This window comes from Phodopus roborovskii, unplaced genomic scaffold (assembly GCF_943737965.1).
Source record: "Phodopus roborovskii unplaced genomic scaffold, PHOROB, whole genome shotgun sequence".
NCBI lineage: Eukaryota > Metazoa > Chordata > Mammalia > Rodentia > Cricetidae > Phodopus > Phodopus roborovskii.
This window is the reverse complement of record NW_026126619.1, coordinates 933305-1005393: the sequence shown is the minus strand read 5'-3', so window position 1 is coordinate 1005393 and position 72089 is coordinate 933305. Positions and strand designations below refer to the sequence as shown.

Below are 72089 nucleotides of genomic sequence, written 5' to 3'. Positions count from 1 at the left end.
AGTAAACATACTCAGAAGACATTGTAAAGAATGTTGTCAAATGCTTTAAAATATATGTTAACATCATTTATTATTTTTTTTCTGGCAAGAATACCCAAGTAGGTTGATTATAAATTAATTGATAATTAAAAAATAATAAAAGACAAAACAAATATTTATAAATACACAAGGACATTCTAAGGAATCTACTAGTGGTGCATAGGTAAGTTAATTAGTTATCCTAATAATTTATATTTTTGTGTAACTCTTTCTCAATATATGCGAAGCCTTCTTCAATTTGCCTATTCACAACACATAAGACAACTGGCATGTTAGTATCAACAATGGATTTCTAAAGAGTATACATTGTATAAGAGAAATATAACATAGACTTAAATCTATGTGCTCACATTTATTGAGCACATATATTCTGTACTATTATCTAATAATAATAATTTTAATAACCCAATTTCAGAAGACAAATACAAATGCAAGCTTCTGTCACAGTAATAGAGAGATGATGTACTGGAGAAATAGGTATAATGGTGGATCTAGGGCTCATATATAGTTTCTAGAACTCATTGCTATTTCCTGTGGGTTTTGGTCATATTCTCTTTTGTTAAAAAACATTTTTCTCTAGTTGTAGAAGAAAATGGACAGTGGTAGAATTTGGTTAACATTTTTTTTTTGTAGACACCTAGAAACAAGAGAGAATAACCTTAAAAAAATTCTAGAACTTATCATCAATTGGGGTGGTACACACCTTCCTTTAATTCCAGCACTTAAGAGGCAGAAACAGGTGGGTTTCAGTGATTTTCAGGCCAGCCTGGTGTACAAAGCAAGTTTAAGGACAGCTAAAACTGGTACACAGAGAAACTGTCTCAAAAAGTCAAGTAAAGAAGAAAAACCTAGAACTTGTAATTTATTTATCTTATGTGTGCATGTTTCTCTGTATATACTAAGTGGGTTCCAGGAATATACCCACATCATCAGTCCTATAACCTCTACTCAGGCACTTGTACCAACTGAACCACCTAGCCAGCCCCGAGAATCATCATCACAGGACACAGTGATCCTACATCATTTACATTGTCTTCTTATGTTCAAACCCACTTGCTAGATGAGATAATTAAACACCATGACTAGCTGGTTCTGAATTCTGTTCCTTTCTCTGGTCTTGGAGTGGTTAGGGTAATATACTTTCCCCTCTCTTCATATATATGTGTGTGTTTATATAGTATGTATGTGAAAAGTATGATTTTTCTTCACTTCCTTAAGAAATACCTGTATGAGCAATTTCCGAAGACAGAATAGAAAGAACAAAATGCTCTTAATATTACTTAGAAAAATATTTGTATTATTTTGTTTCTTAGCTTCTTCAGAAAAAAACGAAGTACAGTGTTAAGTTCTTTGTATTATTTGTGCAGTTTTGTGCTACTCTCCAACTCACAGACATGGTCCTGCTTGCTCATGTACTATAAGGAGACTTTGTACCTTATTGAAAGATCCAACTGATGAAGATTTTAGTTCACTATAATTGTGATTATTCCAAATGAGACAAACAAAACAAGTCTGGACTTCAAATCATGTCACGGGCTTCTAATTTACTTCTTTATAATTATTTTAAATCCCTTACCTTCTGATGGAGAGTAGCCACGCTCAAATGTATTTGAATTTGCAAGCATTATAGGTCATCTTAATTCTCTGAACATCATTCAATGAACAGGTTACTCACATTTCCCTCCATTTGGTGGGAAAAAATAAAACCTCAGAGTTCCATTAGTCCAACTCTTTATTAGGAAATGATAGGACCAAAATATCCACTAGGAACATTTTGTCTCACAAATAAAGGAAGGCTTTCACAGAGCTTTGATATGAGAGAAATTTAATCTAATTTTGGCATAAACTTTAAAAAAAAAAAGTTTGGGAAAGAGGGAGAAAGTATTGGTCAAAAAATGTTGTTAAGGAGAATTTAGGTATTCACTCCTATAAATCAAGTGGGCTAGCATGCATAGAAAAGTAAGACATGCTAATACCACATTGCAAAATTCTGCATTGTAGTATTGTATAAAATAGTGTTATTGTGTGTGGAGTATCGACTCCTCCTCCTTTATTTATTTATTTATTTATTTATTGTAAAATTGTCATATGAATGGTGCTTAATTAACGTTAGTATTATTGTAAGTTTGATCACAAACTTCCTACTTCAGAAAACGACCTGTCACTGATTGAAATTGAAAATTATACACTAAACAGAAAATGATACAGAAGTAGGAAGTTTGTGAACAAGCAGGGAGTCGCTTATAAGAATAAATGTAGATATGTCATCTCTCATAACTACGAAGCCTCCTATAATTCAGTGGAAGCCTCTGACTGTGTTAGTCTGCAATGCTGAGATCTTGAAGAAACTCAAGAAGGAGACTCTGAAGGGGCTACACATACATGGATGTATAATGTATATTCTAGAGAAAACTACTTGGAGTCAAACCTCAACTCTGTAGTACACATTATCTGTATGACTTTGAACAAATTATTGAAAATACCATTGACAGAATACAGTTACCTTCCATGTGACAGAAATAAAAATAAAGTCCTACAATACAAAACTTCTGGGAAGGATCCATAGTTGGTTCTGTGGAAACAGTGCCTGGCTCACAAAGTAAGCTGTTGTAGGTATCCAAGGTATGTTCTTGAAGAGAAAAACCTTCAAAATTTAAAGGCATGGCATGTAAGTTCATGGTGGAAACAATAATTGGGTGATAGATGAATAATCTGAGGATGTCAGAGCAGAGTATTCAGTGTTCTAGCACACACCAAAACTCTGCCGTTCAGACCTTAGAAGCAAACAACAAGTAAAGCCCAGACATTTGTTTTCCCCCAACCCCATTGTCCTAAGCTATTGCGGTAAATAAGGATCAGGATAAACAAACAGGCCGAATAGATGTTTATTCGGGGAGAAATAACTTACAACCTAGACAGATGAACACCAGGAAATTCAACCCGATCCTCTCTTGTCCGAGTCACGCCAGCAAGAAAGAGCGCCTTCCTGGCCCCCTCCGACCTCCTTCCTCAGGTCACCTCCGCCCATCTCTCTACTGTTTTTTGTTTGTCTGTTTGTTTGTTTGTTTTATTCTGGAGGACTGCTTAGTCATTATTCCCAGTGAATCTTCAAGCAAATTCTTAGAAAATCTCTGAATTGCAAAGGGTAACTTCAGTTATTTTATAGGTAAATAGTTCAATTGAAAATCACTTATCTTGTTCAGGTCAGGTCTCAGTTAGAAGGCCTGGGCAGTCTAAGGGACCTCTGACAGTGGAACCAGGATGTGTCCCTGATACATGAAAGGACTTTGGGAGCACATTCCCTGGAGGGATACTCCCTTAACCTAGAGGCAGGAGGGAGGGCCTAGTCCCTACTCCAAATGACTTGACAGATTTAGATGACCCCTCCTGGAAGTCATCACCCTACATATGGAGTGGGGGGTGATGGGAGGGGAGTAGGGGACATGGGAGGGAGAGAGGAAGAGAGGGAGAAGGAACTGAGATGGATATGTAAAATAAGAAAAATAAATAAATAAATCACTTATCTTCCTCAGGCCATCCAAGTATTCATTAACAGTTAATTTTTTAGTAGTTTCAACTAGTATTTTTGCCTGCCATTATACACATGAGTTGAGATACTTCAGTTTTGCATCCCAGAGCATCAAACCAATCAAAGATAATTGCAAGATAACATGAAGAAATTCTTAGGATTCAGAAGAGTGAAAGATACTGCTATCATTCCTTATTTACCATGCTGTCCAGGGAGAAGTCCCAGAGTACAGCTTAGAAATTAATTACATAAGAATATCTTCAGTGGTTCTCAACCTCTATAATGCTGTGACTCTTGGATATGGTTTCTCACGTTGTGATGACCCCCAACCACAAAAGTATTCCATTGCTAATGTAATTCTGCTACTGTTATGAATTGTAATTGAAATACATGATATGCAGAATGTCTGACATGAGACCCCAGGGGTCACGACCCACAGGGTGAGAATTGCTGGTGTAGGTGAAGCCATTTAAAGGTTGTTCCTCAGAGCCTAGGATAGCAGAACTTGGAGGAGATCTGGCTGGGTGCTGCTTAGCTTCAATCTGCAATGCTGCAAGTGTGTAGACCTATACTTCACTGTGATTATTATGTGGTTTTGTTTGCATTCCCTCCTCATGAGTTCTTTCTCTCTGCTGACAGTACATTCCTCTCAAACGTCATGGCCTTCTGATAACACATATTAGATATTACTTTCTCTCCTATCGTGGGCATTTTTGCAAAAGACCAAATTATTATTCAAAATCACTCATCATCTTTGCTCTAGCTCCTCCTCTCCATAGGTTCCCCTTTCAGTTTAAGCTGTCACCAGCTGTGTCTTAAGTGGCTCCAGGCCTACTTTGTCATTGATGTTCTACTAAAGACAAGGAATTTCAAAACGGTAGCAAAAAGTATAAAGGTTCTATATAATGTGGCTTGACATGCTTGCATACTTTTTTTTTAAATTATACCTCACATGTTTCCTACAACCTTCACTGCAGCCTACGCAATTCTTTCCCTGCTGTATAAGACTGCTAATATGTCTCATGTCTTGTCTTTGTATATGTTCTTGCCTTGGACTAAAATGCCCCTTTCAAACTCATCTTCATTTATTGAGATTAGACTCAAATAGTTCCCTTTTAAATCCCCACATCCTGGAATAGCTACTGGATCATATTATCTTATTACTATCGTTCTCAGCTTTTTCATTTTTCCCAAGAAATGTGAGAACACACAATCCGTGCCGAACCTGCCCCAGTATCCCTGCATCTCTGGCACTCACCATTAGTCTGTCAATCAGTGTCCCTGTGGGAGACTTTTCTCACTGCAAGAATTCTTTTCTTTTCATGACACACAGAACAGGACATATGAAAATTTGAGTGAATTAATAAATATATTTTCTATCATGTGAAGAAGCCAGTTTGTGAACAAAAATGCCGCTGAACCTGTAGAAGATTGAAAAATTAAATGTATTTTTTGAACGCTGAGGGCTTTGGGGGATACTAGTATTGTAGAGTTCCTTCCATTTTGAGCGTTATTCTGCTGTCTTTGCAATGCAGTTCTTTTTTTAAAATATATTTATGTATTTTTGTATAAACAAGTTAGTTGTGGTTTATGCACTTGCATGGAGATCTGGCTAATGAAAATACTTCTATCTTGGAAAAACCTTATTTCTGAAGATACCACACACCTGGGTAACATGACATGTAGAAATCAATTTGACATCAACCAGAAAGCTTCTTTCCTACTGAGTAGCTTTCTTCGTCTTGGAAGATACAGGGCAGACTGCTGAGGGATGTCATTAACTGTAATAATGATCACCATTGCAAGGTATTACCTGGTGTGCAATAATGATCTGATTATTTGACATGAATTTTCTGTTTGTCTAACAGATAGTACATCAATCTTAAGATTTAAAAGTTACCCATCAGAATTCTTTTTGTCTATGCAAGATATTCTCCCTTTTCAGAAAAAATCAACATAAACCTGCTCAGATGAAAATACTCCCAATAAAAATTAAGGATTGATTTCGAGTATTTAATTTCACAGCTCTGGGCCTGTTTTATTTAAGTCACAGTGAACATCTAAACTTTTCGGAAGAAAACTATTTCTCACAATATTGAAGTGTATCCAAAATCTGTCAATTTTCATGTTCTCTATGACTGTCCTCTTCATTCAAATCTTAATCATCATGCAACTGAATGACTCTGGGAGACAACTTGAGAGCTTCCTGACCAGTAAAACCCCTTGGATTCCCTCTTCTGAAGACCGCTGTTCTTTCTGTGTTTAACACATCTTAAGCAGATGGGTCTCACTGAAACTTCTGTTGGTCTTTTCTGATCATTAAATACCTCACCATTTTCCCATGCCATACTAACTCTACCTCTCCTACAGCTCCAAACATACATTTTCTCTTCTTGAAATCCTCTACATTCTATTGTTCTGACTTTTTGTTATTTATTTCCTTCAGATATCTCCACACAATTGCTGCCCATGTGAAGAGAGTAAAGGACTTCCTTGCATAACTTTAGTGACTCTCCTATAATGATGTTTTGATTTTTTTGTAGAAATTTTCCTTTGCTAGCATATAACATGTGTATTGGTTTGCTTCCTGTCTCCATTTACTATGATATAAGCTGCATGAGGACAGGGTTATTGTTTTTTGTTTTTTTGTTTTTTTTTTTTTTCACTTCTGTCACAGTTTCATTTCTATTGCTGTGACAAAATACACCAAGATAAAGCTACTTGGAAGAGACAGGCTTTATTTCTCTTATGATTTCAGGTTATGCTCCTTTGGGTGATAGGAACTTGAAATAGCACATCACACCACATCTGTAGTCATGAGGACAGGGGAAAAATGCAGGCTTGTTCACGCTCAGCTCTTTGCACTTACACAGGATCACAAACTAAGTGGCATGTACAGTGAACGTCCCTCATCGGTAGCTTTATATAAAATTATCCATGTGTACAACTTGAATCACAAATTCAATTCTTTGCAATGTCAGTCAATTATTACAACTTTCCTGAGTACTCCGCATTGTACCTTTCAGTGGAAGGTTTTCAGGAGAGAGCAAGCATTCTGGTTGGTACCAAATTGATTTCTATGTGTCCTGTTATCCAAGTGTGTGGTGTCTTCAAAAATAAGATTAAGATAGTCCCTTGCAGCTCAACCTGATCTACCATCCATCATTTAGATTCTGTTCCCAAGGTTCTACTTTGTGTCAAGATGACACAACTTACCATAAGAGACTTCATATTCCAGTAACATATCAGAGCTCAGAAATAATTACCAAAATGGACTGAGTCAGTGGTTCTCAACCCTCCTAATGCTGTGACATTTTAATACAGTTGTTCATGCTGTGGTGACCATCAACTGTAAAATTCTTTCATTTCCATTTCATAACTGTAATTTTGAGACTGTTATGAGTTGCAAGATAAATATCTGATATGTAGGCTATCTAGAATTCAACCCCCAAAGGAGTTGTAACCCACAGGTTGAGAACCACTACACAAAATAGATAAGCAAAAATAAATGGAATAACAGCATTTATAATTTTAGTGAAGTAATCAAATATTTATAAATGTTTCAAACTATTACTACATTGAACAATTTTACTGTCATTTCAAAAACCTTATATCTCAGTCTAAATAGGTTTTGTAAATTCTACTATTGGAGTTCTATTGTGATTTAAAGGCGAATAAGTTGTCTTGTTCTTGTAAATTAGTGATCTTGAGATAGAATCTCTCCAAATTGAAAATCGAAAAAGGACCACATCCTGAGATAAGAGCATGGTTACTGTCTTGAGATAGCTTCTGATGAAAACCCACACTGTTTCTAGGTCCCTGACCACCAGAAGCTATGGGATAACAAGGTTACATTTGAGCTTCCATACTTCAGGGTAATTTCCTATGTATCAACAGACAACTTATTTGGATTAGGTAACTCTATATAAATTTATCCGTGTCTATAACTTGAATGGTAAATGTTATGGTCCCTAAAATCATTTGTTAATTTATATTCTTAGCCACATAGAGCTATGTACTAAGCAAAATCATCTAAATAACCACTCAGATAAAAATAGATAAGTTAGTTTCATTTTTCTAAATTACGGAGATATTATTTGAGAAATTCCATGACATTATAATATATGTAAAGATTAAATATGCTTTGATTTATTTCTTGTGCTCATTGCTTTCCAAATATTTTTCCTCATTGTTTCTAAAAGCAGCTGTTTATCTGTGGGAAATTTCCATTTCCTCTCAGAGAGACTTTTGATAATTTTTTTTTCCTGTCTATTTTCAACTTGGCACATCTGTGAGACCATGATTTGCCTACACAGTCTTTTACCTAATTTTCTGCCCTTTCTGTGACTCACTATCATTTTCTTTGATGTCTTGAAAACTTTTTCCCCACCGTGACAAGTTAACTTTTACGTCTTTGTTTTGTTTCACTAAGGCTGTATTCTAAGAAACAACACCAAACATTACCAAGTGTTTAGGGGTTGCTTTTGTACTCAACAAAATTAGCTTAACATGTTTGTGTTCAAAACAGGGAAGTATATCATTTGTGAAACAAATTGGCTTCTGCTGGGCACAATCCAGTTTAGAACTCAATCTACAAATTCTAACTGAAAATCTCCATGACATCAAGTTCTCTTTCTACCAGTCAATAGGAAGAGAACTATGAATTACATAAATCATGCCCAGTATTTATACTGATGATTGAATTCTCTGTGCCACCGTTTTGAAAGAGTTTCATAGAAGAAGGAAAGTGGTCACTGTGTTCTTTTTTTTTTTTGCTATTTGGGAATGTGCATAAAATCTCTATGTAATTCATTGTTTATGTAACTGCATCCAAACCCTTCACTTTGTTAGATTCTGGGAGTGAAACTGCTGTATGTCTCACCTCACAACACTTAGGAATGTAAGTCTGTGAGGCAGCTCACAGTTTAATTACATGCCTTCAAGTCACTGAAGTTCAGGTTATAGGTTATTAACCTATGGAACTCCTCACCTACATAAGATGTAAGGCACTAGAAAAGGGGGAATGACAGAAAAACTTTTATGATCCTAAACAATACACATTTATTTTCTTGTTTCATGCTATTTTCAACTCAGGAATTAGCTTTCAATTAAACAGATTCACCTGTCGTAAAAGATGAGTGTACTGATTTTGGGCAAGTTCAGATGTCATCTTGACTGAAATGAACTCGCTACCTTTTTAAACTGAAAAAAAAATTAATTGCTGTAATTTTAATGGTTAACTTAGAAGGATACATAACTCGATCCTACATTCAAAATAGCTGGACAAAACAACCCTACAGACTACAGCCAGGATATCTGAATCTTCTTCGAATCCCCCCAAGACAGCGCCCCTTACCAGCAGGAAGTAGTTTGGAAAGAACGACGCCCAAATTCCCAAATATTGTGTATAAATGTTTGTTTTCATTTAATTGGACTTTGTTATATAAAATTAAATAAAATAAAAAACATACATATATACATAACACACATATATATACATATATACACACATATTTGAATTGCCTATTTGTGTTTTCTTTTGCGGTTCTACTCTTTATCAGGTTGTTTCTATATACATTAAAGATAAGTCCTATAGCCAATGATTATCTCGGTTTTAATTAATTATTTTTTTGAAATCTTAGTCAATATTCATTGAATGGCAGGAAATGATTCAACTCATATAAAGTCATTCATGTGGGTATAGCAACTTTATCTACTGAGTAAAGAGTAAAATAGAAATTAGTTGGTGACCTAATAAGGTGAAGTTACCAAAATTTGCTACATTAATATCAGCACTACTTAATCAATCTGATAATGATATAATTTGATTTGAACTAAAACAATTCACAGAACACTATTTCGGTAGAATTTTCTTTTTAAAGGTACAACAGAAGAAAAATGATTTGGTACCTACAGAAGTTTTGGATAGCATTATCTTTAGTGAAGTAAGTATTACTGTTTTGATATGTGTGTGTGTGTGTGTGTGTGTGTGTGTGTGTGTTTGCTTTCTGTCACTGTAAAAATAAATATCTAAATAATACATTTAAAATCTTCATCTTGGCCCTTGAGTTCAACAGCAGCTTTGGTCAATTCCTTTTACTTTTGGGAAAGGGGATATGCTCTGGCAAGAACAGGCATTAGAGAGGTTGGCCAACCAGGGGAAAAGACTGCAGCCGCAATATTTGTTGTCAACTTCTTTTACTAGATTTTACCAGTTAAGGATTAGTCTGTCCCCCAGGAGAGCCACAGCCTAGCATGTATGCCTTCTGCCTAAATCTGGGAGGTTTAAAGGATATCATATTCCTGATTCTGCAGTTATGAAGTCAGATTTTATCAGGTCTTTCTGTTTGATACTAAGAATTGGAAAATCCAGATACTAAAAAGCAGACAACAGCAGTGAGACTCTCTGACCAGGCAAATTCTCCACTTGCTTTACTTGTGGAATCCACAAAGATGACCATAGCTAAGACTCCTAGCGCTGATGGAGAGGCTATCTGAACAGGCCTTCCCCTTTAATCAGATTAATGACTACCCAAATTGTCATTATAGAACCTACATCCAGTAACTGATGGAAGCAGATGCAGTGACCACAGCCAAGGACTGGTTTGCAATCCCACAGTTCAGTTGAAGAGAGGGAGGAGGGACGATATGAACAGGGGGAGGGGGTTGTCAAGATCATGATGGGGAAAAGCACAGAGACAGCTGACCCAAGCGAGTGGGAGCTCATGGACTATGTTCTGACCACTGGGGAAGCTGCTTGGGGTTGGACTAGACCCTCTGAATGTGAGTGACAGTTATGTGACTTGATCTATTGAGGGGAGTCCCTGGCAGTGGCACCAGGACCTATCTTTCTTAGGGGTATGAACTGGCTTTTGGAGCCCGTTCCCTATGGTAGGATACCTTGCAGCGTTGAAACAGGGGTCAGGGGCTTGGTCCTGCCCCAATTTGGTATGCTACACTTTGTTGACTCCCCAAGGAAGGCCTTACTCCCTCTGAGGAGTGGATCCCCATAAGGGGGGAAGTAGGGAGGAGGGAGAGGATGATGGAAGGGGAGGGAAGGGGAAATGTGGTTGGTATGTAAACTGAAAAGTAAAAATTTTTAAATAAAAGCAGAAAGAGTGGTCATTTATTGAAAATTTCGTGGGAAATGCTTGCAAAAACAGATCTGAAAATATTTTCCTTGAATGGTTAGTATATTATTTCCTTTATTTCCTTACCTATGCAAAAAAGACTATAAATACTTTATAAATTTTATAATTTTTAGCTTAACATATGTTTAAACATTTGGCATTCGCTGTCCTTCCTCCAGTCCCTGGAGCATTGTGGCACTGATATTTTATTCATAATATCTGAAATATTTCTCTTTTATCATTTCCTGTTTTCTTTCAGTTTTACATTTATCCAACAAGTCGTCCATTAGAGGCAGTGCACCCAGAATTCTCATGTGCTTTTTTCTACATATCACACCTTAGGCTTTCTATAAATTAACTTCCAGGCATGACTGTCATTACAACTTGACGTGATTTACTACTCCTGTAAAGTACTTTGGAATATATGGACCTCCTGCTCTTGCTCCTGGCCAAATCTAGCATGAGATATATGTATTTTTTCCAATATCCATACTATAGCCCTTTCAGGACACCCAGAACTTACTGAAAGATGTCTCTCAAAACCTGCGCTAAGATTTGAAATGAATTCCAGCTGCATCTCAGTGCTATCAGATGCTTCGAATCTCTGCCTGTGTCTGTCTGTCTCTGTCTCTCTGTCTGTCTCTGTCTGTGTGTGTGTGTGTGTGTGTGTGTGTGTGTGTGTGTGTGTGTGCGCGTGCCTAATAACATTTCCAAAGTTTTCACAAACCATCCCTGGCATTTTTGTACTACCAAAGGTATCACCCCACTTTGAATATTATATTGCCTCCTAATTTTCAGTGAATTCTAATTCAGTAATAATTCCTACTTAATTTTGTTCTCTAAGGATAAAGCTCCTTCCTTCAAATCAAGTCCTGTTCCCACAATTTGGTTCTGGTTGTTTTGACTTGCCTGCTCCTCCCCCCACCCTATCCCCACCCCTGTGTGCATCTTGACCAAGTAATCTGCTCTTTTCTTCTGCTTAAAATGTTCCCAGGTCTGCCTGCCATAGTGTAAAAGATCAAATTCCTTCCGTCTGACTCCAGAGCACTTCTTTTCTGAAGACTCTTTCTTTCACATTGGGATAATTCTCTTTGCAGCATCCATTCTCTTAATCAGTTGTAACACGATCTTGACCACATTCTTGAAGGTAATTCTTCCTCAGGTAGCTTACCTACCAGTATACCTGAAACCTTCTTTCAGTCTACATTCTAATTATGTCTGAACAGATGGCCCATTGAAGGGTCTTTCTATGTGAATTCTGTTCTTCTTGGCTTTTAAGGTCTTACAGTATCTAGTTTTCCCTCCCATATAGGGCCTATTTGCTCCACATTGCTGACTCGATGTTATGCTGCAAAGAATTCTCTTGCTCTGCCAAGTGATGATCTCATCCATACCCATATCTCAAATCCTCACCCTCTATGGCCATTTCTACTCGCTAGTCAGATGTTACAATGATAGACTAGTTCTACCCCTGAGTATACTTGTTTAAGTAAGGCCGGAATTTTCTTCTTGTTGTTGCTGTTATGAGGCTGTTGCTGTTTAAGTCAAGAGTGGTTGATTTGCTCCTGCTTCCAGAGTGCTGAGATTACAGGAATGTGGAACCAAGCATTCTTCTAATGATCCTAAAGCCCAAGGTTAAAAGCCACCACCCTTGGATTTTCTTAATTATACCAGTTGCTTTCCATTGTAGACAGTGTCTAAAATTCAGCAATTCAAGAACTTTTATTTTCCTTCTCTTCTTACTTTCAGGGCAAATCAGTGTATAGTTTTATTGTTTTGTCTTCTTCTCTGGGGTTCTAATATCTTCCTTCATGTAGTAGTGTTGATCACCCTGCATGTGTTTTCTTCTTTAATCTCATTGCATCCCCACTTAAACATCTCATTCTTTCTGTCTATGTTTGTTCTGTTTGATGCCCACTCAAGTTCAAAAGGAGAAACTTCTCTCACATTCTCTACTCCAAAACTAAGCTTCTTAGACTTTTGGCTCACACGTTCGTTTTCCTGTTACTTTTTTCTCACCCATCTTTATAACTTCCCAATTCCCTCCAGATCCAAGATAAATCTTTGATGTGAAGTGTTGAATTTAATCATTAGAATTATCAAGGGTAATATGCATCTCATTTGGCCTTTTTTTTTTGGTTTGTTTTCATCTGCCAAGTGGAGATGATGCTGTCTTTTTTATCTCAGACTTGTAAACTTAATTTGAAATGAGATAATGATGGCTAAGTCCTGAACCAAATAATATTAGAATACTTCCCTAATTTATCTTACTTTCCATAAATACCTACCCTCATTTCTGTCATGACAAATTTTATAACTATCGGCACATGTTTTGCATCTTCAATAAGCTCTGAGAGAATGCACTCTTGTCTTTAATCATGTCTCTTTTTATCCGTCATGGTACTTACTATTTATTGTAGGAACTATAATGCATTTATTGAACATACCTTTTTGAGTAAATATTTTTAAATACCTTTATTGAAATACAAAGCAGAATCTTAAAAGTAAAATTGTGAACAATTTCATTGAGAATCCTACTTTGTGGCTGAAGAAAACCAAACCATTAAACTCTCTGGCAACTAAAGAGAATAACAGAAGTTCATATGAATCAAGTAGCCTGTTGTCTGCAAGGCCTGATGCCCTTTCCAGCATTAGATGAATTTGGTATGGAGTTATATGCCTTCAGTACCAACCCCCGGAAATTGCAAGCAGGAGTAAAATAAGTTCAGGGTCATCCTTTGCTACATAGTAAATTTTAGGACAGCGTGGGCTATGTGAGACCCTGTCAAAAAAGAAAGAAGTAGGGAAGAGTAAACATTTTACCCGATGATGGCATCTAGGGATGATGTTCCTACTTAGGACACTTGATGACTGGGTTCAAGCATGGGCACTGCCAAAGAGGGGAGGAAAAAAAAAAGCATAGACCTGACTTCTAAAATCTAAATGCATATATTGTATAAGGACAGACTTGTGTGTTCTCTGTCTGGGATGTTAACCTTCTACACATTTTGAGGTATGTGTATCAAGAAGGCAAGAGACAACTCTGATATACTTCTATTTTTAACTGGGCTTCCTGTGGATCTCAGTGTGCTAAGGGCATATACAACTCATTTTGATGTGTTATAGAGCTGCACATGATTAGACATTTGAAGTCAGGTTACATGATTAGAGCCTGAGATGTGCCTCAGAGCCTTTGCCTAGCAGAAGGCACTGGTTTGAGTTCCAACACAACAAGAAACAAAATACCAGTAACAAAGTGGGATCCTCATGGTATATGTTTTAAATATACACATATAAACACACGTGTTTCCTCCTAGACTTCCTAGACTTCCTAGAACATTAAACTATTCTTGTGACTTTTTTTTAGTGTTTTATTTCATTATACTCCCATCACAGAGTTCACAGATTTCATAGATCATATGTTTAAAACATATAAATATATTACATTACTACAGGAGAGAGGACTTTTCCCGAACATCTTTGAAATATATAATCATAGCAAAGGGTATAGAATACTTTCTGGTCCAACATACCCAGTTCTACTGAGAAAAGCATCTCTTAGTGTGCACCTTCATAGTTCACCAACCCCCACATCTTGCTATGGAGACTCAGTATTTGTATAGGTAGAGCAAATCTACTGCAAATAAACTAAGTGCCATGGTTTGCTTTATTTTTTATGTTTAGAAACTTTTCTGTGTGAATCTGTCAGTGTATGTGTATGTGTTTATGGGTAAGCCAGTATAGATAGCTGCTCATGAGTACATGGAGTCCAGAGGAGCACACTGGGTGTCCTCCTCTATCACTCTTTGCCTCATTCCCCTGGGATACAGTTTGTGAGTGATGCTGGATCTAAGCTGGCAGCCAGCAAGTCCCTAAAGACTTTGTGTCTCAGTCCACCACAGTGATGAGTTTAAAGCAGGGTCAAGATCATGATCGCTCAGCTCTTTCCATTGGTTTGGGGATTTAAAGGCAGGTCTCCATGCTTGTACAAGAAGTGCTGTTATCCCCCAAGCCACCTCTCCCATGGCTTGAGAGAGAAGTGAACCTCTATAGTCTTCAGTCCCATCAAAGTTGAATATTTTGAGGACATGTATCCATTAAGTGTGGTCCCTGGTTATGCATCATGCCACTGGTAGCCTAACACCGAACAGCACAAAATATTTCCTATTGTTGGTGAAATCAGAGAATTCATAATTCGTCTCTAGATTCTTAAAACGAAGTTCGAGTGTCATATTGATTATAAATTTCTTTGAGATTTGAATGCTTCCTGATCTATACAAGATGACAGGGGACTTACTGCTCAGATGGAGAGGCAGGTTCACCATAGATTTTAGAGAAATTGGTCCTGTACTCTATAATCTGTTAGGAGCCTAAACTACACAAATTACTGGTGACTACTTTATCCTGTGAAGTGGGATTGGTTGCATTCATACTCGACAGGATGTGTTAACATTAGAGAAAGAGCAGTGGGTGCCATGCCATGGAGGTCCATAGCAAATATGACACACACATCCAAAATTCCTGAGTCCTAACCTTTCCTTCTTGCATCACTTAATATGCATACTATTAAGCACTCACAGTGCCTTGCCTTGCTCAGCTGGCAATGAGATACTTGACGTTCAGGCTTATCCAAGTTCATCTTCCTCACCCATCCCTAGAGTTGTGCATATTAACATTCAGACCAAAACCAAAGATGCCCTTATTGCAATTACAGTTCAGCAGCTCTTAATTATTTGTAACAATGAGTTACTGGAAAAGCTTGATCAAAAAAATAAATAAATAAAAAAGTCGTTCTGAGCTTTGTTACCTTGCTTGAACTTTCATACCATCCCTTTGGGGATGGTGTTAGGGATAGAATGAGGAAAACTGACAGGGTGACTCCACTCAATGACTCACAATCCAGGGGCAGCTTCTTTGCTGAGGGCCTCTGCAATGCCTTGTATCACTATGCTCTAGAACATGATGGAACAGGCAAATCTGAGAGCCTCTGGCTACAAATATTTGTCAATCCAGTGAATGAGAGGTAATTTACCTGATATGTCTGTAGACATGAAATATTTTATTTCATTCTCTTCATGATGCCTAGAATCACTGAAGCAATAAAGAGTCTTCATGAACAAACCACACACTCGAAAGAAACGCTTTTGTCATTGCTGAAATAGTTGGAAAAGACAACACTGGTGCACGAAAGGACTTTGGGAGCACATTCCCCATGGAGGGATACTCCCCTAGCCTAGATGCAGGAGGGAGGGCCTGGTCCCTACTACACATGACTTGACAGATTTTGTTGATCCCTCCTGGAAGGCATCACCCTCCCTGTGGAGTGGGGGAGGGGGAGGGGATGGGAGGGTGGGAGGGGCATGGAAAGGAGGGAGAGAGGGAGGGAGGGGAACTGGGATCAATATGTAAAATAAGAAAAAAATAAAAAAAAATGAGAAAAGGCAACATTGAAGCATTTGAACTCCATGTTATTCAGAAAATAATGCTCTGTGAGCTTGTTCATGTGTGTCATATTCCTAAACCATCCCTTGTACAATCATTTAGACATAACTAATGGTTTTATTGTGGTAGATACTCAGAGTTGAGTCATCTAGATAGTGAGAAAACACACACACCTTTGGTGCAGTTGGTTGTCAAGTGAGTAAACTAATTTTACTCTACTCAAAATTTGTTAAATACTTTGTAATTATTTACATCTTTCTAGCTGGACAGGAAAAGGCAAGGTTAAGCAAGCTACTGTACCATTGCATTTATTATTGCTGTGGACAGGGGTATAAATTAGGGATGATTTGATCAAATTCAAGTTCATTCCAGTCTATATGACTTCATATATTTCCTAGTCTGTCAGTACTTCAAGGAAGGCTGAGGCCACCATAAGTCTTTGGTAAATAAATCTATGATAATAAGCATAAGTATTTATTAGGCAGTTCCATACAATGTCCACTTAACAAAACAGCAGTAGAAGGTTTCTCCTAGAGCCTATAATCACCTTAACTCTTGACCAGATTTGTGATACAATACTTGATTTCTCCTCAGTGGAGCAGGCCTCAAATCCAGTCAGACAGTGGTTAGTTAAAGCCCTAATCATTATGCCATTGTTGCGAGGGTGTCTCGCCAAGTAATCACAGGATCCACAGCTAGGTAAAACCATTGATGACATTTCTCCCCAACAACTTACATAGCACTTTATGACTGGGTGAAGCCTAGATATAGTGACATAAAATACTGTAAAGCATCTGCTTTCCTAGAAATGGAATGTAGAATAGGAAAAACAAGCTCTTAATTTGGATACCGAAGTCTAAATTTTAATGTCTATTCTATTATCTATTACTGAAACTCAAACCATGTGGGAATCCTTGTTCTTTCTGTTTGTCTGTTTTTGAGACAGGGTTTCTTTGTAAAACATGCTCTCATGGAACTCACTCTGCAGACCAGGCTGGCCTTAAACTCAAAGAGATTCACCTGGATCTGCCTCTCAAGTGCTGGGATTAAAGGCGTGCACCATCACTGCTTAGCTGGGAATTATTTTCTTATAGCACTTGAGAAGGCTGGAGTGGAAGGATTCTTAAATTTCTCTGAGACCCAACTGGGAAGAGAACATAATAAAAGATGGCGCTATTTTGAGAAATTCATAGATACCAACGATTAATGGCCCCTATCAACAATAAATATAGGGTTTTATAGATTAAGAATGACTAGAAGTAGACTTCCTAGAAGAGGCCTTTTCCTCTCCAAGGAGCAGATGGGAGGGAGGAGTAGATGGAGGGGGAGGAGAGGAGGGAGAGGGAACTGGGATTGGAATATAAAACTAAATTAATAAGAAATATTTTTAAAAAGAATGGCTAGAAGAATCTGAGGGGCCAAATTTAGGTGACTCAAATCTGGTTAAAAATGATAAAAACTTCACTGTTAATTCAACCAAAATGATGGCAAAAGGAAAGCAAATGTAATGTACACATCGAAAAACTAAGTACTGATTAAGTACTTATTGTGTGGGGTAACTAACTTTTTTTTTCCTTAACTTGTATATTCTTGTGTGAACCATCAAGAAAAAAAACCCTGGTATTATGTTTAAAAACTCATTACTCAGCATAGAGAAAGCATATGCTCTTCAAGCCTCATTTAATTTGTGTCTACAAGGAACGATGACTACTAAGCTGGGCCTCTAATTAAGAACTTAGGATAGCAGGATGAAGCCTAACCCAGTGACCACCCATGAGCTTCGCTAATGGTTAGGTTAAGTGCACTCAGGTGGAGACAGGCTTTCGGGGGCCAGTTTGGGCTGTGCTTCCAAGGTGAAGGAGGCCCTGCAAAAACTGAAGTGCGTGTCTAATTCAAATGGCACATCACTGCATCTGGTCTTTGGTTACCTAACTCAAACCAAACATTCTAGTCCTAATATAATGTGTTATAAATTGGCTTTGTATTTATTTGTGTATGTAGAAGAAGGTAAAGTAGTGTTTTCAATCATCATAACTTGCATTGTGCAATAAAAACCTTTCAGCATCCTTGACTTTCTTAAGTTACATTTGGCCTAAATACTCATTCATACATAGCAAACTGGTATCTGAGTTTATTTGTAAATAAATTTTAACTAAATGGAAAATAGAATTTTGCAACAAATAACTGAGATCTGGGTAGGCAGCCATCAGGCTTTTTAAGCAAATTACAACCTGAAATTGCTCAGAAGAATCCAGTTACGTAAATGCAGTTCTCTGGGTAATATGGGCGTTTTTGTATGTTACCTCCTTGGTCTTCATACAAGTTACTACTCTGGTTGCTGAGGACAAGTGAGATTCTCAACATTGCTATTTAGCCTCTGAATCACTGAATACACCCTTCTGAGTGGACCTAGATATTTTCGTTTTAACACTGAGTTTGGTGTTTTCTCAAATGAGGGGTATAGCTATTTACTTTCCTTCCCATGTGTTGATTTCGAAAATAATCTTTGGGACAGTAAGATAAAGGTCACACCTCTTTTCTTTAAATCTCTACCTTACCCAAAATATAATAGTTATGTGTTGCAGTATAATCACACAAAGTATTTCCTCTCCGGCTAAGTTGAAATACTGTTAGAGTATGGTGATAAAATGTGTATGATAACTACTTGTAGATTTTCTGGAAAATTTCAACAAATGATTCCAACTTAATCCATATTTCAGGTCAAAATTAATTTCTAACCACAGCTTTAACATTCACTTGCTTCTTTGCTTGTTGCTTTCTGTTTTCATTTGAATCAAGGTCTTACTGTGCACTTCAGGCTGGCCTTGAACTCACTATAGGTGATCTGTGCCTCCGAGTTCTCCTGCTTCAGTCTCTCAAATGCTGACATTTCTATACAGCTGTTCTTGGACCTCACTTAATTTTTGTCATCGTTCTCGTCTCTGTCTACTTCTCCTTTCTTCTTTCTCTTCCTAATTCTATTTTTATTTCTCCTCCTTCTTTCATTATCTTACTGACTTAGACAGAGTCTCACTATGCATTCTTGGCTGGTGTGGAACTCACTGTGCACATCATGCTGATGCCAAACTCAGAGAAGTTCCTGTCTCTGGGCTCAGGTGCCAGTACTGGGTATCAAGGTCTTACCGACATGTGTGGCTGCCTGTTTCTTATTAAAACTTTTTCTTTGCAATAATCCTTTTTGACTGACTATTTTCATCCTTTGCATTAGGCTTGAATATGTCTCCTTTTGTTATCCAAATAAAATTACTTGAAACATTCAAATATTGTAAGGCAAGGTAACATAACATTTCCCATGGTTAGTAGATGATCAGAAAATTCTGTTTCCTTCAAATTTAGTTTCTATTAGAGTTGTTCTTTTGTCTTTTTTGTTTTTGTCATACTAATAGATATTTTTCTACTTTTTCAGTTTTGTTTTTCAAGTCTTTAGCGCCAATTCTGTTATTAATATTAAATAGTCAGGAAAATTAGAATTTTCTGAATCTTATAGTGATTGACACAATGTTCACAGAAACTATTCAGATAAGAAAATGGAATTTTTGAAACCTTTTTAGTGGCAATGGTTTGCTTATATTTCATGTCTCATATAACTTTTAGAAAGCAATATATGGACAGGTTTTTAACCCAGGAGTCTAAATACTAGATATACCCAACACTTTATGTTCTTATTAATTTTTCATGCTGCCAAAGAAACCAGACTACTTTCGTTACACATTTTTCTTGTTTGTTTGTTTGCAGCACAGATAGCATTCCTGAGAGGTAGAACTAAATTCAGACTAAATATTTATAGTCTCTGTGTTTCTAGAAGACAATTAAAAACCTGCATCTAATGAAAGAATATCTCCAGTCCTTTACACGACCATAGAAGGTTCTATAGACTAGGCCACTTCTGTTTTCTGCTATGGAGTGGTTGGTTTGCCATACACCATTTTATTCTCCTTAGCTCCCCTCTTACCTTTTATTTGCCTAGTTGTAGACAGAGTCTTCTTCATCAGAGAATATGAGTACTTCAGCACATTTGCCTCCTAGGGATGAAGCTGAGATTCCAGGGGATAATAACATAATATACAAAATGCAGAAAAGGAAACCTTCAAGTCAAACAAAAGGCCTGACACTACTTTGATAATTCCACTGAACGAACCACCTGGAACTTTTCCTCATGAAGCTAACACTACATATTGCAAGATTAGTTTTTCATTTTGATGGCTTTTTCTTCCCACTTCCTCTGTCTGTTAAAATTCTGATTCTCTACTCCCCTGTGGATTCCTGAGCACTGCTCTATATAAAGAAAAAGTTGCTAACGTGTTATATGTCATAAAACATCAGGAAACAAAGTGCACAATACTGGACCTGTGCCTTAGGGTTACTAGTGCTGTGATGCAATACCACAACAAAGGAAAGTTGGAGAGGAAAGGGTCGATTTGGCTGACACTTCCACAACATTGTTTGCCATTGAAGGAAGCCAGGACAGGATCTTAAGTAGGGCAGGGACCTGGGGGAAAGGAGCTGATGTAGAGGCTGTGGAGAGGAGGTGTTTAGTAAGGCTTGCTCACCATGCTTTCTTATAGAATCAAGTACCACAAGCCCAGGGATAAAATCACCCACCGTGTGCTAGGTCTTCCCCTATCAATCACTAAGAAAATTCCTTACAACTCTATCTTACAGAGGTGTTTACTCAATTAAGGTTCCCTGCTTTCAGATAACTCTAGCTTGTGTCAAGTTGACGAGACTAGCCAGCACAACTGACATAATGAATATTTCCATTAAGCAGTTTCAAATAATGAGTGAAATAACAAATTTTTAGTAAATAATTACATAAATTTCTTCCTTTTTCAAAAAGTATGTCAGTCTCATTCTACTAAGAATTTCTCTAGTTCATATTTTCAGCATTGACGTTTTTGACTAGTTCACATTTAGATAAAATACAGGTTCCACAGTATTTGAGAACTTGATTTTTTTAAAATTTGAGATAAATGTAGAATTTTAATAATTTGTGATTTTGTTTTGAAATAACTTGATAGAATTAAGTTTAAATAGTACTGGAAAAGTTACCATCAATGGCAAATAAGTTTTTGAAAACTCAACCTTATGACAGATAAGCTACTCATGCCAATTTTATTTTGAAAATGTTTGGTCTGTTCTGGAATATTTTCTGATAATTTCTATTGTCTACTACAACAGTTTGTGGGTAAAGTGTTGGCCACGCAAGCCTGAGGACCTAGCTGGGGTGTACATTTCGAGCACACATTTAAAATACAGATATTTGTGATATCTTACATAGAACCTCAGAGCTCTTTAGAAATGGAATCAGAGCTCTTTAGGAATGGAATCAGTAGAGTAAGCTGGCCAGCCTGAGTAGTTGAATTCATGAGTTGTGTGTTCAAAGATTCTGACCTAATAAATAAGGTAGAGAGTTATCTAGGAGGACTACCAATGTAAATAACTAGACTTTAGACTTTTCATTGCCCACACCTGGATAATCACATACATGTCCACCCAAATATGTGTACACATGCATGTATACACATGTATGCACAATATACACACATAGATACAAGAACAATAACAATGAAGAAGAAACCAAAAAAGGCCTACTTTTCATCCTATGGGCATAAATACAATGGTGCTTCCTTTTACTCTTGCAATAGTATCATAATGTTTGGCATATTAATAACGAATGACAAAAATGGATGCTTACCTGTTCTATGTCAAATAATGACAATTATCATCCTACATACATTATCTGTTGGAATATCAAAACCAGTCACATCATTTTAGTAATCTAAGATTTCTAATTGAAAAAAAACTAGATATAGTCAAATAATTCAATGATACTGTGCATATTACTGTCTTCGTTATTTCCAATACCATGGTAAAATACCATAACCAAGGCAACTTAGAGAAAAAGATTTTGTTCATTAAGTAACAGAGAGATAAGTGTCTACCATAATGGCAGGGAGCTCACATCTTGAAACACAAGCAAGAATCAGAGAAAGGAATCAAGGAAAGGCCTGAGTCTTTTGAAACCTCAAAGCATAACTCAAATGACAGTTCTCTCAGCATGGTCACATCTTTTAGATGACCTTAATAGTGCCACCGACTGGTGATTAACTTTTCATATACCTAGGTCTACGGGGGATATCTCTTTAGAACCATAGCATTCCACACTGTGTCCCACCCCTTTAAGCTTGTGGCTATACCAAAATGCAAATGCATTTAGTTTAACTTCAAAAGTTCACAAAGTCTCTCCCAGCCTTTACACTGAAGGTTCAAAGTCTCCACTGAGACTCCAGGCAATCTTAACTTCATCCTCTCTAAAAGAATAAAAGCAAATTGCATACTTCCAACCTACAGTTGACACAGACTATATATCACTATTCCAAAAGGGAGTATTAGGCGCATAGGAAGGAAATACCAGACCAAAGCAAGACTGAAAGTCATCAAGGCAAACATAAAATCCATGTCCAATGTCTAATGTCAAAAGTTCTGGAAGGCTACATCTTTCAAGTTCATTCTGCAACATGTTTGTTTTATCCACAATGGCTCAACTACCTATGTGTAGCTCCTCTTAGTAGATATTGTAAGGATTCAGGCATTTTGCTGGCTTGCCCCTGTCACCTGGCAGAATGTACTCAAGGCAGTACTCTGGTCAGCAAAGGGTCCCATGACTGCATAGTCTGCTTACAGATGCAAAGGATTCCTTTAAATGAAAGACCTCTGCCAACTTACTCTCCTGCCCCCCCTCCCCCCCACACACACTCTCTCCTCCCCAAGGTTCCCCTGGAGCAGACAGGACTTTTCCTATCTCCCTCTTCTCTTCTGTCCTCTCTCTGTCTCTGTGTCTTTTTACCTTTTCTTTCTCCCCCCCCCCCACCCCACTTCCCTTTCTAATGAAACTTCTCACTAAGCTCTGTCTACCTGGCATGTTTCTCCGGTGCCTCAGTCACCCTTGTCTGCCATGCAATCCATGCACCCCATGTGTATTATCATAACAGATCTCCCACAGCTCTCTGAAATAAGAAGCAGAAAGAGATTGACCTTTTAAACCTCAAAGCTTTTACCCAGTGACATTCTTCCTCTAACAAGGCCATGCCTATTAAATTGCCCAAACCTTGCCAACAATTGTGTCCTAAATAGTAAAATTCCTGAGAGCACCAAAATGACAAATGTTAGAGCCCATATTTGAGATGATTCGGTGTGCTTTGTTGAACAAGACCTGTTTTAATAATTAGGTAAAATAAATTCCATGTGAGTCAATGAAAAGCATCACTTTTGTAAAGGTTAAAAGAATGAATATGTAACTTCCAATGGCATATTTGACGGAGAGTGTGGCGTACGTCCCGCACTCATATGACAGCAGCAATACCTCCAAAGTCCTTGTCTTTTCTATTACGTCCACCTTGGACTAAGCACTGTTGAAAATGTGACCTTAAGCTTTTAAGCTTGGCCAGTTGCAGAGGAGACCTACCACGTTTTCCTTTCCAGTTCACCTTTGTCTTAGGGCTTTACAGACTTAGGTTTTTCCTGGTTAATGACTCACCCTAGTAATGCTGGCTACCCACATTCTTTCCTTGCAGCTTGATGAAGCCTTTAGTTACCAGCTCTGCTGAAATTAATCAACCACACTTTTAATACTTTGACTTTACAATCATTTGGGCAGCAATTCAACCTTGAAAAGTTAACCTTGTGATCCAGACACCCCCCCCCCACACACACACATTCAAATTCTCCAAGGTGAAATCTAGGAATTAGTGTTTTTAACAGGCACTGTTTGTCATCCTGTTGTGGAAACAGGTTTGGGAATTATCTCAGAAAGACTCTTGGCTCAGTGTAACCTAGAAATTTAATAAAGGACACTGTCCACTATAGTCAGCCCTGTTTTTGAGTTATAAATTACAGTTATAATGAATGATACCTTCATCCAAGGTCACATTGAAATTCCTCATGAAACCTAGCATTTATGCATTTTACAATCTTCTGAAAGATAGATTATTACAGGTAGATTTTTGAGAGGGACTGTACAGTTTTGCCGGTCAAATTTGAGTTCCTTCTACTAAGAAAAATTTAATGTTTTTGGTAAAATGTCTGTACTTGTAGCACAGGAAAAACTGTTAGCCATAATCATGTCATGTATTTCACCCTATAGGCGAATGATTCATGGCAATCCCACATATGTAAACAAATGTTTCAAAATATCCTTCAGTTCTGAAAATAAAAAAGAAAACTCGCCTTACTTTCTTATATGAAATAAATCAAAGAATGAAAACATAAACTTTAAAATTAAGCTTAAAATGAATTAACTTTCACTTGAATGTATATGCACATAAATACCGTTGCTTATATGCTGTAAACAGTGATAATAGATATTCCTTTTATACAACATGGTAAACTATATTTTATTCATGGTTAAAAACAAGCTCAACTGTTATTTAGCTGCCAAGAGCTATTAAAATGTGTCTAATGTTCTAGGAACTTTGCTAACCCTCCAGTTTTGGGTCAATTTTAATACCATAATGGCCAATATCAGCTACTAATCCTTACTGACATTAGAAAGATTTTAGAAAGAACAAGAATTGTGTCTCCGCCTTTATTTTCAGAATCTACTTTATGTTCTGGAAAAATAACTTAAGAATTATTTTCTGGAGCATATATTGTGTACATATCATGTTCATAACTCTTAATAATTAAAGTTAATGATAATGGCCTTACCTCACTATTCTGGAAATAATTAAAAGGCAGACGTGAAAATGTGAGGAAAGACAGATATTTTGAGCATTAATTCCATGTCTGTCTGTTAGAAGTCTACCTCATATTCATTTTGCTGATTCTACAAAGATAAAATATTGGAATTAGAATTGTTAAAGATGTGTAAGTACTTGATATTTTTCTATCTCTACCAAATCCATGCAATTCTGTAATATACATAACCAAAATCAGCATTCTGGTGTCTTCCTTCTATTTTTTACATTTTTTTTGTATGGATTAGTCAAGGTTATTTCTGAAGTATTGAATTTCCAAATCCTGGCAGTTGATTTACCATTCATTACCCGTTCCTCTCTAGCTGTTTGGTAATTGTGACAGCCTCAAAGGATACAGCAAAGAGTCAGAACTATGTCTCACGTAGTAAATAGCCTTAATTAGCTTATTTATTATGATTCTTTATTTAGAAGTTCATTTATGGAGTAAGAAGAATCCTCATGTCATTAATATAAAGTGAAAATAGCAGCAGTATCTGCACATTTTCATTTTCGCATAGAGTTGCTACTTGTACTCATTTAAGTTTCGTAACATATTTGGAGTATACTGAAATTCACTTATTTCCAGGTAAATTTTGCTCTTGCATGGACTTTTAACCATTAGTATAACTATTTGCAAATTTCAGTAAGTATGTCAGATTCCCTTACCACATCCTTTCCCACTGGACCTTGTAACTTCCACTAATTCTTGAAACAAGAAGTTTGCAATATTGTCTTGTTGCTTACTGAACTCTAAGAGCAGTGATTGAAACTTGTGAATACATGAGGGTTGTTGATCTATGCCACTATTTCCAAATTACTTTTATTTTACCCCATTAAAACAATGGCCATAAATAAAACTAGGAATCTATTTATTAGAAGACATAAACCTCAATTCATTCTTGGGTAACATGGAAGTAATATCTCTCAAATACACAAAGAACTCAAGAAGCTATTTACCAAAACACCAAATAATACAATTAAAAAATCTGGCAAACCCAAGCATTGGTGGCACATGCCTTTAATCCCAGCATTCAGGAGGCAGAGGCAGGTGGATGTCTTTGAGTTCAAGGCCTGCCTGATCTACAGAATGAGTTGCAGGAGAGGCTCCAAAGCAATACAGAGAAACCCTGTTTAAAAAAAAAAAAAAAAAAAAAAAAAAAAAACAGCAAACAACAACAACAAACAAACAAAAAACAAACTAAATCAAACTAAATAAGGAATTCTCACTGGAGGAGTCTAAAATGGCTGAAAGACACTTAAGAAAGTGCTCAATATCCTTAGCCATCAGGGAATTATAAATCAAGGCAGCTCTGGGATGCCATCTTACTCCTGTCACAATGGCTAAAATCGAAAGTACCAAAGACAGTTTATGCTGGAGAGGATTTGGAGAAAGGGGAACACTCCTCCACTGCTGGTGGGAGTGCAAACTTGAACAGCCATTTTGGAGACCAGTGTGATGGTTCCTCAGGAAAATGGCAATCAGCCTACATCAAAATCCAGTAATTCCACTTTTAGGCACACACCCAAAAGATGCACATTCATGCAACAAGGACATCTGTTCAACTGTGTTCAAAGCAGCATTATTTGTAATAGCCAGAACCTGGAAGCCACCTAAATGCCCCTCAACTGAAGAATGGATGGAGAAAATGTGGTACAGTTACACAATGGAGTACTACTCAGCCGAAAGAACAATGGTATCTTGAAATTCATAGGCAAATAGATGGAACTAGAAAAAATCATCCTGAGTGAGGTAACCCAGTTAAGACAAACAAGATATATACTCACGCATATATGGATTTTAGACATAGAGCAAAGGATCACCAGCCTACTATCATATCACTAATAAGCTAGGAAACAAGTATGATCCTAAGTGAGACATACATGGCCCTGAAAGACAAAAAAGTAAAGTTAAAGAACCCCCCCCCCCACACACACACACTTGAAATAAAGGACAGTCTGACCTGGAATTTGCTAACTTCCCCTCACAAGGCCCTGAGATAGCAGGATTTCAAGAATTCACCCTGCCCCTCCTTTTTTGTGAGTCAGCAGGTGGTAAATAGGGTCCTTAAGAAACAAAGAGATAGCTGCCCAGACAAGATTAATTAGCACACCCCTAGGCCCTAAAGTCTGTTGACCCTAACAGCCAGACCATCTGGCCTCAAAGGGTCAGGTACTCAATGGACAGAGAGTCACACCCCCTCCCTAAGCTTGTGGGTTTTTCCTTTAAAAACACCTGTGCCCTGGGGATGGGGCTTCTCTCTAGCCTGCGTGCTGAGGGAGCCCATTTGCACAAAGGTTTCCTGTTCACTAAAGCCTCTTGTGTGTTGCAGCAACTGGACTGGACACTGAGTTCTTGGGAGTACTGACAGAAACTGGGAGACTCCTCATTCTGAGGATCTTACAGCGCCTGGAGAAAGGGAATGGGACAAGATCTCTCAAGTAAATTGGGAACAGGGAGGAGGGGAAAGGGAGTTGGGAGGAAGAGAAAGGAGAAATGGGCATGAGGGAGCAGGAAGATTGAGTCAGGGAAAGAATAAAGGAGATCAATAAAAGAGATACCATAATAGAGGGAGCCATTATAGCTTTTAAGAGAAATCTGGCACTAGGGAAATGTCCAGAGATCTACAAGGATGGCCCCAACTAACAATCTAAGCACTAGTGGAGAGGCTACTTTAAATGCCCTTTCCCAATAATGAGATTGATGACTACCTTATATGCCATCCTAGAGCCTTCATCCAGTAGCTGATGGAAGCAGAAGCAGACACCCACAGCTAAACACTGAGCCCAACTCCTGGAACCCAGTTGCAGAGATGGAGGAGTGTTGAGCAAAGGGGTCAAGACAAGGTTGGAGAAACCCACAGAAACTGCTGACCTGAACAAGTGGGAGCTCATGGAACCCAGTCTGATAGCTGGGAAACTAGCATAGGGCCAATCCAGATTCCCTGAGTGTGGGAGTTAGTTAGGAGGACTGGGCAGTCTATGGGGCCTCTGGTACTGGATCAGTATTTAGCTCTAGTATATGAAAGGATTTTGGGAGCTCATTCCACACAGAGGGATACTCTCTCAGCCTAGACATGTGGGGATGGGCCTAGGCCCTTCTCCAAATGATGTGACAGACTTTGAAGACTCCCCAATGGAAGGCCTCACCCTCCCTGGGGAGCAAAAAGTCGATGGGATGGGGGTTGGTGGGATGGACAGGGGAGGACAGGAGGGTGAGGGACCTGGGATTGACTTGTTTCAAATTTAAATTAAAAAAATTGTCCTTCTTCTCTAAACATGGTGACATACAGTAGTGTGAACTTATTCCTATATGCTTTGCTAGATATTAGATACAATCTTTTCATAAAGTTTTTTTATGATAATTATAGAATAAGGTAATGGATCTTATGACTTTAGTAAGCAGTTACTTAAGAGAGTCAAAATTGAACACTTATTTTGAGGAAAGAAGAAACAAAACAAATTCAAGAACAAAGAACCAACAGGGTTCTGAACATTCTTACGTGAAATAACTTCACTTAAAAAGAAAGAACCCATGCATAAAATCAGCATACAAGTTAGGACATACTTTCATAACAAATTGGAACAAGTATGTAGGAAACCTGTCCAAAAGTTTTCTCAGATATTACTTACTACACACTTGTTTCGTCAAGAAATACTAACCAATCTTCAAATAAATTGCATGTGCTAGTTTATCTCAGCAATTATATAATACCAAATGACTTGTTTGAAATATTAATCTTTAAATAAAAAAAAATACTACAGACAGGATACAATAATCTTTTATTTTTCTTGATCAGTAATAATTTGAAGACATGAAACTTTATGTTTATCACATGAAGTTTACCAAACCAGTAAGGCAGTATAAAAGGAAGCAGTCCACTGTTATTTGTAAAGCTATCTCAGTATTAAATTGTATTCCTTTGTCACTAGAAAAATATGTTTTAAATATAACAATAACTCTACTCTGAAAATTTATAAAATGCAGCCACAGAAATATAATTTGTCATATACAGTAGAGGTTTAAATAAATACAAAAATAAAAATGTAATGGGTTAGAAAAGTTTTTGTATAATAATACAGCATTAAATTTTTAATTAAGAAGAAAAATGATACAGATTTAATTTAGGAATTTAAAAGATTTTGAGTGTCTAGTACTTCAAACCCAGCAGTATACAGTTGTTTTCTTATATATGTATAATGTCTAGATGTGCATGGGTAAAATTAAGCTGTCAGAGTTAGTTAGAAATAAGCATGAGCTATTGGCCAAGCGTTTGTATTAACACAAGCTTCAGTGTATTTATTTGGGAGCTGCTGGCAAGACAGAAATTTCTACCTCCATAGATGTTAACACTGACATTAAATTAAAAGGCTTTTGAGTTGTTTTAAGTAAAAACTCTTATTAAAAATAAATAAAAAAAAACCTGGATGCTTTTTCTGGCTTAAATATGATGTAATTAAATTATATATATATATATATATATATATATATATATATATATATTTTGCCCCCTAATAATGTACACTTATTATCTTAATTAAAAATGAAGTCACATAGATAAAATTCATAGCAATGTAAAGATTTAGTATCTTCCCTAAATTTATAGGTAGAATGCCTAACATTTTTAAGCCTAGTTATTTGCATGCTTATGTACAAATTGCACAAGTAAATATTAATGTTAAAAAATCGTAAAACATGTTGAAAACCATTTACAATTTCGCAACTCTCTTTACTAATGGAACAAGAGGCAATAACCAACCAAGTTAGAAAGGTAGATAATAAAAGTATGAGATAAAAGACTCTACTGGGTGAGTGGAGTTAGATGGTTACATAAATACATACAGCCTAATGTATAAGAGAACACCAAAAGAAGTATTTCTAAAATATGTGCAAGTTTGGAGATAATAGATTAGAACTGCCAAGATGGAACACAATTGTGTGAAAGCAAAGGACACTTTTAGGCACACTGAAAGTAGGTATTTGCTGGGTGTGGTGGTGTTCACCTTTGATAGCAGCACTTGGGAGGCTCAGGTCTACTGTGGGAGGTCCTGGGGGAACAGCCAGAGTTACAGAGAAACCCTGTCTTGAAAAACCAAACAAGAGAAACAAAGAGGGTAGAAAAGAAAATAGGTAGCATACCAGTGTACAGTGAAAGAGGCCAGCTGAGCAAGAGAGTGTACAAGACATGCTCTGATTACCTGGTTCTGGGAAAAATAGGCCTTGTCAACTGTGGCTTGCCTCTTCTAGCTGCTTATTGGCTATTTTGTGGTTAATCTGCCAGGCTTCTTAAGGGTTTGTAATTCACTAAGTTTCTCAAGATAATTAAGGCATTAAACTTTCAAGTCCTGCATTTATAAGCTTAGCCATCAATTGAATAATATCCATGAGATCACTCATTATTTCTATCTGTATAAATACATTCATATTAAATTCTATTAGAGTTTCACCGTGGAAACTAATAGCTAGGAGACTTAATGACCAATGATAGAAGTGTATTTTAATAATTAGGGAAAAATGCAAACTCTACAATGAGTTTGAGAAAGTCAGCATATTAAAAGAAACATTCCTAACAGCAAAATGCAGAGAGACAGTGAGTTCCAGGAAAGACTCCAAGGCTAACAGAGAAACCCTGTCTAGAAAAAAGCAAAACAAACAAACAAAAGAGCAAACTTGCACCTCCCACACTACCATTATAAGTAACTGTGTAAAAAACAATACTTAGTTAATTAAAAGTTCCTAATGTTGAAACTCTGTGACAATTATCATCATACCTGTTTTTGAATTTAGATAATATTATCAAGCTGCATACTGAAATATGCAACACTTATTTTCTTTAAACACAAACTCCAATGAGATAACTTTAATTTTAGGAAAACAAAGTACTGCATACTTATCATATATATAGGAATCTTCTGAATTTGATCTCTACCAGCAACAATACATACGTCCACAGTTTAGCATGTGCATTAGTGAGCTAATGGACTGTTAGCCAGGTGAATTTCCCTCTCACAAATGACTATTTCATTCTTTCCTTAAAAATGTAATTTATGTGAACATGATTACTTTCCTGGAATAAAAATCTTTATTGTATGAAAATAACTTTGCTTTTTTTTCCAAATGGTAACATAGGTGCTTCCCAGATATGAAACTCTATGGAAATATAAGTATCTTCCCAAAGATACATGAAACAAGTAAAAGGTCGGGGAGGGGCACTACACTCTGAAAGAGCAAACTAAAGACATCCAGTCAGCAATAAAGCTGGTAAAATCTTTAAGACGTTCAAAATTTAATGAGAGAACAGTTAAAAGTTGCATCAGTGTGTATAAAAGAGAAACATCCTAGGAATAATACTTAACATATACTAGAAATACATTAGACATTTCTGCTTTATGTATCCGGACATGTAAAATGGGCCAACTCAAGAAAATTAAGTTACTCTAATATTCAATTCACAGCAAAATAATAAAATTAATTATTTTGGCTCTGATGGCATTCTGTCTTAACTGCAAAGAAGGAAGAAGGAGAAGAGAGATGAGAAGGAAAAGTAAGATCTCAGGAGGGCAGGAGAGAACAGAAATGTCTACTCAAAACCAAGCAAAACATAACTGTGAATGAAGACAGAATCTAGATAATTCATTCAATCTCTGGAACTTCCCTTAGTGTGCTTGGGACAGCTTAAAAATACTGAGGTGTTTTAAGCACCCAGGAAGTCCTGACAGCCCTGACAACTGGGTTACAGGATACAAGAATAAACATTCAACTCTACTCTGTAGGCTCCCAAAAAACAAAACACTGCTATGCGCACACAAAAAGACAGTAAATTCCACTTCCATGCACAAAGTTAGGAGGGCATAAATAAAATTATGACTTAGTCCTTCTGTAGCCTCCACTATAACTTCCAATATAATTATAATAATTATTATTATTATTATTATTATATACCCTAATACACACAGCATTGATGGATAGAAGATTTAATGAGCAGAGAGTAAAAGCATATGCATAGCTTGTGATCATGTTAGACTTGCTTTGGAGCAGAACAAACAAACAAATAAAATATGATTGTCTAGAGCACTTGACTTTGCCTCATCTGTGCCCAAACTGATCTACTGTCAAGAATTATGCATGTATCAACAGCTTCCTGTCCCTTACACTTAAACAGACAGCAGCCAGGGAGACACACACACACACACACACACACACACACACACACACACACACACCATTTTAAATTCTGACTATTGAAAAAGCACGATTTGGATTAATCCAAATATGACACACAGGACATGGGAGTAGGCCTGGATTTTACAGACTTAAACATTCTAATGATGCAATGTTGTCAAAAATGAACTTGTGTTCGCTCTACTTCTTCATGCTTGCGATATGGAGAGTTTGACGAATGAAGCTGAGAATTGTTTTCAGGTTCACGCCACTAATGTCTCATGTGTGGGAATTATCAATCAGTCCCCCCACAGTATTTCTGTGCTTTGTAATCATTGGTTACATCCGCTGCATTCCTAATACATAGTCCATTGCCTGCACCTGTAAGAAAGTCAAATTGCAAACACTATATTAAAAACTAGCAACGATTTCACTAGTATTTTTATTAACTACTGGGTGTCTTAGCATGACGTAACACTTTCACAGCGTTAAATGTGGAATGGAGTTTTTCGTTAAATCACAACACAGCATTAATGGTCAGAGAAGTCATCCGAGTTACGTTGACAACAGCAGCACATGGCCCAGCGTTGTTTCAGAGTCCTGGCTGTGGTTGGAGCTGATACCAGTGTCTGAATCTGTGTCGTTTGTGTCTGTGTTGAATGCCCTTTGAGTTAATGAGGGGACCTCCACACTGCCGCTGGCAGCCTCGGGTTCCTTTCCTTTGTTTTCTTTTAGCTGGCATCCATCTTTGTTGCTGAGGTGAAATGAGCTGAGCTCCTTGGACAGGAGTTCGTATTCTCTTGCTTTCATCTGAAGCAATGAGTCACTGTGTTTAATCTCTTTCTGGATGCCACTCAAGTGAGAGTGGATTTTCAAACCAGCTTTCATGCTCTTCTCCAAATCGCACTTCACGTTGTCTAAATCAGAGTTTTCGAGTTCACAGGCAGCCGCCCCCTCTGTATCTTCACTCCCTTCGATGCCCAAGCTCTTCACCTCTCTCTCAATTTCGGCAGAGAGCTTCTCGATGAGCACTCTGTAGTACTGCAGTCGTTCTTCCAGATGCGCCATCCCCTCGCCATCGTTCAGGTCCACCAGAGTCTGGCTGTCCTCGGGCTGAAAGTCGAGCTTTGTCTCATTTTCACTAAACCTGGGCATTAAATATGCCTCCTGAACGTAATCGTCCCCATCATTCCCTACCCGGTCCAAGTGGATCTTAGCTTCACATTTCTCAATTTCCATATCTAACTCTTTCATTCTTTGCACTTGCTGGTGAATAGTGTGGTCCTGAGAAATAATTAGATGAACTAAAGTCTCCATGTTATCCCGATCGTGAGAAAGCGTGTCCTGCTTAATTTTAGCCAGTTTCCGGAAGGTTTTCCTGACGATTCGTTTTTGCTTATCGGGTGGTAAAGTTTTCATGTAGTTCGCCGGGCTGAGTTCCCAAGGCTTTTCACTAGTTTGCACTAGTTTGGTTTCCGCTGTCCTCCACAGTGGAACTGGGAGAAAGGCATCTGTTTTAACCAAAACAAACTGCATATTGGCTTGCTCATCTCCCCAGGCCTTCCACAGCTTCAGGATCCTCGTCAGCGGAGGAAGGGCCCGCTCTGAGCCCCTCCACTTCTCTATGATGCAGTAGTCACTGGCCTTGCCCAGCAGAAATCGCTTCTCTCCAAATGTAGCCTCATGTTCCTCCAGCAAAGCCTGGATGACATCGGTGGAGGTGGTGCGTTTAGTTAATCCACAGACAATCTTTTCCTCCTGGCAAACCCAAACCACAATTTCCTTCTCCTCAGAATCCATGTCTTTAGTTGGAGATCTAAAAGGAAAACAGAGTATTATATTTCTGTCATCGCCTGTGTAAACTCAAAATGATGGTTTAGTATTAATGCCTTTTCTTGCCTCTACTTTTAATGAGGGACACACTTCGAAGTTGTGACTACAGAGCAGGAAGATGGTGTCTAAGATATAAATGCAAAACTTTTAGATATTTATTCAATTGCTTTTTTTTTTCTGGTTATGGAAAAGGCAAACTGTCACTGAAAAACAAGTGAAATGTGTGTGTGTTTTTTTTTTAAATTAATCTTTTAAAATTAGTCTTGACATGCTTGCAGAACTGATACAGTGACAATAATGACAGAGAGCATGACAAAAGACATAGGATGAAGTGTTTCTCTTTATACTGGAATCGTTAGAGTAAAAACTCGGAAATAAAGGCAGAGATGGTCATGTTAGGTGTTGCATAGAGTTAAAAATAGTTGGCTCTGTGATTCTGTATTCAATGCATCCATACTTTCATTGAGCAAGTGCTTAATTCCGACTCTGTACAATCGTGGCTGACATTATTACACAAATGGAAACAGCAATGAACAAAGAGATAGTTGGGAAGGAATCTGTTACAAAAGCAGTAACAAGTATCAGGTTTCACCCAAGGGAGCAAGGATTCATTTACAGTTTCAGAGGCTTCATTCTAGTGTTTAGTTCCGTACATGTGGGAAGCATATCAAGGTAGGGTAAGGGTCATGGGGAGCAGGGGACATGGCAGACAGGAAATAGAAAGACAGCTTATAGTGTGATAAATAAGAAATAAAACAAGCTCCTAATAGGAAGGAATCATAACCCTAAAGACAAACCATGATGACCAGCTCCCTTCACCCTGTCCCATCGCCCACTAGCCTGAGCAATTGTGTTGGGGAAAGGATGAAAAGGCGATGGTTTACAGGACTATTATGCTAGACACAGAAATCACAGGAAGTGATTTGAGTTGGAGTATGAGTGTCCACAGATTTTATAGCATTTCCTCTTTTCTGCCATTGAGAGAGCTGCTACATTGGTTTGGTTTTCATTACTAACCAAATCCTTGAAACAGACTACTGTCTAAAGAGGAGAAACCTTTACTGTAGCTCATACTCTAAATTCCCAAGGCCCAAGGACTTCACCTAAGGAAAACTCCTTGCTGATAAAAATCCCAAGGTGGCTTAGAGCATCCTATGGCAAGACATGGAGAAGGCACATGGCTACATGAAGCCACTCTCTATTCTTGTGTAGATTACTGTATGGAACCTTAATTACCCCCATAAGGTCATATTTCTGAAACCATAGTTATATAAAGGATCTATTCCCTTATCATTATAAATAGATGGCAGAAATAAACCCCTCTGTGGATTCAAATGTAAATTAATGTTTGTCCAGTGGGGGGGGGATAAAAACAGTTTTCTTGAGTTCAAAAGCAACTCTAATAGTCTCTGGAGAACTGTTAAAACCATATTTGCATTGTAAGTGTAAATCACATGAACTGCATCTTTCATAATACCTTTCTAAAGAATGCTAGCAAACCAGTGATATAATTTATATGCCAATGTGATTTATGATGCCATGAAATGTATGAGTGTAAAGCGATTTGTAGTGCAAGTTAAGGCAAATTCATTCATCACTTTATGTAATAATCCTTAAGCATATATTCAATGAAGAAGTTATGGAAGGCATTGTACCATTTCACTCAACACTTAGAATGTACAGTGTTTATATTTTAGTAGCAAAACTCACTAATGCTATTCTATGGATGTGCTTTCGTGTAAAATACTCTTCTTATTTAACTGTTGACTTCTGAGATGAAGTAGAAGAAAATCAGTAACAATAAAGAACCATAAAAGTTCAGAATCATTCACTAGCAGATGATTTAGTAAAATGAAATACTTAAATGTAGAAAGTGGGATTTTATATCATCAGCCAAAATCTATACTGGATTTTGACAATTTCTTCCAAGACGTTCTCAGTCAGTAACTCATGTTGAATAATATAGTTTTAAAAGTAATGCGGTGTTCTGACTATATTTATAGTCCATTGGCTAGCTATATGCTACACAAAATGAGTTGGAATTCAGAACAACAAAATCATCATACTATTTTTTGTGTGCAAAATATAGTAGCTTTTTATTCCTTGTGTAAATATCAAGACACATACTGTATCGACTTAGGAGGCAAACTATTGGATTCCATGTCATTAGTCTACTTACATGGCTAGTAGTATAATTGAAAGCTCTTTGAAAAATAAAACATCATATTCTTACTAAAAGAAAAAAATGCACAAAGATGTCCTTATAAAAAACAAGCATGTTTTCAAAGAAAGTGATTGACTAATTACTAACTATGCTATGGCAATACAGTATAAATTAGCTGTAAATAACTTATACTTTTATGAATTTTAGCCATGTATGTTCAATACTCAAAATTACTTCAAATGCTTTTATATTTTATGTTTAGGCACTGTTTACTTCAGCTTTCATCATTTTAAAAGCAGTAAGTAATTCTGCATTTTTATTTAATTTCAACTTATTTATATGTGGTTTTTCATGAAAACCATTAAATATAAACTTTAGGTTTTTTTTCCTTAATTATCAACATTAACTAATGGTAGAAATAGCTATAATAATTAAGCAAAGGAAAATTCAGATGATTTTTTTAAATGTTTGGGGTTTGCAGATATCTATTCAATGTATATAACAGCCAGATGGATGGATGGCTACCTGATTTAATGATCTATCCCCAGAATCCACATGGTAAAAGTACAGAACTGACTCTTACAAATTGTTCTTTTACCTCTACATACCTACAGTGGCATGCACCCCCACCACACACACACACACACACACACACACACACACACACACACACACGCAAATAAAATAACAAATTTAAAACATACAACATATCCAATCATAACAATGAAATATAAAGTACTTGAAATATTCCAGGCATTCTTCTCATATCTACTATGTATTAAATCATTTAATTATCATATTTCTAGAAGGGCAACAGATATTAATTCACACATAAAAAATAAAAAGCATGGAGATATTACAAGTTTATAAATTGGATGTTTTAGACATGTGGGTTAAATAGATAATAAAAAAAGTTCTATTTTTATTGGATATTATCATGACAACATAATCTTCTGAGAGCAACGGGCTCACAGTGTCCACAGCAAAGCACTGAGATCATGGAGAAGGCCTTCTGTCATTGAAGCCATGGGGAAAGTGGGCAGGAATGTGTGTTAACATCTGTGACACTTTTAAAAGATTACTCATGTCTCTAAGCTCATATAGCAGTGACATTTTCTGGCTGCTTTGGTGATCTCCATTAGCTGACAAAACATGTATATTCAAAACAAACAAAACACAACTGTTCTTGTTCTCCTTTTAGCTCTGGTCTTCAGTACTGGATGCTATCTGACCTTGGGAGTTCTTCAGCCCTACATTAGAGGTATGAGGGACACTGGAAAGCAGGGAGCAGAGAATGCATTTTAAGAAATACCATGATGGTGTGCATGGCCATGCCCAAACACTCTCAGAACTCCTACTCCCATGGAGATGTTTCCTACTTTGGAAGGATCAGTTTCTTATACACTGAGTCTCCTATTTTAAAAGCTGCTAATTTTTAGTTTTTGCCATCAAGATGCAATAATATTCATTACAGGTAATGAGGAAATTTTTGTTTATTTCATGTTACATACAAAACAATCAGAGACTTTATTATAATCTCAAAATCTGACTGGCTCTGAGCCTTTTTAAATATCTTTTTTTTTTTTCCAAACATCCAACCAATGTTTATGTATTTTCTAAAGTCAACCATTACTAAATATTTGAGGGGAAAGTTTTTACAGTCATTATTCAAACAAAGTAATTTTTTTAAAGTTCTGCAACTTGGCTCAACACATTTAAGTGTAATGACCTCTCATTATTGAATTTGAGTAACAAATCTTTCGCAACTCACATATGTTTTGTCATGTCTACAGGATTTTTTGGAGCTAGCTTAGGGTTTTGAAAATGAGTTGTTTTATGATACCATTCTAACTGAGTTTCTATTTACCCACTTGACAAATATTTCCTAATCACCCTTTTCTATGGGAATGGTATGTGATCCAAAGACAGAAATGATTTACAAGCCTGTCTCTGGCACACTGTGGGAACCAGGTGTTGGCTTGGAAAGAGAACACTATTAGTGACAGTTCTACTCTAAGTTCCGTAGTATATAAAGCATATTCAAATGCTTCAATGCTATATAAAATAATGATGATCCTTAGTGTTTTATAAAATTGACAAAAATTCAAAATTAAAAGAGTCAAACTAAAGATTCACAAACATTAAACCAAATTAGAATCCTTAATATTTCTTTAAAAGATAATCATGTCCTTTGAATAGTGTGAAATTTAGTCATATGATCTGGATAAAAAAAATTAACACCAAAACTTTAGAAAGAAGGACTTGTTTCTTAATCTTTAGCTTAGGCTGGCCTTTGGGCCTACCATGCCAATTTTTGGAAATACGCTACCTGGCGAATACTTATAATAAATACGACAAAAGGTTGACAACACAAACTTAGTGTGATAACTTGGTTTGTGACGCAACATAATAAATAGAGCTTATCTAGTGAATGCAATTGCAGTGTTTGAGACCCATGAATAATATAGCAGGACATTGTTATTGGAAAATAAAAATGTTTAAGCACATAAAACGTTTGAGAGTGTAGTTTGTTTGTGTTGGTTTTGCTTTCTGGTTGTTTTTGGAGAGGGTTAATCAGACTCTATTGCTGTGACAGAATGCCTGAGCAGACAGCTCGTGAGGGGAAGGATTTATTTTGGCTTATGTTTTAAGAAACTACGACCCTTGGCCAGGTGGCTTCACTATGTCTTGGAGCTGGTGAAGGTCAAATCATTACGATGGAGAGCTCCTCAGTGGAGCAGAGATACCCATCTCAGGGCAGCCAAGAAGTAGAGAGCCACAGGAAAGAACCAGGGACCACATGCAAACATCAAGAGCATGCCCAAATGTCCCATCACCTCCTTAGCATATCTCTACGAATATACAATACAATGCGGTGTAATGTATACATGAAATTAGAACCCGCACAATCCAATGAATTTTAATGACTCGAGCCACAAGTACCTTTGTGAGGCACTTCATGCACAAACTTAAAGGCTCTACGCCCATTACAACCAATTTTATTATTTTTGATATTCTAACATTTTGATATTATTTTTAATAATTTTGATAGTCTAATGATTCACTTCTAGTTGGTGCTTGTATCTCAATGGCTTAGCACTATTTGTAAAGAAAATTACTCCCCATATAACTATATTATTCTGGGTTTTTTTTAGATGTATAATATTGAGTGTTGGATTTTTTTTTAATGTGATGTCTATCATCAAACAGGAACACAACATATTCATTGACAATTAAATTTAGAGCCACAAATTTCACACTATTAGGATGGGTTGGCTTAGAAATTCAACATCCATACTATCAAACATTTCATTGAATAACTCCTATGAACAGAGCATGAGGAGATAAATTTAAAACTTAAGTCTTGATAAAATTAAGTAAAATATTATCTATGGCATGAAAATGTCAAATGAAGACCCCCTAAATTATGTCTTTATACAAAGTGCTACATGTAAATCAGAAGATGAAAATGAGTGAATAAACTGATATTAGTTTTTAGTTATCCAAATGGACCATGTGTAGCATTAGAGAGCAAATTTTCCTAAAAGAATACAGCAGAAAACAATATAGTTGAATGTGAATATATAAAACTTACCAGTATAACTGTTTACTTCACAGAGAATCAAATGTCAAAACAAGAAGGTTCAGTGGAAATAACTAAGAATAATTACTTCATACAGTATGCTTGTCAATCACGTATTGCATACAAACACCATGATGCAATTCATACATCATAATAACATTTGGAACTCTGGAAACATTTTTCTATAGAATTTACATAAAAATCCTGTATTTCCTGTAGTGACATTACTGCTGGAAACTGTGATAATCACAGTGATCTGCAAAGCATCGGGGATGCATTAATGCTGACTGGGACACAAAGGCTAGACTTGATTTCTTTGTTGTTATTACAACCTATTGTTTAAGCTAAAGATTCTTGGGATGATCTTCCACACCAGAATACATTTCAGAACACACTGGCAATGTCTACTAGTTTACACATCAGTTGTCACACATTGTTGACATCTACTTGTAAAGGCCAGTAATGACACAATATCCTACAACTCACGAAGGGGTCCCTTAAAGCAAGAACTATCTATCTCATCTACAATGCCAATGACTCAGCTTAAAGCTCAGGTGTTTCTATTGTGAATCAAGATTACATGTTGGTCTTGAGATAACTGAGTGCAAGGGGTTAAAAAAAATGGCAGTAATGAATGTTTTTGTAATGTACAGCAACCCCAAGTTACTTACAATCAAGCATGCAATGGGTCTAAGGTATTTCACTGTAGTCTTGGTTCTGAACACACAAGCTTACACGGCACCCTGCATGGTGTCACTCTACACAACAGTAGCTATTGCTATGAGGAAACACCTGGCTTAGATTTAACACTAATGAGTACCATAAACTGTGGTGGGGAAAAGATTGCTTTTTTTTATAAATAAAATAATTTAATTTTCAAAACAGACTTTTAATATGCTCCTACCAAAGTTGCTGAGCATGCAAGTATCAGAAAAGAATATCTTTACATTGTGTTTTATTGGAATGTTCAGTCTTAAATCTTCCTATTTGAGTTGCTAACTTCAGTTTCATAAAAGTTCCATGAATTTTGACCTGGGGTGAAGACAGACTTTTTAACAATTTCTGAAATATTTCAGATGATGTGTTTATGAGAAACTGTACTGTCAGTATTGAGGGTCAAAACTGAATGCCTATTAAACCTGGAAAGTATTCTCCACATCCTATGGAAATGTTTTTAAAATTTTTATTCTAATTATTTTTTCCTTTTTGGTTTTTCAAGACATAGTTTCTCTGTGTAGTCACCTGGACTGACCTAGAACTCACTTTGTGGACCAGGCTAATCTCAGACTCAGAGATCTACTTGAGTGCTGGGATTAAAGTCATGTACCAATACAACCTGGCTTAATTTTAATTTTTAAGGTAAAATAAATACATCCTCATTGTTAGTGTGAAAATTTTCATATATTTAAATATGTTAGTAAAATATTGACAATGTATATAAAATAATATTTTAAACAAAATGTCTTTATGATTTGTAAACATTTGATTTTTATAAATATGTAGAACACTGATAGAATTGGGTCATACAAAATTTGAGGGTCAAAAAGTAGTTGAGAGTGGAAAGTGTTTAGAAAATCCTAGCTTAAATGTCTCATAGGTTTAAAGATCTATCTGAGTTTCACGTCTGCCCATTTTTGTTTCATTTCCTATGGAATCTCCTAAGGAAAATAAAAGTATGAGAGCAAAAAGCAACGGAGACATTATGAATCTCACAGAATCAAAAAGAAATGTTGATGAATGCTAGCTCTCCACTAAATATAACAGAAGGTAACTTTCTCCTCCTTTCCATTCTATAGCCAATGTTTTCCAACTAGACTTCTGTTAATCCGTAGCTGATTGGAAGAAATATGACTTTTGCATTCCGATGGTGTCAAAACACACTCAGAATAAGACTATTTCAGCTGATGGAAAACACTGGTTTTACACCATACCAAAGCTTCCTTCTTCATTAGGAAATAAAATCAGGCTAGTAAATATGGAGCATAGGTTGTAAGGTGAAAGGAGATGTGTGGGTACGGTGTTCTGGGAATAAACAAGGACACCTGGGTGATGTCTGGCTGTGGTAGGAGTCATTGGAATGTGGTATCAATATCATTGCATACTCTCTAACACTTTCCCTAAAATCTAGCCTGCCCTCCATAGAATAAACAAGCCAGATTATGGTTAAGGGAATTTCCAACCTCACAAAATTTATGACAAGAGGAGGAAAAGACAAACTTCCTGTTGTGTTTATAGGATGAAATGAAAATATCGGGCTACAACTGTAGAAAATGATGAAATTTTTTTTTCTCACCTGTTGCTATTGTGTTGTAAGGATATTAAATAAGTCCAGATAAATCAATCAGTTACAACCTTCATGGGACATCTCAGCAATAAAACTACAGTGAATGTAGCATTGTTTTCTTTTTGTTATTCAGAAGAGATCTTGTAAAAATATTTTTACTAATTTATTCATTTAAGAGTGTGTGTGTTTATAACACCTTACACATTTGTAGGGCAGAGAACAATGTGGCAGAGTCAGATCACTTCTTCCAACATATAGGTCCCAGGAATGGAGCTCAAGTATCCAACATAGGAGCCATGTGTTTAAACCCAGTGAGTCATCTCCCCAACTTTCCAGGACCTAATACTGTCTTAAAGCAAATTGTTCACATGAGTTGCTATACCAACCAATGAACAAACCAACAAAAAACAGCAACTAATTATTTTTGCCTTTATTTGTTGGGTATGAAGCAAGTATTTCTCATTTGTATATTGTCAGTCTTTTTGGTCAGGGTTAAGAGAATGCCACAGTGCAAGTCAATGCTATTCACTCAAAATTCTCATTCTATAGAGAAGCAAAAATTGTCTTCCTTGATTTAAATATATATATATATATATATATATATTCCCATGCAAACTCCTCCATAGTTTATTTTACCCTATTAACAATACACAATTTAAATGCATAGCAAGAAACAATAATAAAGCTGAATCATTACAACATAAAGTCGCTTCTTAATATCCATAGTTCCTCCTATGTGGACCTCATGGGCTCAAAGATGACAAAATCCAGAGATGCTTAATCCCCTCTGTAAAATGGTACAATATTTATATATCCTCTTTGCACGTCCTATCCAAGTCTGAATCATTTCAAAATCCCTATGTTTGAAAGATGTAGTTTACTTAGATAAACTGTCTTGGATAGAGAACAATGATAAGGGGAATAAACAGTTGTGTGTATGTTCATTACAGATGCAATTGCTTTTTATGATACTTTAGGTTTGTGGCTGGGTTAATTCATGAATGCAGAACCCTCTAATATGCTGAGTTGAACATGTTATTCAACATTATGTAACCATCATTCTGAAAAACACAAGATAAATGTTTTGGAAAAACATGAACATTAAGGAATCATGCAGCAGGAAACATTTTTGGCATGTGTCTGATGAGTATGTGTCCATATGTTTTCATTTTGCATGTGTGTGAATACACATTTGTGTGGATGTGTGTGCATCCATTCACACATGTATGCATATGGAAGCCAGAAGTTGATATCAGTTGGTGCCTTCCCCAGTTACTTTCCACAATATTTATTAATGCAAGGTTCCAATGAGTTGGACAAACTAGCCATCTTACTGTGGGGATGCCAGTCTCTGACTCATGAGTGCTGGAATGACAAATGGCTGCTACACTTGCCTGGCCTTTACATGGGTTCTGGGGCTTCAGATTCAGGTCCCCACACGTGTACATTCAGTGTTTAATACAAGTCACCTTTCCAACCCAAATCACAGATTTTAGTGATTCATAATATTTCAAGTTTTGAACTATTTTGATCATGAAAAGGCTAAATGGTGATGACAGTCATTAAATTGCTTCTAACAGGCCCTTCTCACCTTATCCCATCAAAAATAAATGTTAAATCTCATGAGAAATGAAGTCTAGGTTTTGAACCTTTCAATAGTTCAAGGTACATGGTCTTCATATTATAGCATGTCAATAAATAAGATAATGAGTCTGCATGACAATGTTCAGAAACAACAGTGATTGTAAGAGAAACTAAAAAAATAATAATGTGCTTATCCAACACAGGCTCAAACATGGCAAGAAGTTATAGAAAAAGATATTTCTGTAACCAAGACCTTTAATTCATTGAAGATTCTAGAATTATTTTTTCTTTAAGATTTATTTTTAAGTGTGTGTGTGTGTGTGTGTGTGTGTGTGATGTATTGGTATGGGCCCATGAATGGTGGTGCTTATGGAGGTGTAGGGCATTAAACAACATTAAGTTAGAGCTACAGGCAGTTGTCAGCTATCTGATCGGTTGCTGGGAATCAAACTCATGGTCCTCTGCAAGGGCAGCACACCCTCTTAACTGTTGATACACCTCATTAGCATTGAGAACGTAGAATTCCGTGGATAAAGAACAAGTTTGCTAAATTAAGATACAAGCCTGATGGGAGATGCCATTCTGTAAAAATGTTTATCTTACTGGTTAATGAATAAAGCACTGTTGGCCAATAGGAAATCAAGATAGGTGGGACTGGCAGACAAGGAGGATTGAAGGAGAGGTAGGAGAAGATTCAACTTGTAGGATCAAGAGAGCAGAGATCTAGATCCTCTCTCTGGTAAGATAAGATCACATAGAAATACTTAGATGAATAGAAATGGGTTAATATTTAAGACAGAGCTAGCCAATGAGAAATGCTAGTAACAGGCCAACAGCTTTGTATCTAATAGCGAGTCTCTGTGTATTATTTGGGGCTGGTGCCAGCTGTGGGACCAGGCTGGCAGGAAACTGCTCATAACAAAATGGTGCCTGCAATATGGCTACTAAGAACTTCCACTTAAAACTTGACAAAAGCTTAAAAAGGGATTTTAGAAACACAACAATAGAGAAAAGTAAGGCTTTTTGGTAGCAGCATTTTTCTCAGTTAGACACTGTTTTGCTAGAGACAAGCAGAGACTTGCACAGCTCCTTTAAGGGAGGCTTCCTGACTCAGCATAGCAGAAAAAAAAAAAAAAAAAAAAAAAAACACAAGGCTTTTAAAGAGTTCTGCTCACCACTTAACTGTATAAAGAACTGGCAATGGCAGTGACCACATCTCCAAGCCATCAGCATACACAGCTTGGAGATGTGGTCCATCTCTAGATGGTAGCATAGGCCAAGGCAGTGAGCACAGTTCTTAGTTCTGGAGGTAAAAGTACCCCCCCCCCCGCCATCTCATCTTTGATAGAAGGCAGCTAAAACAGCTGTGCCTTTCATTTTAGCAATGTTATTTAGCAGATAAAAGATGCATGGCCAGAAAAAGATAAAGATTTACCATAAAGGCAGATTTAAATTAAGAAAAACCTCTAAAGGTTTACAATGTGTTTTAAAATATACGTAGGCTTGGGAGAGAAAAAGAAACAGGATAAAATAGTTTTAAAAAAATAGAAAGAAAGTAGCTGGGGCATTGGTGGCACACATAATTTCAGCACTAGGGAGTCAGAGGCAAGCAGATCTCTGTGATTTCAAAATAAACCTGGTGTATGGAATGCATTCCAGGGCAGCCGAAGTTACACAGAAAAACACTGTCTCAATAATTAAAAAAATAGAAATAAGAGGAACAGAGTAATAAAAACGCCATATAAAGATAGAAATCAGAAAAAGAGTCTGGATACTGTATGCTATTTTGTTGTCTTTATATTGTTTAACTGCTGAGGAAATAGCAACAATTGTTAAAAGAAATGCTGCCAGACTAATTTAATTTATATATTTTAAAAATGCTTTGACTAAAAAATTTAAGGATAAGTTACTGGGGAAAATGATTTCTATTTTTATTTCCACAGAAAATGAAAAGCTGTGGATTCCTTCAAGACTAACATAGTTTGATCAAGCAAGACCCCCTGAAACAGTGTCCCAGGTGATCCAACATTCAAAACAGCTGGAACGAGGCAGCCTTACAGATCACTACAGCCAGGATTTCTGTGTCTTCCTAGGATTCCCCAAGACAGCGCCTCCTACCAGCAGGAAGCAGTTTGGAAAGAATGACACAGAAATTCCCAAATATTGTTTATAAATGTTTGTTTTTATTTAAATGGGGTTGGTTATAAATGGTTAATGATCACAACCAATCTCTTTTTAAAGGTAAAAAGGGGATTATGGTATAGATATGAATACTTTGGTTTGGAATGGGTTTTCATTTATTGATACAAAATTAAGGTCAATTTTGTGATATGTATATTTCTCTTCTTGTTTAGGTATTGTGCTTATATAGCACATTTAAAAATGTAATATATAATTAATTCTAGATTATAGATAGTTACCTATAATAGTCAAAACTTATGTGAGTTAGGTTTTCTAGATATACAGAGATGTATTTGAGATGAATAGGCATGCTTCAAACCTTTCAAAGACCTACAGAATACCACATTTAAAATGGTTTAGATTGTTCTTGACAGTGAGGCACAACTGCTCCTGACAACACCACCTGTGTCAGAAAGGAAGATGGACATTGAAGAAACTCCTTATGGAGCTTCTTTTAGAATGGAATGACTAGCCATTTGGACAAGATACTGCTCTTGTCTGGACTGTAACTTTATGCTGTATAAACTGGACATGCAGGACCCACAGAAAAGCGACTGCTGATTGAAAATGGACATTGCTACAGAGATCCTGCTTCATGGAAGAGTCTGCCAGACAGTCTGCAGGACACAGAGAAAAGTGACTGAAAAACTGCCAACACAAGTGGGACATTTTGAAACTTCTTGCTTTGCTGAGTAGTCTGCCAGACATACTATGGCCTATAGGCTGAAGATGGAACATTATAGAAGAACTTCGGGTGACTGACCAGGCAGTGAGATGTCTCTGTCATTTCTTGTCAGATATATTATCCAGAGTGCTGGGACCAAAGCATGCACTACCAGAGCCAGTTGTTTTTGAGATTTTCTGTACTATCTATCTCTGACAAACTAAACGTGTTTTAAGTTAAGCAAGTATGCTATACTTGAGTTAGAAATAGTTGTGATCAATGATGAGTTTTATAGACTGTTTAAAAGTTTCCACATACATATGCAAACTCACAAAATGGAATATGGTAAAAAATTAAAATTAACCAAGCACAAACAAGTGAGGCGCCTTTGACCTACAATCTCTTTCAGGCTAATTAGACTCAGTGTGAAGCAAACCCTGGCTGCATCAGCTCTGAGAAAAGCACTGATGATCCGTAAGAGATAAACACTGACCCTATCCCCATAGCTAACACGGATCTTTCCTGAGGCCACAGAGAAAATATGAGTCTGTTGTTTTCTAAATGAGGCATAAGGCCTACAAAACTTTCTCCTTTAGTACTGTGATTAAAATACTTTGAGAATTAGAGTTCTACAGAAAACTTAGTTTTCTGTGACAAGGCAGGAGAGCAAAATATTAATCAAGACAAATGCTAAGAACATTCCAATTTGCCCATGCCTGTGCATGCATTTACTAGTTTTATGCTCTAGTAATACACATTTAATTTTTTTTTGAGTGAAATTGTAAATGAGTCATGCAGAAGAGAACTCCTGACAATTACATTTCTGCAGTGTAGATATAGAACATGATCCCCATCAACAGTGAAACGGAAGGAAGTGTGTGAAGAATGTGCATTGAGGACTGTTGGAGGTTAAGTACACTGAGTTCATAGTTTGGATTCCGGAAATTGATTTTAATCAAAATGTAAATATTTAACATTAGTATTTACCAGACAAACCCCTGAGAAAACATTAAATCTCTTTTGTCCATTCCCATGTGTGCTTCCTAGTGTTAACTCTGTCTCTACCTGGAAAGTAAAGTTTCTTTATTGGTTTTTATTTTACGGAACAATATTTCATAACAGCAGAGCATGATGACTGTAAGGAAAGCTACTTAGCCTGACCCTTGCTTAGTGATGGTTGTAGTATTCGGACCTCCTGTGTTAGCTTCTTCATTAACAACCCCAAACAATAATCAGATAGTGAAGATCCTTCTTAAGCACAGCAGAGTGAAACATATGTGTGTCTCTGTCTACCTTTCTCTATGTACAGGTATATCATGGCAAATTTGTCATCAAGCAACAATCTCAGAAAACATTACAAAGGAAGAGAGTGGAAGCTAATATCCTCCATGTATATCCATAGGTTGGCCCTTTTTTTTTTTTTTTTTTTTTTTTTTTTTGTCATAACAAGACCTACTCAAGGAGTGAGGAAATAGAAACTTTCTTTTTGAAAGGAGCTATAAAGTGTGGGTGGCTCTACGGATTTCTTGTTCAAAGTGTGGAGGATACAAGGCCTATGGGAAACTTGACAGTGGAAGCTAGAAAAAAAAAAGAAAAAAGACCACATGACAATGGCATCTTGGAAGTCAAGAATGAGAGAGCTTCAAGACGAGCTTGAAGAAGTCACAACACATTATAAATGGTGGGATCACATGAGTTCTGGAAATGGCTACTGACTCTGGCAATTAGAAGACACCTGATAACAAGAAAAAAGTTGTCTCTTTTGGACTGAGTGGGGGTGGTAGTCCCTGTGTTGAGGTAAAGTTTGTGGAAAGCGGTCAACCAGAGAGCGTGATTATAGACTGCTATTTGGGTTTGTGTAAGAAAGGTAATTGAGGGGAAGACGTCATTAAATGGCATAAATGGTGATGTATCAGATAGTGGAAAGGAATGAGGGAAAAGAGACAGAAGACAGGAAGAATTTAAGCAGTGATAAATCATGTAGCAAAGCTTTAGGAAATATGGACACAAAAATATCCGAGTACATCAAGAGTTTAAATTCTCCACATTAATAAATGGGCATGCAATATCATAGGCACAGATAAATTTTGTTTAAGTTCTATTAACTATATTTTCATGATCTGTCTCCATAACCATAGCTGAACAATTCCTTACATGTACATCAGTTCTTTAGTTCCTTAATATTCTCTCTCTGTCTCTCTCTCTCCCTCTCCTTATCCCAAAACACCCATTTTTTTTTCTTCCCCATCTGAATAACATTCTTCTGCCATTGTTTTTTCCTCTGGGATATTCACTGAAATTGTCCTCTAAAAAAATTCTGTTTTAACAACAACCCTACTCACACAACTTGAAATTGAAATAGACACCATTCTTCACATGTGTGGAGAGCCTAGTGGATACTCATTCTGCCCTGGTTAATTTGAACTTGCAAACATGCTTCCCATATGGTCTTGTACTTAGCCGTTTGCCTTTGACATCTGGAAACCTAGAGTGGTAGGAATTAAATCTCTGTCTCTGTGTATGTGTCTCTCTGTCTGTCTCTGTTTCTCTGTGTCTCTACGTCTCTATCTCTGTCTTTCTCTCCTCATTTAAAGATGGTTGCTCTGCGTGGACTGAGTAGGATTGTCTTTGGATTAATCAGCCTGGAATTCCTGGCTGGAAACCAGTGCACTTTGCCTATAAAGTCCTCCTCCAGGAGTCTGATGGCCCACATAAATCATCCCCACACGGAGGCAGAGAGGAATGGTATATAGGCAGGATGAATGGAGGCTGTCACAGTCCTTACTCAGGTGCATGTGTCCAAACACCAGGTGTCCGTAGCTCATATGTTTGGAAACATTTAAATGACATCTCATGTTTTCACTGTTCACCTTGATCTTCCCTCCCTTAATTTGTCCTTATTACTTTCCTCCTGTTCTTTACCATGGCACGCCTATATCCTCAGGGACTCAGAGCCAAAACTGCTCTCGTCATTGACTCTCTTCCATCCTGACGCTGCCCTGGTCACTGAACTTGAATTCTTATAAATTCTGTCTACAATGGTGACTCACCTACCTTCTTCACTTTTGTATTAAAACTTCTTATTCATTTACTGTTTTTATACTGTTGTTCTAATACCATATTTGTATATTAGACAAGGAATTTTTTATCGCATTATACCTAGCAACTAAATAACATGATGTATATTACAATATAAAATACATATTTATTATTGGATATGTGCTTTTTAAATGACAATTGTCATTGCCCACTCTTTAAGTATTTAGATAGGTCATGTATGTTTATTAATTATTCAATTCCTTAAAACCATAATCTATATGAGACTTATCATGAATCCTTTATAAGTCACCCAAATTAGGTCTTAACTAATATTTCAAGATCTTTGAAATCATTAATTAGCACCTTGAATCATAATATATATGTATATATATAGTACATTTTATAAGTATTATATAATAAATGAATAGAATATAATACATGTAAGTTATATACATATATAACAAATAAAATGTGTGTGGGGGAAGAGAGGATGGAATATGGGCCATCTCAGGAGTGTTTTATTTTCAGATGGTAAAATACATTAAAACCTCACATAAATAGTACAATAATGAGAGACTATGTGAAGCATATTAGATTATGTCTTCATTCACACAATATTTTGAACTATTATTTCATCAAGTTCTAAATAAAACCAAAAGAATTAAAGTGATCATGGTGCTAAATCTTAGGCACATCTTTAACAGTTCCAGGGAAGAACTTATTCTGGCTTTATTAGAATTGGATAGAAAGTAAAGAAATAACTGCAGATCTTTGTAGCCTACTAAAAGGATGCCTCCAGGTCCCTGCACAGTGAACAACAATGAAATATCAAAGACCTGCAGCTTGCTATTTCTTACTCAGCTTCTTTTCTTCATGTGGGAATGGATTTATTACATGTTTGCCCAAAGGAAATTCTCATGGCTTTTTGATGGCATCTGCTCTAGCTTCCAGAAAAATCTGAGGTCTTATTGGCAGAGCTAAAAAATAGTTACCCACAGGCTCTTCTGATGGAGATTGTGATCTCTCAAAGCCATTGCCTTCTTCCCTCAACTAACCACAACTGCAGGAAATTACAGTGGGATCAGAGGAGATCAGAACAAGTTCACAACACCAGAATAACTTAAAGGCAATTAAGACTCTATAAAATACTTTTCTCACTGGTTGAGGGTACCAAACAAACATCACAGGTACATCAGTAGGCTTCAGATGCTGCATGTATTCATTGTACATCGCAGCTGAGGCAATGAAAGCTTCTAAAAGTTGGGCAGCTATTCACAAAAATATTGAACTGAAACGTAAGAGATGAAACAGCTCAACCACACTGTTTGATAGACTGATGGGCTGATGGGTCTAATAAAAGTGTTTAATTAGTTGAGGTCAACCACAATTGATCTAGTGGGGTAAAGTCATAGAAACGTTCCCAGTTGTGTCCCAAACATATCCATTGGAAACTCAGTTGCAATAGTTATGGATTCTTGCTAAACTATCCACATTGCTGCACAATTCTTAGGTTCCTCTGTTTTGATGAGACTGACTCAGTCTTATGTCTGTGTGATTCAGCCCCCTCCCACATCTTACTGCATTCCCTTCTCTTGCTCAGACCTGTCTCAGTGGGAGTTTAATAAATGCTACCTAATTACGGTGATGTTCCTTTACTTCCCTCCACTTCTCCCCCATATGCTCATATTGAGAGTCAATCATCAACGATTCCCGAGTTTGTTTGCCAACACCCATTTCTTGCTACTGTTCAAAAGCAACTGTAACTGTAATCTCTACGGTAATCTAACTGTGGACCCCAGACCCTATTTTGGCTCCATGGGCACCAATATTTAAGTCCAAAGCCCACTCACCATTACATACAGATAATTTTTAAAAAAAATTAATAAAAGCCATGTTATATATTTAATTTGTATGGAAATTTTATTAGTGATCTTAACATTGGTTCAGAAGAGTTATGAAAATAAAATCAAAATACTGTTAGAATTCAATATCACCTGAAAATAGTATTGATAGACACTTCTAGTTATGTTTGATAATTCACATTTTAATACTTCTTCTACCAGGGATAAGGAGATGAGTGCTGTTGCAGAAATTCTAATAAGTGAGGGTTAGATTTCCAAAGCCCCAAATATCATTCTATTTGCATTTTCCATTCAACAGCCCAGAAAGGGGAATGACTGTTGAACTTTCATTGTGTTCTAGGACTATAGCAAGTCTTTCCTAGATGTCTAATCCATAAATCTATTGACCTAAAACTAATTGCTTTTAAAATGATAAAATTACATCCCAAGGAGATTAGACACCACACACACACACACACACACACACACACACACACACACACACAAAGATTTTGAAAGAATTTTATCACTTACTGACTGCTACATAGCTCAGTGTTTTCAGTGTTTTAGATGCCTCGTATGTATTAAGTATTAAATGAGTTTATTTATTCAACCTCTCAGAAAGACCCTCAACATACAAGGAGTTGTGATAAGAAATGCTAGTGGGGGATAAACAATTTGATGCTAATGCACCAAAAGAAGGAAGAATGGACCAATAAAGCATCAAAATCTACAGGGCTCGTCCACTGAGAGCCACTAAACCTCATTTATGTACAAATAGAGTTGCATTCGAAAGACACGAATAAAAGCATGAGCATCACCAGAGAATTAGAGAATTACTAGTGACAGTGTCCTTCTATTGTTTGCTTTTGTTTGTTTTACCAGATGCCAACAAGTTTTCCCATGGGCTCTCCTTCAGCTGTGGTATTTGCTACCTGAAGGCATGGTGGAATCTCACTGCGTTCACAAATTCTAAGTTACACATTCATTCATTCAACAAAAACACATTGACCCATTTTTTTTGACAAGATGTTGTCTAAGGGTCAGCTGTATTTTAAGATCATATGTTGGATTCCTTTATTTGATTGAGTACAATTCTGGTTATTTTATAAGGCAAAGGAAAGGGTAAGTTATCACTGGTAATGTGCCAGCATTTTACAATAATTTTTATAGAAAGATTGCCACCTTCTAGGTAAAACAGAGAGTATTCCTGCCTATAAATATAAAACCTAAAGTACAATTTTCCAGGTTGGTCACCATAAGGAATACCCATTGACTTTCCTTACTTTTGAAATAATTGTGTTTATTATATCCAAAGTGTAATACTCTCCAAAAACTATTTTCAATTTTAAATAAAATAGTTTGTATTGGGCCACCTTTATTATTGTCAACTGCCTTTAATTATGTCTAAGAATTCAACAATTTCATCTACAAAGTGAAATATGACATGTAATGGTGGAAGGAATTACAGTCAATGAAAAATAATGAATGAACTCAAGAATCAGCTGTGATCTGGGCAGTGATAGCACACGCATTTAATCCCAGCACTCAGGAAGCAGAGTGCTGTGAGTTCAAGGACAGACTAATCTACAGAGTGAGTTCTAGAACAACCAGAGCTGTTATACAGAAAAACCCTGCCTCAGAAAATAAATACATAAATAAAACAAAACAAAAAAGAACCAGACATGCTTTTCATTGTTGTGTACAGATGTCTTTAAAAATCATGCCTGATACTGGAAACCTAGTCAACTACGCAGGGTTAATGAAATTATGAGTCTTGGAGAAGAACCTAAAAGCACCACTTAGGTAAAACAGCATAATCCCTAGCTACACTCTAAACATTTGTCCTTATGCTCACAGGTAATTGTAGCCCTCAATAAATAAACTTCTTTTTGTAGAAGATTGAGACCATTACAGAAAAATCACAACAGAGATGTGAAGCCCAGTCCCAGTAGAGCTATCTACAGTACAACTCCTACATGTAAGGCTGGGGAATCAGTATAGGAGAAGGAGCAAAAAGATGGGAAGAGTCTAAGGACAAGGGAGTTTGCTGTGAGATCTGTGTCCTAGAAACACCCGAAGCTACACCCATAAAGTCTTACCACTGTGAGTGCCTAGACATGAGCTGAATAAGGATGGCAATAGCCATGGTAAAGTAGATAGGGAAAGCCTAAAGGCCACAACTCTAAACAATTACTGGCAACTAAGGAATGTCTCCAAGTCAGAAATATAATTTCCTGGAGAGAACACACTGGTTGGCTATCCAATACCAAATACTCGGCTGTCATACACACAGGTAGCATTATATAAATTGAGCAGTTTGTGTTTAGGTATTTAGGGACATATATGTGTATATACATACATGTATGTAACAACAGTTAGTTTTTTAAAGGCCATATAATTGAAAGGGAGCAATGAGGGGTATATGGGAAAGTTTAGGGGAAGAAAGAAAAGGGGAAATGACGTAATTATAATCTCAAAGCATGAGAGAATTAATTATACATACACACAAAGAAAAACCAGAAAGATTCTCTTAAAACAAAACAAAATCAGACAAAACTAAAATATAAAATCAAACCAAACAAGCAAAAAACACTTTAAGTAGAAAGTTCTCTAAAGAATGGTAGAAGACAGAAACATACTATTCATTTTCCGTAGACACGTATGTAGTACAGATATTATGAAGGCTCATTTCGGAAGATAAATTTGCTAAAGTCAGATTCCTTGTCAAGGCCATAAGGCCATATACTATGCATATGTACCCAGAAGAGATAAACTGATACTTCATATGTCAATATATATACATATATATGTATGTATGTCTATGTATATATGTATATGTGTATACACACACACACAAAGTTAACATCTGTGAATGCTCATAACTGTTGCTAGCTTCTTTGTAACTGTACATAAAATAAAGTTAAGATGTTCTGTTATCCAGTCAAATTAATCAAGACACTTTCTAAATTAAATTGCTATCCAGCTATAAATTGTAAGTTGCTTCAAAACAATTTTCATTTAAGAGCTGCTCTCATTGGCGTGTGCCACTTGTTGGTATGATGCCTACTGCAAGATACTACACAGAAAGTGTTAAGCTGGCAAAGTTGGCTCAGGGTTTTTTTTCCCCCCCAAGCAATTCAAGTTTTAACTGGGATCTCTGTTTCACCCCTGACAATGCTCTTGAGCTTTTTTTTTTTTTTTCCCCAGGGATAAAGCATTCCAGTCATTGTTCCTAATGAGTTGTCTGCTGCCAACTAACAACCACTTAAGGTTCCAGGTATCATCAGGGGAAATCTTTTCAGACACTGGGAGGATGACAAAGATTTACAAATTCAAAAATCTGGCATTTCTCAATCCAAGTTTGTGAAGAGTTTAAACATCCATTTGAAGTTACAGAAAAGAGTACCTGATATTTTCCACTTCTAATTACAGAACAGAGACAGTTGTCTTGCCAAAATCTTTGACTCTAACCATAAAAACCTAATTCTTCTTTCTGATGAAATAAATAGTTAGCAGGGTTCATTTATGATATGTGTGCTTAGTGGGAAAAATAAAAGAATACAGCCAGTGTATATTCTAACCACTCAACAGTAACATGAACATCAATGTTTTACATAATTATTTAAAAGTTCATAATTATTTAAAATATGTTCATTACAATTACATTTTCTGGAACCCCTTAATTTCAGGCTCACATAAAAACACTATAGCTTATGACAGACTGACACACTTCCCTATTTTTAGCAAGAGATTTCTGAAACAGCTTGAGTGAAAGTCTGAATTTGAAACTGGTCTTAAAAATAATGATTAAAAACTTATTTACCCGTGTTTTGTCTTTTTTATAGTTAGTATACCTTTATTTAGAAGGAATGAATGGGACCCTTCTATACTCTATAGAAATTTTGTGCTTTCAATAAAAGTTGGTGAAAGTTAATCAATTGCATCTCCTCTAATGTTATTAATTAAGACATAAAGAAATCATGTCTTGTGCAAGGTTGGGTGGCAGATGCCTGTTATCTCAATATTCAGGAAGCAGAGTCAGGAGGCTCATAAGATGAAGGCCGGTGTGGCTTCACAACAGAGTGAGGCTGTTTTAGGTAAAGCAAAAGAGTAATGTTTCCTAACAAAATATCCAAAGGAAATGTTAAGTGTCAGTATTTCTTTCAACTTTTTATAAATGTTCATAAATTCTGGTTAGTCATATTAATTTGTGAAAAAAATAATGAGTTGAAACGGTCATCCAAGACAGAGATTATCACAGTCACAAATGTAATATCTATGAATAGCTAAATACATTTAAAAATCTGTTTAATAACTGGAAGTTCACAAGAATATCAAATGAATCAGTTTCATTATTTACTTCTTTAACTTTTCTGTGAGAAAAAAATAGTTACCTAGTAACCATTTTATCATACACTTTAAAAAACTGAATAGGGTGTTGGTTAGGAAAAAAGCAATCTAGACTTTTCTATCATTTTAGTCACATTGAACAAAAGTCTTATTAGCAAAATGTGCAACAATACTCAGGTTTCTGTCACAGTTATTATTATTTTGGAACCACAATGAACAATCCATTCCCTAAGAACAGGAAATCCTTTGAAAATGGTGCTCTTCTCATTAAACATACAATTAGAACACTTAAGAAGATTAATACTAATTATAATCATTAAATTCTTTTTTAATTGGCTCCCTTCCATTTATACGAAAATTTAATGTTAAAAGCCCCAAATGTTTGGAGCCATGTAGTATTTTTGAATTTTCTAAAGAATGGGTGCCAAATGATTAAATGGAATGATTCATTCCATTTGTGGTGAATTATCTGGTAGAATAGGAACAGCCTTGGGTCTGAATCTCTAAAGTTATTTGGCTATCTGTGATTTTCATTGCATTCAACGTCAAAGGGTTTCTCTTAAGTGCTGAGTTTTATGCAACGCTGGCTTGCATCATATGACAAATAAGGAATACAGTAATGACAGTCTTTCTAGGTTAAGGAGAAATTATAACTTAGTGTGCAAAACTAAGCAAACAACTGTATTACAGGTCTACAACATGCCAGGCACTCTCCTAGGCCTGAAAACATAATGATGTCTAGACTGAAATGACTCCACCCTCCACAAGCTCTGGAGCTTGTTAGCTGAAAGTTGTTATGCTTCATCCTCTGCAGCTCTGCTTATGTTTGTGTCTCCAACTCTCAGGCATGTCCTTACTCTGAGCAGCTACAGGACTATCTCATGTTGGCCAGCCTTGGTTGGCTTACTACTACTCCAAGAGTGAAGAAAAGTAACAAGACATGCAACAAAAAAATTAAAATATGTAACCGTTGTCAAAATTTTGTAATTGCAAACCCCAACAGAAACTCGGTCTACACCAACTTTCTGTCAGCAGTCTGTATTTCTTCCCTCTAAAAAGATGCAACCATACTGAAGTCATTCTCTGCATTGTGCTATGGGTCATATGACACACAGACGTTCTATTCAAATGCATCCTTTTTGTTTTATAAATTGTATATACATGTATTGGTATATCTACAAAATGTGTATCTCATAGAAGAGTATATTTCAATTAATCCATTAATTATCAGACAAATATCAATCACACTCTCTGCTAAACAGCTGACTGACTTATTCATCATTTAGTGAAAAGATTTGTTGTTTAGCTGTTAGGGTGGGGTTATTGAAACCATATAGATTCTGGTCAATGAGATGGGTAAATTTAACCATGACACTCATTTTCATGTCTTGGCTCTTCTTGAAATGGTGAACAGACAAACCCAATCAACAAGACCTCATATAAATTGCCACATTATAATAAATCTATCTCAAGGCCCAATGTGACTTATTGAGTTCTGTTTCAAACACTAAGATATTCATATATTTATGTCAATGACCTGAGTTGTAGTCCCCCACTACACACACACACACACACATCCCCCTTGCCTGCCCATCTCCAGCTACATTCTTGCTTCAGGCTAAAAACCAAAAATCTGCAAAGCAAGCAATCAATCACCGGAGTAGCTTACACATGCCCTCCTCATTACCGCCTTTGCTCACACCCTCAAACTGAGGTCATAATAAATCATGACCCTTTGCAACACCTTTCTGTTTTCTCCCAGAAACTTGAAATGCTGGTAAACTTCCAGTTTTTGTGCTGTTCTAAACATTTTCTTCACAGTTTGCATTTAAAAGACCATGCTAAACTTGTCTGTGTGGGCACCTTGAATGGCAGCTAGTCTCCTGGGTAGAGAGAGCAGAGGTGCAGTCACAAAAGCGACATAAGGAACATGCACTTTGATAAAGGCAACACAGGGATGTAGTCAGAGGCTCAGAGCACAGTGATGGGATTCTTGAATTGGTTTAAAGAAAACTTCACAACAAACAACTCAGAAGATTTGATTGTCAGAAGCACAACTTGTTTGCTAAAACACTAAACCTTTACAAACTATTTTTTTTTTTTTTTGGACAATTCCGTAGTGTTTTAAGAAACACCAAAGTGCTAAGTAGTGGAAAAATGCACATTGAAACAATGGGATTGGGGATGGGTGGCTGGGGTGGGTTCTCTGGAGTATTTCTATATACCTTGCCACCACTGATACACAAGTCTAGTTTTAATATGCATCACTAGCTTTTAAAATAAACTGACACTATCTTACCTTAACATTTAATAAAACATGCCTACCTCACAAATAACACATTTATCAGATACTATCAAATTATTAGCACATAAAAGTGGTTGAGAAGGCTTTTTTGGTTTCTTGAAGAAATTTATTCAACAAATCATTGACATATTTAGAACGGTGCTAAAAATATGCGAAGTAGACATTTGTGTACAAAACAAAGTATGAAGAATTACTTTAAAGTTGTATCTATATTATCACACACTTTTAAATAATTATATCATTTCCTACCTTGTAATTGTATCCGTTTAAATTAATTTATGCTAAGTAAATTATGACAAGTCCAAACAGGCATAATAAAGAGGAGAGTGGTTGGAAAGCCCCATGACAAAAGAAATATGTTAAAATACAAAAGCCTGTCCAAAATCACCCTTGTGTTGTTTGCATAAAAATGCAATATTTGAGGTATAAATAAAATAGTTTACAGCACTGAAATATACATATGGATATTTTCCCATTACTCCAAATTCAGTCTCTCTCTGTCCCTCAACTTTGGCTTAAGTACGTGTATTTAAGCCATGGTCACTGCATGCTTGATATATTAAGCCAAGGTAAAGTAGCAATAATGAAAATCGGAGACACTCAGCTGCTTGGTTCCTCTTTTAATGCCTGAAGTCACCTAGAGTTCTCAAAGACACAGTTCATAAAATGTTCCTCATGGGAATGTTTTCTCTTGGGAACTTTCCAGATTGTAGGAATGCCCCTACGCTCAGGAAAACCCAAGCATTGCTTCCAGACTATATCAGCATTGTACTTTTGCCCCACTAACAAGTGGCTAGAAATTCTATTTATTACCTTTACCCAAGTTCGAAGCTTTTTCAAAATGCGAACATTCTTAACCCACCCGAATTTAAACAAAAATGTAGCTTTTTTATTCTCCCCTCCATCACACCCCCCCAAAAAAAGTTCAAGACAGATTAAAGAGAAAATGTTGGTGTTAGAAGTGAACTCGGATTGTAAGAAAGGGAAAAGAGAGTTAAAAAGTCAGTCATGATTTCCCATCATCCCTGTGAGGGCAGCTGCCATCATCAATACAGGACTGAGAAGCTGAGTCTTCATTCTTGACCGGACTCCTCCGGGCTTTGTACTTTCGTTAACTTTCCATCAGAACCGAAGTGCAAAGAATCGTACTTTCATTCTTCAGAAACTTTCAGAAACTGAGTCCAACACACACACACACACACACTTACTTGACTTATTTACCTGTTCTTATGTCGCGTCTTCAGCAAATTTCTTCCAAAGGGAGCCATGGTCTGCCCAGGAAGGCAAGCAAATAACACAGTCCTTATCTCAAAGTGATCTGGGCCTGGGGAGGGGGTGGGTGCCTGGGTCCCCCACTGCTGAAAGGAGGAGGCTGGAGGCTTCCTTTTCACCTCCTCAGATGTTCCTGGCTTTCAGCTCATTAGCAGCCGGCTGAGAGAGTTGCTGGAAGTTGTGCAATTGCTACTTAACTTTGAACTGCCGGATTGTTGTGGCTGCTGCTCCTAGGGAGACCAGCCCAACTTGCAGCCTGGAAGAAGCTGTTTGTTTGGAAGCAGAGAAACCAGAGTGGGGGGGGGGGGATGAGAGACAGGGAGAGAGGAAGAGGCAGAGTAGGAGGAGGCAGGGAAGGGAGGGGGGCAACTCTATTGTGTTTCGTAGCTATTTGCCCACTACCTAACTTCTAAAACCTACCAACCCTACAGGCATGGTAATAGCCCATGGGATGGGAATTTCGCTCCACTTGGAAACCCCCCTTTCCTGCTTTCCACACCCAACCACACAAGGTGTACACACATAAAAGATTTTAAACTACGCCCCCCCCCCCCCCAGCCGCCGCCTCCTGCCAGCTAGCTCCAGTCTGTGAAAAGTAATCTGATCTTGGCAAACAGGAATGAGGGCCAAGAATGCTTTCCCTACCGACTCCCTTACTCGAAAAATAAAAAGCCTCCCCTGCCCAGAATGCTTGTATGGTTAAGCCAGTTGAGGAGTGCAGCTACTAGGAAATCAAGTCCCCTAGTTCTCCGTTGTAAGAACTTCCCTCAACTCGACTCCCCCCACCCCACCCCCGCCGCGCGCACACTCTCAAATTTTTCTTCCATCCACAAGGACTGTGAGGCTAGCAATGCTGCCTTGCTGAGGACCCCTCCTGAGTCTCTGGCTGACCCCTGGGAGTGCTGACATCCAGCAGGTTGTGAGATCACTTACAGTACCTCAGGGACCTTGGGAGTGCCATAGGAAAGCAGTTTGCCATCGCCTTTAACAATACAACAGTAGAATGGGGTTGTGGAACTAAAAGGCTGAAAATAAACTATGGAGATTATGGTCAGAATGTGTGTGTGTGTGTGTGTGTGTGTGTGTGTGTGTGTGTGAGAGAGAGAGAGAGAGAGAGAGAGAGAGAGAGACAGAGAGACAGAGAGACAGAGACAGAGACAGAGACAGAGACAGAGAGAGCGCAGAAAACTCGAACCCATGACCTGGGCATCTAAGACTAGCTGTAGGAGGAAACATCTGCAGGGGAAAGGTGCTGGAGGATTTCCCCTGGGCCTTTCTTCTAGTCACTCACTCCTAACCGCCTGCCAGCAATCACTCCTCACAACCACCACCCATATCCTACTGACAGGCTTCTGGATGGTTGTGAGGAGGTGGCTGGGGAGGGGGCGAAAGGAGGGGGGGCAATGGACCCTGAACTTTACAGCTTCTCTTTTCAGGTGAATGATGCCTTGAATCTTAGCAAGGCACAAAGAGGACCCCAGTTTTCTGTGGAAGTCCTGCCGGGTCCCCAAGAACAACAAAGACACCATTGCAAATATATTCTTAAACACACTGTTCCAGATTTCAGGTTTCCCATTGCTTGTATGAACCATTTTTCATTACTTAGTCATAATTTTATCTATGTATTATGTCTGTTATATTAAATAAGGTAGTGTTTTCTTCATAATCTTATATAAGTTATGCATATGCTCCCGAACCATTATAAATTTGAAAATTATACTAGACATTGTTATAATTTAATTGTTTTAGAGCCCCAGAAGAACTGTTTTAAGCTATATAATCATGTCTAAATGCTAGAAAAAACTTTTATAATAATAAAGTATGTTTGATTTCTCTCTGTAGATAAATACATGAGGATACAAGTGTGCCTTTCATTTTATACATATATATGTATACATATATGCCTTTTTTATGTAATAAAAGTCATATAATCTCGGGTATATTTCTGCTTCCTTTTTTAACACATAAAGTGACTTAAGTCATTAGGGAAGTTTACATCGTTTCTCTAAGTTATTCTAAATTGAGTTTCTATAGCTGTGATGTTTATATATCAATGTAATAATTTTGTCAATTTGCAGAGAATTTTGCATTTGCTATTGTCTCTATATTTGTGGTTCCCTTTGTAGAATTATGTATGTACAATATATTTTTAATAAAGACTTCATGGAGGAAGAGGAAACAGTATTACACCTTTACCAGCATAACCTTTATGATAGTTTCAAGTTATCACAAATGAGTTGCCTTTAACATGTTATTATTTGTCACATAAAATAGCCTATTAATATTCCTCAGGACAAGCCCTTTCATGTGTAAGAGTTAAATACAAAGAGGCGTGTGTACATTAAACAAAAGTGTTTTTATTTGTCAATTATATGTTAATAAAGCTGGGGCAAAGCACAAAATGTTACCATCCCCTAATTATTAAAAGCTTAAAGAAATACAAAACATGGACCCTAGTTCTTAAATATAAAAACAAGAAAGCAATAATACTCTAACCCTAATTTTAAAAGTTAATAACAAAACTAGGCTTTATAATATTTGATTCATGACTAAGATATTCTGTAAGAAATTATAAAGGTGACTTTTATTTTGATTTTATAAATTTGTCTGGTTTTAAAATCCTGATGCTCTACTCTGCAAATACAATGGTTGCAGAATCATATTTCATATGAGTAGTATAAATGGATGTGTAATTTTACAAAAGAACTTAGCTTTGTACAATAATAACTTTCAAAATATTCAACATTGAGGACAAATTTATTCTCAGAAGTTTTCCCAAGAAAATAATGTTTCTGAAAAGGGCTAATGCTCACTGACTGTCATTTTACTAAGTAAATGAAATAATGTATATGAAATTTTGACAGGTGGTATTAACCTAAGTACTTCTTTTCCCCAGAATTATCCCAAAATTGAAAATAAGACAGATAACAACTCCATGTCATTCCAATGTTATAACAGAACACTTGTCTAACAGTAATTCTTATTATTTGAGTTTTTTTAGATTATTTGGGTGTCTGGAACAATGCATTCCTATGTATTCAATAGAATGAAGCTGATGCTAAATAACAAGACAAAATAGATAAGCAGATAAGCTGTAAACAATTTTTATTGAGGAGCAATCCAAATTATTTTGATGGTAGATGGTGGCTAGTGTGTCCTTTCTTTCTAGAAGTACAAATTTGAGCTCAAATAGAAAGTACATGCTTTCTGTGTTACCTTTGGAATTTTTATCCCCTCCCCTTTTTAATTTAAATTTAAAACAAGCTTGTTTTACATGTCAATCCTAGTTTCCTTGCCCTCCCCTCCTCCCCTGCCCCCACAACCAAAATCCCATTCTCTTTCTGCTTCCCAGGGTTACCTCCTTCCATGAGGGATCTTCAAAGTCTGCCACATCATTTGGAGCAGGGCCTAGACCCTGCCCCATGTGTCTAGGCTGAGAGAGTATCCCTTTATGTGGAATGGGCTCCCAAAGTACATTTTTACTAGGGATAAAAACTGATCCACTACCAGAGGCCCCATAGACTGCCCAGGCCTCCTAACTGAGATCCACGTTCAGAGGGTCTGGTTTGATCCTATGCGTCTTCCCCAGCTATCAGTCCAGAGTCCATGAGCTTCCCTTTGTTCAGGTCAGCAGTTTCTGAGGGTTTCTCGAGCCTGGACTTGATTCCTTTGCTCATCACTTCTCCTTCTCTGCAACTGGATTCCAGGAGTTCAATCAGTGTTTTGCTGTGGGTGTCTGCTTCTGCTTCCATCAGCTACTGGATGAGGGCTCTAGGATGGCATATAAGGTAATCTTCAATCTCATTATCAGGAAAGGGCATTAAAGGTAGCCTCTCCACTAATTGCTTATATTGTTAGGTGGGGTCATCCTTGTAGATCTCTGGACATCTCCCTAGTGCCAGATTTCACTTTAAACTTAAAATGGCTCCCTCTATTATGGTATCTCTTTTCTTGCTCTCCTCTATTCTGCCCCCGACTCAATCTTTCTGCTCTCTCATGTCCTGCTCTCCCCTCCTATTCTCCTCTTTCTCCTGACTCCCTCTCCCATTCCCTATGCTCCCAATTTGCTCAGGAGATCTTATCCCTTTCCTCTTCTCCAAGGGACCATGTATGTCCCTCTTAGGGTCCTCCTTGATTCCTAATTTCTCTGGTGGTCCACAGGCTGGTAATCCTTGGAATCTTTAGAAGATGGTTTCTCCTGATAAAAATAAGTCACTAGAGGTGATCTTTAAATGTTATATCTAAACCCTACTTTACCTTTGTGTTCTGCTCCTGGGTCCCTGGCCATGTTGTGAACCAGCACCACCTCTGCCTTATGCTTTCCCTTCTACTCCACAATAATGAATTGAACTTTCTCTGAACCATGAGCCAAAATGAATCTTCACTATCTGGAGTTGTTATGTCAGGTACTGGTTCACAATCATATGGAGGTAACTAATATCTTGCCTTTCAGGGTTATATTGTCATTTGAAACTCAACATAGATGACATTGAAGTTAATAATGATGAGATTAATATTTGCCCTGATGGATGAATGTTATTCTGTGATTCGATTGGTACCAATGGTAAAAAGTTTTGAACCAAAAAAACAAAAACAAAAACAAAACAAAACAAACAAACAAAAAAACTTCTCTCACAGAAAAACCCTACTTTGTAGGCTACGAACAAGAAATATATGTACAAATTGTTGGCACAGTCATTTTCAAAGTATAAAACCAAACACTATTTATATTGATGGAGTCTTGGGAGTCTTGTTCCCTTGCTGACAAGTAAATTTCAAGACAATTAGAACTCTGCATGCATGCAGTGGGGTGTAGAGCCTTGGCACATACTCTGCACCATTTAAATCAACACCTCAATTGCCATTCTCCTCCAGTATATTATAAAGCTAATCTTTTGAAAATACTTCTCTCTGTACCAGTGTCAAGAGATAGGGAAGAATTGGAGAGACATAAGACAAAGAATCCAAAGAAGCAAAGTTATAAGGTGAGCAAGCCCATGTCCAACATGGAGGCCACACGAACCAAGCATTAAATTCCAGGCTTCTGCTTAATAATTGTTCTTGCCATAGGAAAACACATTTGTTTCCAAAAATCTTCCACTAGTATAGATGACGCTATAATGTTCTTATCATGTAAAAGTGGTATACTTGCTAATTCATTTCATTATAGCAAGCACTTTATATACACGTCCCTCACTGGTATAAACTTTAAATATGCATAACAGTTAAAATAAACATGAATTAATTCCACACTCATTCCCAGCTTAAATTGTTTTAAACTCTTATAAATCAGTGCTGTAGCCTGGTACTGTAGGTTGCTCTTACTGAGTTTTCCTAACTACAGCATGCATGACTTCACTAAGTGTCATAAAAGTTAAAATTTTTGTGTTCTCACTACACTGAAGTCTGTGTCACAACTCTGACGTTTCCTTTAAGGGACTGTAGATGATCTTTAGCTAGTCAGAGCCTCAGTTTTTCTGCTCTGGAAAATGAAGAAAGAAATAATAATGTTTTCTAACTTCCTTATGAAATGCAACTTTAAGGGGAAGTTTTTCTTTAAAAATATTTTTTGTAGATGTTTTATAATCTTTGTACTAGTCATTTCCTCTTCACATTTTAACAATTAAATTGGCTTACCAGTATTTCTTTTATCAGAAGCATCTGTGTTGGTATGAGCCAGTTTTCCCCGGGGCCTGTGTTAAAAAGAACAGCAGAGCTGAAGTTCTAAATCTGGGATTACACACAGGTGACTGTGAGCCAATCTGACACCGCTTGCATGGTAATATACAAAGAAATAACACACTAGATAACTTGTGAAAAATCAGTCAGTTCGTCTGGCTTTGTGAAAACACTATTCTCAATTAAGGGGGAAAATAATAAAATATGTAATCTTTTGTTTAGACAAGAGAGAAAAGGTCAGGAATAATTAGAGCCTGTCAGATGGGCATCCTAAAAATCCAGTGAGTGGATCTTCATACAATCAGGATGTGGCAGATAAAGTGGGATAGGACAAGAGAGCACTGCCTATAGAAGAATGAACAAAAATCCACCAAGATTTGCGGATAATAAGAGTCTACAGGCTCACTGGGTCGGTTTCCCTCCCAGTCAATGTCTATCATATCTAGTCCTTTCCGGCCATAAATCTGCTCATGGTTACAAAACAGTGTGTCTAAAACCCGGAATGTGTGTGGCTTTGCCCACAAAACCATTTAAATCCTGTGTAAGTGTCAAGGCTTGTGAAACACCCTGAGAGGTTTTCACCAAGGAAGAAATGGCATTCTGGAACGCTGTGGGCTAAGAGCAGAAGCTGAGAGTCCATTTCAGCTAAAAGACCTTCTGGTAGCCATGTTCCTTTGATTCTCCATAAAAGGCTAGAGAGACACTCCTAAGCTTTGTAGGACTTATATAGTTGGGGTATATAATTAGTCATCCAGCTTCAATGGGTGTTTCCATTAAAAATAGCTTTTAATTAATTAAACTCGGTGTTTGAATAGCTGACTAGTTGGGTGTTGGCCAGATACTTGTGACCTAAATAAAAGGCCAAATGTTTTCACTAAGTAGCCATGGCTGTTATTAACTTTAATGAGATAAAGTGAGAAGTCTGTATAAGGCTGGCTACAACTAGACATTGCTCAACCTAAGGGAAAGTTTGGAAAGCTAGGAAACTTGGTACTTTAATAAAAATTGTAAAAGGCATATGTATATGTAAATACCTCAAAAATACATTTATCCACAGTAAGTAATATTGTAATATTAATCTGTGCAACACAAGGTATCTATGTTTTTGATACTTTATTTTGTTCAAGGATGGTCACTGAGGAGAACAATGCTATCATAAGATTATCATATGATGTGAATTAAAAATGAGCCATTAATTAACTGGATTAAGACCAAGATAAAATTAAAACTCAAGGTAATTTTTTAATTCCTCTACAAAACACTATAGATACCGTGAGTCCAGGTTTTCACTGTATAAATGAAGACTCTGGGACCCAGCAGTGAGAGAAATTGTTCAGCTGTCTGACCTGCCCATTACAGAACCAAAACAGATTAAATAAGCTATGCTAGTGTTCAGGTTCTGTCTTGAAATCAACTGACATTCATAAATAAATAATAAACAAAGCTAAAGTCTTTAGACTGCAAAAGAGATAGAATTTATCCATATAAGGATTCATGTTTCTTCTGTGAATTCTGAATCCAGAAGGTAATAAATCATTTATAAATTTCTCATAATTTTAGAGTTGGAAGGCTACTCTCTTGAAATACTCATTTCAAAGAGAAACATCAGGAAATGATGAGGCACTAGAACAATTTTTGCAAACTAAATAATGTTTAGTAGAGAGATGTGTCATATTTATTAATCGATAACTATTCAAATTCTGATGTATAAGACTAATTTTAAGATACATAATCCCTTTCAATGAATAAGGGATGGATATTCAAAGAAATGAGTTTCCAGATATTAGTTTGGGAGGACTATTTTTTTTTTTTTTTGGCAGTGCTAGATATCAAATTTAGGGTCTTATGCATGTTAGGAAGCACTGTACCACTAACTTACAGTCTAAGCCCTGTGTTCAGTTTACTAGATGTAATCTTAATACTGTTACCCAAAGACTCAATATCATAATCCAGGATGGCCTCAAACTTGCTGGGTCAGAACTCACAATCTTCCTGCCTTAGCCTATGAGTTCTTGGATTAAGATATCATTCCTGGAACAATGTTTCCTTACCTAGTACACAATGACTGGTGTTTGTTACAGTGAATTGATAGCAGGGTAGTGTATCAGATTCAGCAAGAAAATCAGAATGCTAGTCCCTGCTATCTGTAGAGCATTTGAAAGCCTTATAGAAGATTACTGTCCATTGCTTTTAAACCCATGTGTTTGCTGCAAATATTAACTGAAAAATAAAGCCTTAGATCTCATTTTCTAATTTTTGAAAAGCATTATGTAAGTTAGAATATAAAGTAGGATATGCTTGAAATTGAAGGATATGCAAAGGAAAATGCTAATGATTTTAATAGGAATGATTGTAGCAAACTTCAAAAGTGGTTAACATGTTAGTACTAAGATGATGCAAACAGAATCATAATTTGGTTGGTGACAATTGTTCCTCTCCATTTATGTTTACCTCATGTTAGTAGACATAAAGCCTTGAAATTGATTTGTTCTCTGACAAAATAAACGCTTAACATACATGTATATTATAAAAGTACTAAGTTAAAATCTCCCATTCAAAGAAAAAGGCATAATGCCAACTCACAAAATTGTGAGTCAAAGGGGGAATTACATAAAAGATCATTCCTTGAGTTGCATTCTCTCAGTAAAGTATATTTGTGATAAGGAGAAGGGAAAGAAATAAACTTTTTGAGGTTGAAGGAAAGTTATGTAACTGAGGAGTCCCATTATATAAATGTTATCAAATACATATTTAATCACATATACCACAGTTGAATTTTTGTTCATTAATTGACACTTCACTTCTGTAGAGTCAGTTATGAACTGTTTTACAACATGCTTTGTGAATATGGTCTGAATTCAACACTGCAAAATTTTTTTCCTTGTGCCATGGAAACATACTAGTCCTGTATCTATCAAAACCCTAACATTAATTATTATGGTGGGATTGTGCCTCAGTCTGATATCATATATGGAAAGTTTAATCCCCAACATAATTTTTGGAGACAGGGCCGTGAATAGAATAGTTAAGGTTAAAGAAATCACAAGAATGGATCTTCAAGCAGATGTGTTTCTGTCTCTACAGAAAGAAGAAGAGATTCCCAGTTTCTCTCACCATCAGTCACCACTTAAGACTCAGATGAAAGTTTGTATGGCATGAGTGCAAAACAATAATATGTTATTATATATGTAATATAACCTAAGAAGAGAGTTGTAATGGGAAACTGGAATTTTAGTTTTGAAATACTAGCTTCCAAAATGGTATGAATATAAATTTCGCTTGGTTTGACACCCTGTGTATGTCTTATGAAGGACCAGAGTCAGATGCTCATTAAACACCATTTAATCTTGGACTGCATTCTCTAGTAGAACACTATATTACCTTCATTCACTATGAAAAATAAAATGGTGAGTTATCTTCTATTTCTTTGTGGTCTGAAATTAAAAATGGGCAAGTTGGCATCTAAATCTAGGATCCTCCTAAGAGTACAGACCCCCCCCCAAGTCCATACCTTCATTTTGAGCCTCACTATCCCCATTTTTTCCAGGAAGTAAACTGCCCTACCAGATCAATAGGATTTCAGAGTTTTTAATGTTAATTCAACCCAACCATAAGTCAAACCAAACTTTGTATAGTTATTACTATGGCTCAGTAGAAAAAAAAACTGCAGGCATATAAATAAGGATACAGTCTGGTGATGGGAGATGACTAAATGTCTGGAAACCTTGATATGTAGAGGATGTACCTTTGTGAGTGCATACTAATGATATAATGTGTGATATACAACATGAGCACTATGTTTTGTGTAGTTGTAGGGGTATGAGATTGAGACAGCAGTGATCACAAAGATAAATTTGAATATTTACTTTGTGAGACTAAACCTGTAAAACGCTGAAACTAGGACAGGTTACCAAATCTATAACTTTACCGGGTGGTGGTAGAGCATGATCTCTGTGGATCATGAGGAGAGTTAGGAAGACACACTAGGTTCCTGATAATAGAATTATTTAATAAGGTAATCGATAGATTTCTATTTAAAACAATGGGGCTATATTGCACAAAGTGTCCAGTGGATTTGGTTTCAATATAGAAACAAAGTTTCATTGCACATATGACTTGTAAAAATTAGAATGTAAAATAATGGTCCCAGGTGTGAAAACAAGATTACTGTAAGGAATAATGGTACTTAATGTTTGATCATTAAGAGGAAATACCGATTCATTCATGTTAGTACATAGAATAAATGGAGTTGTTTGCCCTGTTTTTGAGTACAGAGTAGTTTCCAGTGACATTTCCAATGGAAAAAGTGAGTCATTCTCTGAGATTTGTTTCTGAGTAGAGACCAAAATCAAAAGATAGACAGACAGATAGATACATAGGTATATAGATAAGTAAATAGACACATAAGTGCATACATACATAGATACATAAATAGATGATAGACAGAAAGATAGACAGACAGATAGACAGATAGAGATAGTGTATCATTTTCAGCATTAGGAAAAGAAAGACTGCAGTTTCTGTCTTGTTCTTGAAGTCAGATTGTTTCCACCCTCTGCCCATGCAACTTCCCCTCCAAAAATAATTTAAAAGGAAAAAAAAAAAAAACAAATTTTGAACTTTTCATGCCTACAAAAATTGTCATTATTTGTCATCTGCTGCCAGAATCTAAAACCCCATTGATCAGGGAAAGTGTCAGAGCCCCAACACACACAAACAAAACCACAGGCTCTTACCATCCGCCTTAGTTATTTGCCAAGATTAGTTAATATGTCCATATTCTTTTAGACACCACCTATCTTGGATTCAAGAAGTAGTGAAATTAAGAAGAAAATGGACTTCAATATCCTTCCTTGTTCTTGGGTATCATGGTGGTAGACATTACTATACATGCTGCTGGGGTTAAAGACATTGGTGGTCCACCCCAGCTATGAAATCTGTGAGCTATAATATGAGCCTGCTGGGCAAGACAATCTTTAGTGTAACAGTGGTATGGCTGTTACAGGGGGTAAGTAAGAATTCATGCTGTAGAGGTATTTCAGGGATAAGCCTCTCTCTCTCTCTCTCTCTCTCTCTCTCTCTCTCTCTCTCTCTCTCTCTCTCTCTCTGAGACAGGGTTTCTCTGTGGAGAAGTCCTTGCTGTCCTGTAACTCTCTTTGTAGACCAGGCTGGCCTGAAACTCACAAAGATGCACCTGCTTCTGCCTCCCACCATGGCCATGTGAAAATTTCTTTTATAATGGATTGTTTTGTTTGTTTGGTTGATTGGTTTTGAGCTGTACCTATAAGTGTCCTTGTGGAGACTTGATATCAGGGTAATGCTAGTCTCACAAACTGAGTTTTGAAATATATTTTGTCTCAATTTCTTCCTTAAGTATTTTTAGAATTCTTTAGCCACCAAGCTCTGGGGTTTCCTTCAATGGGAATTTTTTTATTATTATTACTATTGATTTATTCTTCCTACTCATTATTGGTCTGAGTACCTGTTCTACTTTATTTGGTATATATGTAGGGAGTATATATGTAGAAATTTGTTTATTTCTTGTAGATTATCAAATTTGCTGATATATCTACAAGCTATATTATTACTATCTCTAGAATTATTTTTATCTTAGTTGTTTATGTAGTCTCTTTTTATTTATTTTGTTTTTCTTCATTGTATTAACATTTAGTTTACTTTTGTTCTCTTTTATTTTATAACTTTTATGATGTAAAGTTGGTTTGAAATTGTTATAGCCTTTTATAACAGTGTGTGATTCTTTGTTTTGATGACTCCTTTTAATCTATGCCTAAATTTCTGCATGCTACTTAAACAATTTGAACTCTATATTTCTAGTTTTTCTTTTGATGTCTTCTTTCATTCATTGATTTTCGTGGCATGTTGCTTAATTTACATGTGTGTGAATTTTATAGAATCATTTCTAGTAAGATTTATAATTTTATATTATGTTAACTGAAAAAATCTTTGATGAAAAATATCAAATATAAATCAAGTTCCAAAACAGGCTCCAAAGATACAGAGAAACCCTGTCTCGAAACATTGACACCCCCACAAAAAAAAAAAAAAGATATATGAGGGCTAACATCAATATCCGCTCAAGTATGTTTACCCATTGGAGATAAAGGCTTCTGAGTAAGTGCAGACACTTCTTTTAACTCTTCAATGCGACAGACTACTTGCTGAGTCTCTTAACCACTTTAGTGTGTATCAAACACACATCCATTTCCACTTGACATCAGAGGCGATAAGACAAAGAATAAAAGGATGATGCTATTACTTGACATAAGAATAGATGACTTGAGTTCAGAGTCTGTAATATAGAAACTAACAGATCTGGGTTTACAGGAATATAGCGACAGGACTGAATATATCAAAAGCAAGACTCTTAACTACAGGGGCAGCAAAAGGAAAACCCTTTCTACAACAGGCCTGACTAAAACCTTTTTCATGAGCTGAAACTAATGGGGATACAGGACTAACAAGAGAGAAACCCTCAGAGCAAGTCAATTTCTCAAAATAGTTACACTGATGCTCCATGATAACCTTCCCTTAGGGTATGGTGTTTGTTTAAATATGTGGAATCAGAACAAATATTGTGCCGAAAGAAACTTGTAATTCATTTAATAATATCTGGCCTGAATTTTTCTTTGTGACAAATAAAAGCCTGAGACCAGTCCACCTAACTTTTTCCAGGTCTAGTATTCACTGAATCAATGACTCATGGTGACATTAAAATGTCTACTATCAGCAAGAGTAGCCAGCTGTCATTGCCATTCTTGTATACCAGTGCCTCCACCTAGAGTACAGAGTGGGAAATGTTCTTTTCCTTCTACTAACTCTCAGGTGAGGTTACAAGTCCACTCACTCCAAAACCTCTGTTTAGGTTTGCTAACTTTGCACCCAGTTTAAGTAATGTAATCCCTACAGAGTGCATGTAAAGCTGCACAGTAAAAATTCTGGCATAACTTGTCTATGCATTTAAGATCTATAACATGTGTGAGGGGAGAAAAATATCGCTCATATGACACCAATCCAAAACCTAAATATTGTATTGTTTTAGTGAGTGTATTTTCAAGTTAAGAATATGAATGTGTCCTTTATTAGAGTAATATATTCATCCATAATATCTATGGCTTGAATATTGCATTACTGGAGTAACAAAGGTTAACTGTTTTTGGCAATGAAATAATTTTCAGTCCTATTAATACTGTAACAAGAATACTTAACCATACTTAGGCCATGTAGTATCCTT

General features: G+C 36.7%; 1 protein-coding gene across 1 annotated transcript; it reads right to left on the bottom strand.

Moving 5' to 3' along the window:
• Positions 1 to 32543: 32543 nt before the first annotated feature.
• Rassf9 (Ras association domain family member 9) lies at positions 32544 to 59209 on the bottom strand. The gene is made up of 2 exons (XM_051206389.1): positions 59108 to 59209; positions 32544 to 33871 (listed from the first exon to the last, which is right to left on the bottom strand). The coding sequence occupies exons 1-2, from the start codon at positions 59152 to 59154 to the stop codon at positions 32611 to 32613; spliced, it is 1308 nt and encodes a 435-aa protein (XP_051062346.1). The 5' UTR covers positions 59155 to 59209; the 3' UTR covers positions 32544 to 32610.
• Between the last annotated feature and the right edge of the window lie 12880 nt (positions 59210 to 72089).

Bases quoted from the DNA above. Each gene is read 5' to 3' on its own strand.
- Rassf9 (XM_051206389.1), bottom strand. From the start codon at position 59,154: ATGGCTCCCTTTGGAAGAAATTTGCTGAAGACGCGACATAAGAACAG. The intron at 33,872-59,107 runs GTAAATAAGTCA...TTTTCCTTTTAG, and splicing joins AAGACGCGACATAAGAACAG to ATCTCCAACTAAAGACATGG.